The sequence below is a fragment of the Idiotropiscis lumnitzeri genome, chromosome 16 (genome assembly GCF_059441095.1).
Source record: "Idiotropiscis lumnitzeri isolate Australia: NSW breed Sydney's pygmy pipehorse chromosome 16, RoL_Ilum_1.0, whole genome shotgun sequence".
In the NCBI taxonomy this organism is placed as follows: Eukaryota; Metazoa; Chordata; class Actinopteri; order Syngnathiformes; family Syngnathidae; genus Idiotropiscis; species Idiotropiscis lumnitzeri.
This window is the reverse complement of record NC_142406.1, coordinates 7,249,889-7,320,326: the sequence shown is the minus strand read 5'-3', so window position 1 is coordinate 7,320,326 and position 70,438 is coordinate 7,249,889. Positions and strand designations below refer to the sequence as shown.

Sequence of the window (70,438 nt, the reverse complement as noted above, 5' to 3'; positions counted from 1 at the left end):
TTTTGTCGGGACAGGAAAAGAGGGGTACGGATGCTGAGGTGGACTGCCTGGAGCTGAAATACAGTGAGTGCAATGTCACTGGAGTGTTCGAAGTGTTGAGATACAAAGCACAAGTATGAGACAGCTTACCTCATCTCCTCAAAGGCTTTAATCTTCTCACAACCTTCAGGCGGCTCTCGCTTGAACATGTAGCTGTTATTGGGTTTGGGTGACGAGGCGAATTTGGGCAGGGGCGAGCTACTTTCACTGTCTGTAAATATAAAGACATGCTTACAAAGGCTATTGGGACATTGAATCCACAGCACGTTCTTGATTTTTGTCAAGTGTTATGTCGTATGATCCACAATTTTTTTCTGTGGACCATATCTGCTGAAAAACTTAGCTATTCGCTTTTTTGCTCTTTCTGAAATGCCCCAAGATGCCGCCAAAGCCATGTCTACATGGTGAAACAGACGTTAATGTCAAGGAAGTATGTTTAAGTCATGCAACTAGATTGTGAGACGAATTTTGGATGTCGGGGAGGAGCTAATATTAGCCTGGGTTGTTATTGGAAGTTATTAAGATTCTGTGCAACATTGCAAGTGCTTACACAATTTGTACTAAAATAAAATCATTTGTGGCTGTCAAGTTGGTGAATGACAACGCAATACAAAATAGAGGTGGACATCTGGGGGACTGATGCAAACATTATATAAATACAATTGTATTGTATTTTTGCATCAATGTGAAGACGACCAAGGAGATGGTGGTGGACTTCAGGGAGGACAGACGGCCCGTCTCCACCCGCGCGCACTGGAGGAGGAGCAATGGAAGTTTTCTCTTGCTACAAGTACCGCCTTTTCCAAGGATTTTACCGGGAACTGAAACACTTCCTGTCTGCTGAAGACGCAATAGGTCTGCTTCCTCCGGCAATTTTCCCGGTTGCGAAGCTGTGACATGAGGAGCTTCGACAGATGTTTGGTGGAGCGCAAACAAATTAATTTGAACTTACTGGACGAACCTGGGACCTCGAGTATTGTATTTTGTGACATTTCATTTGGAATCCTAGAATCCTCTATTTTGAGATTGAAATAATATCAAGCTGTTTTTTTCAATCTTTTTTTTGAAAGATAGTCGGAAGGCAGGACTAAGGCAGACCAGATGGCACTAATCTTCAAGAAAAGAAAAATTCATGCATATAAAACTCTTACTCACATATGCTATTCGAGTCATAAAAAACAGGTTCTAACCTTTATCGGGATCATAGAGTAAATCCTCTGTGGAGTAAGGACTGCTCTCGTGTGATCCTGATGGACAGGCAGGTGAGGGGCAGGGTGACAGGCTGGAGCAACTGCTGGACCGTCCGGGGGCTGAGGGAATTTGGGTGTCAGTGCCTCTGGAGCTGCTGCTGCGCTGCTGGGGAGGAAAGGGTGCCCGGCGTCCATCGGGGACCTCTAGAGACTGCATTTCATGTGAACGACAGCAAAGAGACAAATATTTGTTGAACAAACCTTGGTGAGTTTTCATTCTTTAGATCATTTAATTTCTAAATGTCCTCCTCATTTGCTGCACTTTCATCGGCACAAACTCACAAGAAGTTAGGGCTATTCAGCTTTTGGTTGAATTTACAGGATGAGCCTGAAATAAACTAATGATATGAATAGCAAGAAAAGTATCGGTCGACAAATGGTTTAAACACCTGGAATTTTGCCGTTCATCTCTTTATTAGAGAGCTGCAAGTTGTGCAAAAGTATGTTAACATATAAAGTAGTGATAGACCGATTATCCGGGCCAATATTTGGCATTTTGCAGATTATCGGCATTGGCCTTTTTTTTTTTCTCTAACTTTCAAGGTCGCAAAATTAAAAGCTGTTTTCTCTATCTCTCTGCAGTGCTGATGGACCCGCCTGCAGAAGCAGATTAGCCCGCCCACAGCACCATCTGATGGGTTCCTTGTGCAGTGGGTAACAACCAATCAACAGTATACTGCCTGTTTGCTTTTTCACACGCACTACATAGGCAACACGCAACAGACTTTGCTGAAATGTTAATAATGTCAGTCTATTACAACTCACAACTAAAAGAAAACTATTTGCCGTAGTAAACTTTAAAGAAATGTTTGTTTTTATACATCTGTAAGAAATGCAGGTGAGCCTGGGAGCTCTGTGCACTTTTTGTTAGACTTTTAAAACTAAGTTGTCTATTTTAAGATAAAAAAAAAAAAAAGCTTTAACATGTAAATCACTTAAGTCGTTTAATAAACATGTGCTTAAAGGCAATTAAACTAAGTGAAGTTTTGGAGTTTTTATTTTTCAAAATTTTGACCCCATTTTCAACAAATGAATATCACTTCAAATATCGGTTATAGGCCTCCATGACTACTAATAATCGGTATGGGCCCTGAAAAAAGCATATTGGTCTATCACTAATACAAAGTAGAACAGTTTTATAAGTTCTGGCTTGGCACCTACTTACGTGCACCTCCGTGTATAACATTTTTATTAAGCTGAAAAAAATAAATAAAACATTCAGCCTTCCACAATTATACTATATTATATATCACAAAAAAATATGCTGCCAAGGATTGCCAAGCCTTAGTTTTTTTTTGTTATTATTTATTGCCCCCTGGTATGACATTTCGTACAAAAAAACCAGGCCAACTTTTACTATAAAACTTGACAAATAACAGACAGGAATATGACAGAGTGAAACGGCAACAAACTTGAATTCCTACCTTTAACTCGTCCTTCTCTCCGCTGTCTTTGATAAAGACCTTCTCTAGCTCATGGTTGATACCCTCCATGCTGCTGGGTACCCGAGAGATCGAAGGCTTTGACACCGTGATGTTGGACAGTGGCATCTGGGCTGACTTAGACATGGAAAGGCGCTGAAGCCCACAGAGACAGTGGCAGCCAACACAATAATTAACCAACACTTGTATTTATTTCATATTCGGTATTTTATATGTGAGAATATTAAATTTGATAAAAGAAGTCAAATAAAAAGGAGGGAGAATGAGAAATGCCAATGTATTTTTCGTATTATTCGTATAACTGTCACAACGTCTAGAAATTGCATAGTATTTCATTACAATGTGATAAGTTTCACATGATCAAAATGGGAGTTATCGCATTGAAGTTTGACTCTCGCATTTGAAAAAAACTAACCAAATTCCTGCCAGTTCAGGTTACTATTGGAGTCCTTTTTGTCTTGTCAAAACTACGCTGCTCTTCTATAATACTGTATAAAAAAAGGAATTAATTCATTTAAAAAAAATAACAAGACCTAGTGTTTAAAAAATGCCACACCAACCTATAGAGCAGGGATGTCAAACTAATTTTTGCCGTGCGCCAAATTGTATTTATCGATTCCCTCGAAGGGCCATTATGACTGTGAAACAATTTAAATGTTTAATCACCTCCTCATTTTATTACATACATTTTATTACAAAACAAATTGGCACATAACTAGTTTTGAAATCACAAGTTAAGAATAATAGTTTGTTCAAGTTACTGTTATAATGTAACAAGAAAATGCTCACAATATCTATTATTATTTATTACATATGACAATTTCAAAATTTTGGCACAGACTTCGGCATGCAATATGGAAGTTGACATGTTTGATTTACTTTTATGTGCCAACGTGGCGGGCCAGATCTGGCCCCTGGGCCTTGAGTTGGACACCTGTGTTATACAGGTCTCTGACAGTGACCTGAACCAGAAGGAATTGTTTGTGGAAGTGAAACTTATCACATTTCACATTTTAGAGTGGAACGTCTCACGTAATGGCGTGGCGCTAACATGAAAATGATCACGTTGTAACGTGAGATTTATTACGTTAAAAGGTTAAATATATTTATACACAAATAAAGCATTGAATTTATGAAATGAATATAATGTGACGGTGTAGCTATTTATTGTGGTGTGTCAGCAATATGCTTTTGTAGAAAAGTATATCAGACAAGAAGTTGCGACGGCATAAAAGATATGAAAAATGCTTCAAAAATCCTTGCCACAATTTTGATTTATTAGTTTGACTTCACCGAGTTCTTTTGTGAAGTTAATGTCTGCTAATAACTACTGATGTTTGTGTGAAATTTTGGAACATAATAATGAATATGTGAATGCTGGTGTTGGAGTAGCCACAATACACCTGGCCTAACCATAATGATATTGGGTAGAAGTTGATTTAAAAAATAAATAAATAAATAAAAAATAAATACAAAAAAAAACATTAAAAAAAAAGGTCACATATTGTATAAAAACATTAAAAAAAAACGAAAACAACATAAAATAACCCCTCACAATTAAAAAAAAAACAAAAAAAAAAACAATATTCATCTAAACTGCACAAATAAACTAAACCACCAGAGGCTGCTGAAAATGCACAAATGAAAAAAAAATTGGCCATTTTAATTTCCTATCTACTTCATATATACACTTTCTATTTTTATACTGGGACATGACGATGACGATATTATGGCAATTTTAATATCATGATATTGCCGCTATCGTTGCATTCCTAATGACTAAGACAGTGCTTCTCAATTACTTTCTGTTACGCCCCACCCCCTCGCAAAAAGAAAACAATTTGCGCCCCCACCCCACTATCCACTCTCCGCCACAACTATAAATAATAGCATTTGTCTATAAAATAGTTATAGGTACACTACTGCATAACATTGTATCCTTGTTAACATAAAGAAAACAAAAAAGAAGAGATATATTTCAACTTACAAGAATAACATTATTAACATTGTTTATTAGACTGTAAAAGAAAAGATTTTAAGTGCATCAATTTGTCTGAAATTAAAAAAATATATATATCTATGTTTAAACTGTAAACATTTTTGACAGACTTATCGCACCATTTGCTGCTGAAAATAAATTTAAACAAAATCAATAAATAACAAATTCAAATTGACTCAGGAGCACAATACATAAAACACATTAACCTACAAAATAAAAATGGAAAAAAAACGATTTCTGCTGATTTTTTTTATCCAATGGGCAATGAGAGCACCACTGCTAACTACTGGAATGCATGTGCAATTATACTTTAATGTAGTATGGCGGGGGGAAAAAAGCATGTTCCCACACACGCCCCCCTCAGCATTGCACCGCCCCCAAGGGGGCCGCCCCACTATTTGAGAAGCACAGGACTAAGAAAATAGGTTCATTGAGTCAAAACAGTATTACAGCAAAATAACATTTTAGAGAGTCTAAAAACATGAAAGGACAGAGTGATCTACCTGGGACTAGCTGGATCTGGTGAGGTTTAAGTGATGGTTGTTGTTCCCTGTCACAGCTTTGCTTGCACTGGAGCTGTGTCCAGAGCTTTACAGTGTGCTGGAATCACATTCATCAGGGGCGAATCGAGGAATTTAACTTCAATGGGTGCTCAGCCCCTAATCAGAACCATGATGAAAAAGAACACCTTACAGTTAGCATACAAATGAATCACAATCCAAAAACAAAAACGGTCAAATATCTCCTAACAATTTGTGAGATTTTGCTACAATCCTATTTTTTTTGTCATCTTCCAAATCTGAATTCATATATATTTGCTCCTCTGACCTTCTCGGGACTTCTCCATCAATTATAAATATGTGGTAAAAAAAATCAGATTGGTAAGAACATTTTCATTATCTGTCAACCATCATCAACAAAATTACATGAAATAATCCACTCTTTGTAATTAATCTTAACTCTAAAATTTAATACACAGGATGTCAAAACAGAAGTCAGGGAGAAGTAACAGGAAAAAGCAGAGCAGCAACAAGAATAATAATTCTGCACTCTAATCTAGCCTTATTTTCATATTGGTGACTCTGTTTGTATCATTAGTGACATTCCACTTGCTTTGCCTTACCTCCGAAGGCAGTCGGTACTTCCCCAAGATACGGAACGCTGCCGGGTTGTCAAACCCACATCCAAAAATCTGAAAAGACACCAGCATCACATTACTAACTAAATTTAAATCCCTTGAGAACTTGACATGAAATATCTTCTCTTTTATACTTTGGAAACATATCCCGCAGAACTTGAGTGAGAGTTGCGTTGAACTAGCTCTTTATTTCCCTTGATGGAAAAGGAACATGCCTCGGTGAGAAAAGCAGCACAAATGAGTATGTGCTCATTTAAAACGTGCCCTAATTTAACTGCCTCTTGTTTGGGTGTTCTTTGGTAGATTGGGATATGAGACTTGAACAATAACAATGAACAAATAAATTTGTCATATATCAGCCATATTACAATTTATGGCACAATCCAGGCAAATTGCATGTTCAGTGTATCATCGTGGCGCTTTAAGTATGGACAACATGTTCACAAGTGCCAATCAGTACCTTGACTGTCAGGACCTGGGGGAAAGAGAAGGCCAAAATGAGTATCAACAACAAACGACAGCGGAATAAACCATTTTTTCATAGCAACACAATTAGTCAGTAGTAGCTCAGTCCACAAATGTTCTTTATAAAAACGTACTTGATAGAGTGGGAAAAAAATACTGTATTTCCAATCGTATATCATCTTAAAAAAAAAGGCACAAATCAGATTCCTTATGAAAGGAGACATTGTCTGGTTTGTTATTTTAAGTACCTGAATACTAATTAAAAAACATCCCAGCCATCAAAAACCAAGGGTGAAATTTGACAACAAGTACATCTTAATGTTTTCGGCCATTCTCGATAGTGTCAGTCAGCGAGCCTTTCTGAATTTTACCAAACTGCGTCGTCACAATACGCTAATCTGCATAACGATTGCCATACTGAGTTGCTCTGCCCATGACTTGGCAGCGGGGCTAGGTAGCTGGAGTCAGCCACTTTTTGAAACACGAACATGACAAAGGTAAAATGTAAGCAGAGTATTAATGTGTGTTGATCACTATAGATGTCTTTTGCTAAACTGACTGTAACAAATTTTGCTTGGACTATTGGACTTGGTTATTGTGGGCCAGCTTGCTTGACAGATTCAAAATCTGATTAGATAAGGAACCAGATCCGCTGCAACCATAGTTCATGTTACAAGGGCCAACATAACTCCTTCTGAAGGTCCTGGGTAGGTTAAATTGCCATGGCAACACATAAAGGCTGAAATCTGACTGGACAAAAACTTTATTTGAAATATAAATACCATGTGCTAAATACCATGTGCTAAAAACAGCGCAGTTCAGAGGAAAAATGTAAAGATGTCTCCATGTAGATCGTATTCAAGAATCAAAGAAAGCTATTAGAAACGTCTTTGAATGAAATATAATTCAAATTGGGTGATTTTGCATCAATTCCAAGATATTATTCAAGTAAATATCTGTTATATGCTTCACAAAAAATAGTAGTTGAAAAATGTGATTAATCCCAATTAATCACTTGACAGCACTAATATATATATATATATATTTCTATATATATATATATATATATATATATATAAAACCTGTTCTCTGTTCTATCCCAATGACCCAATTAAACATCTAACGAGCCATCATCAGAACAAGACTAAACATATCGTTAGTAAACAAGGATTTCATATATCAGAAAAAAAATGTCGCTGCTCCTTCCTCTTTATTAAATCAAAGGCGAGTAAGAAAATGTCCAAACTTAAACCTCGCCATGAATATTTCGCATTACAATTCGTCGTACTAATAATTTACATAACTGTACCGATTTTGATGATAAATGCTGACCTACTTCGTCTATCGTTACAAATAATCCTCACCAAAACAAAACGTGGCGTATGACGACAAATACTGGGAAGCAGATAACCCATTTGAGATTAGAATGAATTTACCGTTTAATGGTGAGCTAATACATAAACCGGATACATTACAACGTTGTCATGCTCCACATGGGTTAAACTAGTGTTTTTTTTTAAACTTTCATAAACGTTGCTTATCACCGCTTCATGCATAAATTGCCTTATTTACGATCGAGTATCGGTACTAGCGTCGCTCCATTTCAGTCAGAATGGCACTTAGCTTAGCACTATGCTATCAAAACGATGATAAATACGTCGCGAAACACGCATTTACATTACCTTCAGATTCTGAAAACGGTAATGTGCGTGTTGGTGAGTTCCTGGTTATCAAGGGTGAAACGTCTGCGAGGACCAGCCAGATGTCCGGCTCCGGCCTGCCTGCACCCGGGCTGACGGGATTTGAGCGACGGGACGAGGTCAATCCAGCGTTGTTTCCAGCTAACGAGGAGGAATAGAAGACAGTTGGGGTGTGCTGCTTTCCACGCAAAAGGCTTCTACGGCCCCATGGCGCGCACAAGTCTGCAACTGGATCGCGGCGCAGGAGGACAAAAAACAGATGATCAAAGTGACACTCACCAATGATGATGCACATTCAAATGAATTTCAATAGTTCCTGTTAACGTCATGCTGGTATCTTAAAACACACAATAATCTGACATTTAATCAAGCAAACTCACACACAAGATCATAACATTAAAATTATGATATATAAATATATTTAACTCACGCACCGAGCTCTTGTGTGACGTCAGTGGAGTTTTGACAGAGTTGACGACAGACGCCTAAAACGTGAATGGCTTAGAAGACAGCGATGACAAATAATCACTTTGATGTAGTCCTTGCTTATTGATTTTGGACCACTTGAGATGTGTCAATTTAAACGTTTATTTGGTTAAAGTGCTCAGAATACTGTGTACTAAAGAACTCTGGTAAAAGTATAAATACTGATTAGACAAATAATCATCAACCAGTTCAGGGTGTCCACCGCCTACTGCCCGAAGATGGCTGGGATAGGCACCAGCGCCCCTAGTGAGGAGAAGCGGTATAGATAATGGATGGATGGACAAATAATCATAAATATATACGGGGTGTACGGACGATTTAGCAAAATAGTCTGACTGACTTATTGAGCCACTATATTCATCAGGAGTGTCAAACTCATTTTTCTCACGGTCCACATCATAGTTTTGGTTTTGCTCGGACAGTGAACCCATATAATCATATTATTATCATTATTATTACATACACACAACAAACTGATGGATAACTAGTTTTTAAAATCAGAATCCAATAAAATGTTTAACGACCATTCACTTCATTTTAAAAGTGTGATTGGTAACAGAAAAAAAAAAAACACTTGCAATATTTAACGTTTTTAAAATTGACGCAATTTGCAATTTTGGTATTGTAGCAAGAAACGTGAAGTCGTGCATGATTTGCCTTCACTGGCCACATAGAATGTGGCGGGACGGATCAGGCCTTGGGTTTGACACATGTGATACACATGAATAAATTATACATATAAACAAATAAAGGCAACCAACCTACCAGAAATTAAGCAGTTTTTTGTGTCAATACTTTTCCCGTGATGTCATGCAATTGGACACATTTTGTTCTAGTGCTTATTCAGTGTTTGAATAGAGCAGTCATACCACAGTTACCACCATAATGACTAACATTAAAATATGGTAGCATAGTAGGTCTAAGTGTTCATGAAAACAATACATAATGCAAGAGACTAACATCATGTCCCAAAAAAGTTTACAATATAGCTGAACTGTACTTTTTTATTCTTCCGATCCCAACCTCCAACATGGCAGACAAACCAATAGCGATAACATAATCAAAAACTGACACAATGGGGACACAAAATACTTTCCCCTCTTTAGTTAACATACATAGTGCTCATACCAAAAAACTTTACACGTCACATTGTACATGTCACAGTGTTGTACCAATAACTTTGCGAACATTGTGAATTGAGTCACAACAAACAGCATACTAGTAGGGTGTTTTTTCCAGATAAAATGAGTTATTTCTGAATGCTCGAAGCCTGTTTTTTTTTTTTTTTTTAACGATGACAACGCATATGCCACGAATATTTTTCTGCTGCTCTTTTGTGTCTTGTGTACACTCAGCGCCACCCCCCAACAACTTAAGCACCATTATAAGGTAGAAATCTTGCGTTGTCCAGCCACAACTGGGTTTTGAACACACATACTATTTATCTATATGATACTATACTATACTAATAATCACGCAGCGTTAATTGATGGTTAAGAGTTTTCCTTCAAGTACTGTATAATTAGTGTTGACTGAAATGCAGTAAGGCACAGTAGGTTGACATAGTTTCAACATTAAAATACAGTACAATTGGATTAGTTGGCAATTAGTAGATGCTTATGTTAAACCGAAAAATCTGAATGAAAAGTGAAAGGTTATTCATATATGTATAGTAAAAATAAAACAGTGTCCACTTCTCAGATTACGTGAGTGGTTGATCATTTATAAAGATTGCCAGCGAGATTAAACAATGCATGTACATCTTCATATTCGGCATGCGACTTTAAGTGGCATTACACTGTTTCAGGAAAAAAAAGGTTTTGGCAATTGCATGTTATAAATGATTCCATGTGGTAACCAAACAGTATGAACCAAAACAAGCCAAGTCAAATCTAAAATAAAGGGAGATTAAAGATTGATTTGGCGAAGAATACAAGTTGTTGTTCGGATGCATTTTTTGGGGGCTGGTGATAAGCATTGTACTGCTACTGTACTTCAATATGTAACATCACTGTAATTGGGATTGATTGTCATTATGACTGACTGACAATCTGTGCAGTGTACACAACACCTCTCCTACTTTGTCTCATCAACTAAAGCCCGTTAATAACTCTGATCAGGATATACAGTAGCAAATGCAACGAAGACACGTAAACCCGATTTTGATTTGGGTATGGAGAAAACTACGAGTGCTGTAAGACAGATTTTTCTAAAGTGAAGTCATATTGAAAATACGTTAGGTTAGAGTTCATGTCCTTGGACAGCAGTACATCAGGAATATAATGGAAGCCTCTCTGTATTGCCTGAACGTGAGGTGCTAAAGCGAAGGGGATGTCACCAAGGAGATCCGGGGCTGGTGAAGAAGCCTCTACTACTGAGGACCTATCTTCCAGGTTCATGGGCGATGGAGCTGTGCTTGTAATTGTTTCCATTGGTCGAGCTGGAATTGGACATGGTGACTGTAAAAATAGAAACAGAAGAGATGTTAGTCATGTGCTTTTAATGTGCCTCCTCTTATTGACACCAAAGCAATGCTTGTGTGGCTAAGCATGGTGATAAATATTTTGGCAGTGACACTGATAAGGCTTGGTGCTGATAGGAGAATCAAAGAAAATAAATTGGTTTTTTTTTTTCAAATGCTGGGTCATCATTTGTGAATGTGGTGTTTTTTAGTGTTGTGTTAATATACACATCTGGACAGTGCACCTGTGCCATGCCACCAATGATCCTATTTCTCTCTCTCCCTCCCTCTGCGCAGCAGACCGGAAGAGAGTGCTGTTGACAGTATGCCTTGCTAAAAAGTTAGCAAGGTCGATGCGTGTTGTTTTAAATGAATGGATGGAGACATTTAGTTTCGTTCTGGCTGCAGCCGATTCAGAACCAGTGTGCATCATATGCTCCGAAAACCGTCGCAACATTGCGAAGCGCCACTACGAAACAAAGCACCGCCCTTTTGTGCAAAGTTATCCGCTGAAGTTTGAGGTGAGCGCACGCAAAAACATCGAACTTCGAGTGCAGTATAAGAGATTTTTACATTTTCGTTTACATCCCAGCGGCATGCAAACGAACGTTCACTAAAAGTATCATGGATTTTGGGGAAACATAAAAAAAACATTCAGTGATGGGCAAGTTGCGAAGGAGTGCTTAAATGGTTGCACAAACATTATTTAAAGGAAAACACAAAGCCCAGATGTGTGAAATAATCTACCAAATCCCAATGGCCCTGACTTCGTTCCAACCCAGATTTAAGTCACTGGCAGGGCAGTCACAAACTCATTTTTCTCATTCAGAGAAGTTAAAAAAATATTCAAAAGAAAAAGTGGTGTCAAAGCTCATTTTGAATTAGTTTTTCATGAGGACAGCCATTTTTATTGATTGTGTACTGAACATGTTGACCTGTTTTACTTGGATAATTAGGCTTTCCGTTTTTTTTTAGGCTGATAACTCTTTGATTTAAGAAAAAAAAGGTAAAATATGTTAACTCAATGCTTCGCACTTGATATATTTCTGCAGGAGATATTTTACTGTTTTTTTCTGGAAGTGGCAAACTTAAATTCCTGGAGCCACATTTTCTTGAATGTGAAATAAACGCCTTATATTTGTTTGACTGGCAAAGGTGTTTAATGGGAACATTGCTAAATATTTAGTATATAAGTGCGCTCTGTTGAAAATGACTAAATATTGAAACTAAATAAAAATGTGAACATAGGCTAGACTAAGGGAAGTTGGACTTTGGTTCGGACCTTTTAATTGGAAGAAATTTTAGTCGTGGACCTCTGTGACTTTTAATTGAATACCTCTGGTGTAGTGGGTAGCAGCCAATCAGCAGTAAGCAACCTGTTCGCTTTTTCACCTCGAGTCACACACACTACAGGAGGCAACAGGCAACCGACTTTGCAGAAATTTTAATGTCAGTATACTACAACTCACAACTAAAAGGTAATTATTTGCCGTAGCAAATTTTAAAGAGATGTTTGTTTTCATTCAACTATAAGAAATACAGGTGAGTCTGGGAGCTACGTGAACTTATTGTTAGACTCTAAAATTAAGTTGTCTATTTTCTAAGAGCTAAAAAAGCTGTAACATGTTGTAAATCACTAAAGTTGTTTAATAAACATGTGCTTAAAGGCAATTATCCTAAATATAGTTTTGGAGTTGCTATTTTACAAAATTTTAACCCCATTTGACCCCTTTTTCAACAAATGAATATCAAATATCGGTTACTGGCCTCTATAACTACTAATAATTGGTATCGGCCCTCAAAAAAAGAAAATTGGTCTATCACTACTTTACACTTCTTCCACTGCTGCATCATGCTGCCTTTCATCCACTCATAGGCTTCTATTAAAAATTTTTACAAAATAAAAACGGCCATTTGCTCATCATCATTCTGTCATTTTTTTTTCAAGCCGAACCAAATTGTAATCGTCAGTTAGTCAGTCCATATTATTATTTGCACTGTGCTTCAGCCAGTGAATTTCACCGTTTTGTCGTCAATCCGGCAGTCAGTCCCCCAAAAAACAAAACAAAAACAAACATAAAAAACACACCACGGTCCAACAGATAATCAAATCCAATTTGATCAAATTGAGTTGTCCAGTATATACCAGTTTATCTACAACACACTGTCTTCCCATAGAACTTTATACATAATTTCAAACAGTGTTTGCCGATCCATGAACTTGTTTTAAGCACCTTTAGAAAAATTGGATTAAATAGAATGCAATTTTAATTTCATTTGACTGATTTCAGACAGCGTCACCATATTTCCTAGGCCCTCAACCTCAAATGTATGATGCATTTAGACTCAATTTAGCTGACTAAATTAATTTATGCAATATTGCCTTGCTGTTTTTAGTTATTTGTTGCATTACTGCAAAGACAATGGTATTCGAATACCATTCTCAAATCATTTTTTTCCTCCCTTTTGACTGCTGTTTTTCTTTTGGCTTCCTTTCTCATCACAGCGACACAGTAAGGTTTTGATCTCAAGTTAAAACACTTTCAATCAGCTGACTGAGCATTTAGCCAATCAAAAGTCATTGACGGGATAATGAGTCATCCCAGGCTGTACTTAACCGAGGCCTGGGCGATATGACCTAAAATCATTATCGCGATAAATTGGGCAATTTTACCTCGATAACGATAAATGCACGATAAATTCCCCGTGAGGACCAAAATCAAAATAAATGCAGGAAATGCATATTAACTGCTTTTTTTTATTGACCAACTGGCACACATTACTTTTAATGAAAAATAAAAGTTCAAAAATCATTTGTATAAACATTCCAAATAGCTTGATTTGCATGATTTGAACAATGTCACAAAGAACAGGAGAAAAAGGGTATCTCTCACAAAATCTTTTTCTGCAAATAGATTGTGCCGAGATGCTGTCATGCCATTTGCAAAGGCCTAGATTTGTGTAATGGTATCTTGTAAACAATATAAATAATGCCATGTGCAAAGGAGCTAGTCGCCTGTAAACAAAATGCTAAATAGAATGAAAAAAATGTCAATGGAATGCCAATGCCAAATAAACGCGTGTGCTTCATCAGGAAAATGTGCCGTCTCGAGCACTCTGGTGCGCGGTCGCGACTTGTCGTCTATGTACTGCACATTCAGGCTCAAACAGGGATCCATGTTGCGACTCGACCACAAGTCGGATGTGAATGCAAAATGCTCGACATGTCTCCGGTCCCGTCCCGATGTTGTCCATATAAGGAAGTGCTGTTTGCGACAAATATTTTCGTGCCTCTTGTCGGCTACGTTCATGAGGCGTTTAAATCTGTCATGGTCCGTTCCGTCATGTCATGTTTTTGTTTATGTTTTGCTCAACGGGCGTGGGGGCGTTCCCTTCCAGCGCGTGTCGTGTTGGCTGGAGAGACGCGCCCACCAGCCACGCACCTGTTACTCGTTTACTCATTTAATATTCACTACTTAAACGCCCGGCGCTGACTATTCGGCGTCGGTGCATTGCCCCTTTTTGGATGCCCTTTTTCCGGACATCACTGCCCTTGCTTTGCCCTTTCTTCATGCCACTGCTACTCTTGCTCTCGTTCATGCTCATAGCTCAGGTTATTTGTCACGGTCCCTGTTTCATAGTCCAGTTTAGTTCTGTCCCGTCGCGTTTTGTTCATCCTCAATGTTTCGTTTCTTTGTTCCAAGTGCCTTGTTTGCCTTTTTGTTTGTTTTGTTAATTAAACTCCCTTTAAGTTACCCTTGCCTTGGCTTCCCTGCGTTTTGGGTCCTCTCCTACTACCTCCTCCACCCGCGGAGCGTAACAGAATGCAAACGTGGACCCAGCGGAAGAAAGAATCTAATGAGAAGGGGACATACTTTGTCATCAAGAGAACTCGTACCGACAACTTTTCCTGTATTCGAACTACCCTGGACCAGACATTGTGGCATCTCTCCAGTTTTGAAGTTGGAAAAAATCCTCCTAAAACTCCCACACTAATAAGCGCGTCACCCAGCAGAGGGTCAACTTTACACAATTTGGCAGTGCTGGAGCAATACTGACCGCAAGGGACTGACATGGAAACTGCAGCTCCAAGCTTCCTGTGCAGTTTTCTCGACCAAAATTACATTGAAATTAAATATATTTGAATGGGGGGCACAGGCAAGTCAAAACATACCATACCTTAGCATGCATGCTCATAAAACATACGCTAGCATGAAGAAGACAGCGGGAGCAAGAATGAGTTTGGTTGTACTTTATTAAAGTGTGTCAGTCTTCATCCATAACATCAAAGTCCTTGTTTGAACACGGCCTATCGTCATTGTCAGTTTCCCTGCCGCATGAGCCCTCAGTTATGTTGCCAGCTTTTCTGACGACTCGCACAGCAACGCAAGCAGATAAATTAACATAACGGTACGTGATCACACAATGCCGGTGTAGGCATGGCCTTAGTCACCGCACCACATCGCAACCAAAACTTTGACCCAACATCAACAGAACAACATACTAACATACAATGAAACAACCAAAACAAGGAACAAAGGAATACAATTAACATCTCTCTCATGCCATTCCATCCTGCAAAGCATTCTGGTAGTGCTTCACCCTCAGCCAATCAGATGGCTGGTTAGAGAGATGTAGCGGGTGGTGTGCTTTGGGCAGCGTCAGGTTTTTAGTTTTTTTTTGGGGGGGGGTGTCAGGGTTTGTTGTGTAAAGGTTAATCTAATCTGTGATGTTTCTTGCTTGCAATAACATTAATGATAAGACAGACGACATCTTGGACAGCAGCCCTTCTATCCAGCTTTCTCCCGCACGTACATACTGGTCTGTTGTCACCTGACTGTGGTCTCACACCGTGACTAATACAAAGTATATTGCACCCAGTCAGTCCAGCACTCTGTTGTCTTAAACTTTACCAACAGGTAGTGCTAACACACACAGTGTAATGCTCCCAGTCAGTCAGTCAGGTGGAGCACTCATGAAAGTCAACACGTACAGATTTTTGGAATTTGGTCCATGCATTAGACACTCCGCATTATAAGGCACCCCATCTATTTTGGAGAGATTTTGGGACTTTTAGTCGTGCCCTATGGTCGTGAAAATACTGTACTACTTTACTATAATTTATATTCCACCAAAGCAATAATCAGAACAGTATTGGGGGCACATATACATTTAACCATGAAGAAAATGTGTGACTTGACTTTCCTTCTAAGTGTTGTGAATGCACATTGCCTTAAGCCAGTTCATCATCAGAGCAGTACAGATTGTGCTGTACTTCCTTTATTGAATCCAAAACACAATACAATTACTCATATTGATTACCGAATTAAACAATGTGCATTAGAATTACATAGAAATTACTTTTAGTATGGTTTGAAGGTTACAAATGGAAAAATCTCACCTTAGATGCTGAGACAATAACATTTGTTGATGGTTGTGCAATATTCATCATCTGCATCTTCCGCCTCTGCTCTTCAACTGTTTCTCCTGCAAAGAAACAAGTCATTTCTTTAGATAATAAATCGAAGCATAAACAATGTATACTCTTGACTTCTGCATACTCGCAGTTCAGCAGCAGCATATTCACCTATTTGCAGATTTATTTCATTATTTAAGTCGGAAATTTTTATTTCAATTTGTCTTTGTGATTTATTGGTTTTGTGATTTATTATTTTGTAGGGGAGCCAAATCCCCGGGCAAATTCAAACCTTAAAAAACATTCCACATACATTTTCCAAAGACAAATATTTAAAAGTTTAAAAATATATAATATAAAAATAAAGTGCAGTGAAAAAGTATTTGCCTCCTTCCTTATTTCTGTGTTTTTTGCATATTGCATATCAGGCTTCAACCATTTCTCCAAGGGTCGTTGGCGTTTGTGGAATTAGGCTGAAGATGGAGCATTATAGTACATATCGCCCTCTCCTGGTCAGTAGGAGAAATGCTGTCGGTAAAAACTTCCGTATTTCGATTTGTGTCTCGTGCTATGTTCTGTTTTCGTTTTGGAATTAAGAATTTTAAATCATACCGCTTTTCGACGTTTCCTTTCTCATTTCAGACAGCGAACTAAAATAATAAGGTGTATTTCATTTGAAATGAAAATCAAATAACCAGTCGTTTTTCCATTTTTAATATTTGCTTTCAAACATCGTAGGTATCCAATGACCAAAAGAGACACTGACCCATCTGGCCCCCCAACGTTGAATCCGAAAACCTAGCTTCAAGACAACAAAGAATGTTTCTTACCAATGATCACAAAGCCTCCATCGGCATTCCTCTCTGACGTTGATTTCTTTGATTCTTTACGTAAACCCAGGAAAGACAACATGGTCGCCCTGTGTGTAGATATATATAAAGATTCTAGGTAAATTGACAGAAGAGTTTAATGTGTCAGATTTCATATTCAATAACCTCAAATACGTAAATATGTAATTACTTTAAACGTCTATGTTTGGTTTTACTTAAAACATCACCATTGTACAGCAAAACTACGTTCTAAAACGTTGAAAGTACTCCAGCACTGTCAGAATTGCTTTGTTGTGAAGCTGAGAAATTAACAGTCATAAACTTGTTTAAAATGTCTTTAAATGACGTTACGTTGTTATATGACGACCCTTTTTTTGTAACCAAGTCATAAAAGACGAAATATAAGAAATTATCTGAATTTATCTCTCACGTTTTAACTGTCTAGAATTACCGTGTTGTTGTGACCTCTGCGCTATCCTCGTCCGTGTAGAAACTACATTTACTACCCAAGATTCCTGTGATCACGATTAGTATTAAACTTGTTACAATAAATTATAAAAACGAAGACGACGCAAAAGCAAAAATTACTTCAACAAATGAGGTTTACGCTTTATCCATTTGAAATATTTTTTATAGATTTCTTCCTGGAAATGAAAGGTATCTTTAGAAAACCTCTTATTTTGACAAAGAAACTTTATTTAAACAATTTAAAATTTAAATTGAAGTATACCAAACATGTAGACAATTCAAAAATAGAAATGATACACAAATTCAAGAAATACGCCAGGGAGGTTACAACCGGTATTTTAAATTAAGTAAAGCTTAAATACAAAAGAAGATAGAGTAGGCAAACCCAAACAGTTACATAATAAATGTTTCTAATAATTTAAGACAATTTCCAGAGCTCTTTGTTTCATACAGACATAATATAGAAAGGACAAATTCAACAGAAGTTGGTTTCTCATGTATAAATTAGGATCTGTGAATATAGAATTGTGCGAAAATAATACAATTTATTAAATAAGTCAACCTATGTTAGCAAAAGCATTCTCTATAAGCGATACGAATGTTCCTTCCAAAGAGTTCCTCCGGAATTTAAATTTTAACGGACCATGATAATGACGTAGAGGAAGCTTGGGTATGTTCCATCTTCATACCAGTGCTTGCCGTTATAACAAGTCTATTCGATTCTTTGGTAAATTGTATCGTCTCCGCCCGCGCGGCTCATAACGTACCATAAAAAAAGTTAATAACATTTTCGCGCCATACGTGGGTTTGTTGCGCTTTATTTAACGCCATTAGATATTTCAGTTAAGATGTCGACTATCCTGGATGTTCCAAAGCCTCGAATTAATTCATCTATGCTGTCGCAATATATTAATAAGCCTGTTTGTTTCGTCGGGAGTGTTGAGAAGGTAGCTGTCGTCTCCAACTAACTTGATTCAGAACACTTCATACGGCAATAACTTAAAAAGGTTAACTTGCCATGTTGTTAATCGTTTGGTCTTGTTTAGGTACACCCAACTGGAAAAACCTTCACTGTTGCAGATGGAGAGGGACAAAGTGCGTGTGTTGAATTAAATGACCCTGTGAGTATGTTTTCGTTTGCATCTGGTATGTCACAATTGCTACAGATCATCATTTTACGTACGTGTGCAAAATGTCAAAGGTTATTGATTTACGTGCATTAACAGATATCTTGAAAACACCGCCAGTGAACTAAGTATGATTTTTGTGTGAGAAGTGTCAACCCTTCGATGTACAAGTGGGTAAAAAAACGACATAAAAGAGGTAATTTTCTCCCAGTATTTTTAAATAAAAAAATAAATCGTAATTTAACATTACAGGATTTCCATAGCTTTACTTAACTTAGCTTAAATACATTTTACAATATTGACCCACCCCAAACTAATATGAGTGGGTCAAAAATGAAAAATAATTTACGATGCAATTTGAGAGGAACCTTTTTATTCTGTGTGATTGTCAAGAATGTAAATTTACTTGTCTAGTCTCGCACTAATTATTTTAATCAGAAATAATAAAACACATGAAAGTATTAGCTCAGATTTGGAACTACCTGATCTGGGTACTTGACCCTTTTTTGCCATTCAGTCCCCACCCTCCGGCTGCGACCAAGGTACCGTTCCAGCATCCACTCTCCGGCCTTTTTCATAAAAATGTTCCCAACCTCGTTAATATATATTTTGAGCCAATATGTATTTTCAGTCAAGGGGAAAATACTCTATTGATTTAAAATAAAGGCACAGTGGAAACTTGGACACTTAACTGTGGTAAGATATCTTTTAAGCATGTTTATCAGATTTCCAACTTGTATTTTAAATCATTGACAATAGACATATTTGGTTTGAAATTCAAACAAAAACACAAGGAAGCTCCCAGGTAGTGATGGGTCCAGCGACACTGAGGCGTCGATGCGCGCGCCGAGCTTCCAGGGAAAACCCCGTGTCGGTGCGCGTACCGCTTTAAGAAAGTCACGTGACCACTACCAGAATCGTGTCGACACAGCGGTCGCGCGCCAAACTGTGTTCATAAGGAAGCGCATCTGTCAACAGGATGGACGCTCAAAACAAGCATCGAGTTATTGGCGCGTTACTTTGCGTTAAATATCCGCAAGATGGAAGACGTCACTGTTGATGCGCACTCAGAGGTGCAGCACTATATGTCAGCAGGACTCGTTGCACGTACGGATGACTCGCTCTTATACTGGAAGTCCATGGAGGCAACGTTCCCTCACCTATTTATATTAGCCACACAGGCGTTGTGCACACCGGCCTCTTCAGTGCCTTGTGAGAGGATCTTCTCAAAGGCGGGGGAAATTGCCTCAAAAAAAAGAAATAGACTGAATAACAAAACGCTGTAGAAACTAATTTTTTTTAATAAAAATCTTTAATTATAATGAGTCCATTGTCATTCACAACACTTTTACTTGGACATTCAGACAGATGTTCTCTTAATTTATCAACTGCGTCTCGAATATCAAAGATTTTTTTTATGAAATTGCGTGTATGTAAAAATAATGTGAAAGCAAATGCCTAATCAGAATCAGAAATCCCTTTGTCATTGTACTCAAGTGTGCAACGAGATTAGAGAGCTCCCCTCTCCAGTGCAATACAACAATAATTCAGTTAAATATATAAATTAGATAAATAAGAGAATAATTAGTGCGATGGAAAGTAATACGAAATAGGATATATAAAAACACATCACGTCGTTAATCAATGGAATTGGAGCCAAGGAGCCGTTGCCATAATATTTTTGTTATTTTTATTTCTTTTGGGGGATATATATGGCATGAGTGATACATGTTTTGTGTTAATCTTATTTCTTTGTTTCATTGTTTGCTTGTATGCTCATTTTTTTGGTTTTGATTTGAAACTGACTCTAAGGAGTGTGGTGACCAGTGAAGTCCCTCCCCTGATGTTGTGTGTGTGTGTGTGTGAATCATCTCAGGCGCCTGAGGATATCCTTCAGAAGCGCTAGACTGCCTCGAGGTAGACGGACGAGCTCGTCCATTGATTGGCCTTGCTGCAGTTGGTAGCGGTTGATCTGTAAGGCGGGACACCTCAGCCAGAGGTGCTCCGCGGTCTCCTCCTCCTCGTTGCATAGTCTGCAGTTTGGGTCCTCCGTCTTGTTCGTTAGATGTTACCACCTTCGGAGGGATGGATGGTGGCCGCTTCGAAACCGCACAAGGTCCGTGACGTCGGCTTTTGATAACTTGGCCTCCTTTTGTTCGTCCGGAGCTTTTTTGTAGACTTCCTTTATCCGTGGGTGCTCTATTGGTGGCGGTCGGCATTCCCTTCGTATGAGGGTACGGCGTGTTGCGATGTCTGCTGTTGTTGGGGGTTGTGGCAGGGATGAGCCGAGTTTTGCTTGGGCATCGGCTAACTCGTTGCCAGGCAGGTTGCAATGGCCGGGCACCCATATCACCAGGAGGCCTTTGTCTTTTGAGATGGACGCGGCTTTTTGCTGGAGTGTGATGATTTCTGGGTCTGTGGGGAAGGGGTTGTCGATGGCTGTGACGAGTGACTTGCAGTCGCAGATAATTGTTGCGGACGACACAATACGCGGACAACTGGAACCTACAAGTGGTGTGCCATGTCAAATCACCTCTCATGGGGTGGTTATGCAAATCCAGATCTGCAACATCCGGACTGCTTCGAGGAAGATGGCCCCTGATGTTGTCGAGTAGACGTGTTGCCATGACATCTCTCCTTGGTTAGATTAGACGCTACTGTTGCCATGACATCTCTCATTGGTATGAGGTGATGCCTCTGGCATCAATCCCTTATTTGCGTCAGTGCTGGCGAGCTAGCATGCGCGAGCTAGCATGCGCCTCGTAGTGTGGCGCGACCAGTATGAGTATTAAATACGGAAATAGCACCCTCAACTGGTGTTGCGCCCTTTGATACAGCGCGTCTTATGGCCGTAAAAATACGGTAGTTGAGAGAGTGTTCCACAAATCCTCAGCTGCCAAATTTGATGGCCATACACCTTGCCTTCCAGGCTGGTGCCTGACAGTCGATGACCAGGTCTTCATATTTGATCCTCCCACAGCACCTTTAGCTCCATGATAATGATATACTTAGTGCGTTCTGAGACCAGAAGGATTTTTGGTGTCAGGGTGGTTCTGACGATGTGCTGGGGGAACTTCAGCTGCCCCTCAAGGTCGACAGAGAGCTGCCAGTCCTTAGTAGTTGCCTTAATCCCTGCTGGTGGCTTTTTGTGACCAGACCTTGGCTGGGTTCCTGCTTGACAAAAGCAATTGTGCTGTTGGACTGCACACTCAGCTTCTGCTGCTGATACCTTTGCTGATTGCTTCTGCAGTTGGTTTCAGAACTTGGTTGTGGCCTTGGCCGAGTGCTTATGGGCGGGAGCTCAGAATGTGCTCCAACGTTCCTCTTCCTGGACACAAGTGACAGTTTGGTGTCCCAACTTTCCCCCGGGTTTGCTGAGCTAGGTAGCACATAATAGCCTGAGGAAACAAATGCGGTGTTTCTCAGTCTGACAAAGATCCGCCCAGTTGACTTCACAGTCCTTGACATGCTCCCATCTAGTCTCAGCAATCTGCTTCCTCAGACCAGCCACTCTGCTTGTCTTTCCGTCCTCCACTTCAGTCGCTACCTTCGCTTCTCCTATCCCTTGCACTCCCTCTGCCAAGGTGGTGTTTGGAACTTACCCAGGGCTGCTCTGTCGGGGACCACCACACCCACTAGATCTCTGTGGCGATTCAGCCACTGCATCCTGGGCATGCCACTTCCTTCCGGTCATCACCGCCACTCCTGCCTGGGCCACTTTGTGTCCCTCAAGTCTGTGCACATTTGCACCTCTCGAGTCCATGTTACCTTGAACTCCTCTTCCAGGTTATCATCACATTAATCATGTTTTCTAACCCCACTTGCTACTTGTTTAAAATTTGTGTTTATCAATTGGTAAGTTTTCTTTGGCTCACTTTATTTGTGCGTTACCATTTTAGAGTGAACATTTTTTTTTACCTTTTTATCTTTCAGCTTGAAGAGGAGCTGTCTGGAATAGTTGAAGTCATTGGAATGGTTTCCAACAAAGGAGCTATAATGGCCACCACATTCAACATGCTCCGGGATGAAAAGGGTATTCCCTTTGGTAGGTTATCATGTATGAACATGACAAAGAAGCTCTGATTTTGGCGTACTTATAATGATATTCCTCCCATGTCCCCACAGACCTGGAACTGTACAATGAAGCTGTAAAGGTTATCCATGATTTCCCCCAGCACTACCCTTTTGTGATTGCTGCAAGTGAATAAGATTTAATTGTTCTTTTTTGCCAGTTTTTTTATTTTTTATGGAAGGGGAAAATATTACCAATTTATGTATATGAAAATATTTCAGAATAAACCTTCAGATATGTAATTTCACAAGTGCAAGTTTGTCCTTAACATACAAACTGACTCACAAAACGGTTGGGCAATCAACACCCAAGACTACCATTTCCGGTTCTCCCGGAAACGTTCAGATTTTTCAAATCTGTGCTTAATTATTATGCCAAATTTGCGTGGGGAAGAAGCATGAACAAAGAATAACCTACATGAGTTATGTGCGTATAGCGTGCATACTCTCTCTGCCACCAAAGCCATGGCGTGGGTTCTCAGCAGCTCCTTGTTAACTGTTAGTCATGTATTTTATTTTTTTCTCTATGAAGAAAAACATTAGCTGAGTCCAGCAGTCATTTTTCCAGTGGTGGGCGGGCAAGGCCTTCCCTGCTGGCCTAAAATGTTTAAGAAATGATGATTAAATTTATGATAATTCTGGTTCATGCATACAGTGATCTGTTAAAAAAAATGCAGTTAGTCATGTAACCAAAGTTCCATAATATTAATGTGACTTGAATACATTTACTTACTTTTGGATTGCTCTCATACTAGGTAAGTTGAAAGAAATTAATACAACAAAAACAAATCAATATGATTATTTTTATATATTCCTTAGTTTTATTCCATTTTATGGCTGTATAACATGCACGAGGAATCCTGAGCACCCACAATTCAAATCCAAAGCACAAGAAATGTGAAGGAGACCCACCATGCGGCAGAGAAAGACTAACAGGTAGATTTGATAACTTCATCAGCTTCGTAAGGTTTTTCAAACCTTTCCACATTACCAGTTAGTACATTTGTAAAAGGTAGAGACAGACAATTCAGAGTTGTTTGAAGACGCTCTTAAAAGTTGGTCCACATGACGGCGCCAAACACCCATCAGCGTCACCATCATAATTACCTGTGAGCACTTGGTCTCCTGGTGCGAAAACTTTTGCATGAATGTGCCGTTGCAGTAGTTGTTTCTTTAGACTTGCCCAAACATTTTCTTTTACTACTGCGGGTTTGAGAAGATCCAATTTGGCCCGTAGTTCTATGTTGAACATCTGGCCTCTGATATCTGATTCCTTTGAAGTTGAATGTGGGGTGGTTCGGTATTTGAGAAGAAACTCATATAATCTCAGATGTAGAGTTACTTGTTCTTGTGATGTTTTAAGTGCATTTTTCAAATGTTTGCAAAAACCTCTCTGCTAACCAATGTGTTGCACGGTGGTATGGAGCTGACTTGATGTGTTGTTTTCCATTGGCTGGCAGAAAATCCAACATTTCTTTTGACGCAAGTTTAGGGCCATTATCTGAAACAAGTTATTAGACAGGAGCAAATTTACAAAAAGATTTCTCACAATTGCTCAACTGGCTTTTCAGAGGTTGTGGATTTCATTATAGCCACCTCAGGCTACTTATTGTGTGCATCAACAGCAACCTGAAATATTCCGTCTTCTAATGGACCCGCAAAATCGATATGAATGCGATACCAAGGGTCCCGAAAATCCCATGGATGAAGTAGTGCAGCTAGAGGATTATTACAAATTATGTGACAGGATGAGCAACTCATGGGTATATGTTCGCCTTTTTTATTCAGACCTGACCACCAATAGTCGCTTCTTGCCATCTGTTTCATTTTTACTACTCCACTGTCCTGCATGAAGCTGTTTGAACCTGGACTGGACAGTAAATTCCCACCACCTATCATTTTTTTTTTTAAATTGAAAAAATCTAGGCTAGATTACTGTTTTGGACTTTACTTTGGCGTCAACCAGTCCTTCCTCAAGCACCTCCAACAGGTGCAAAATGCTGCTGCTCGTCTTAACTGGAGCTCGGAAGACGTGTCACGTTTTAATTTGTGTTCTAATTTCCCGCTAATCTATATTACACCTTTTATGAAAAGCACTTTATTACAGCTCCGGCTGTTGTTTAAAATGTGCTATACAAATAAAGTTGTCTTGTATTCAAGGTAAGGTTTCAGGGTCGAGTTATCACCTACTGAACGTCCTTTTATGACCCTGTCCGTAACCACGGGCAAGTCAGGGTCAGTACTTGTAGCCTTTTTCACTTGGGTTGCAAGTTATTGGTGCTTTTTCAACGCTCCTGAAGTAGACATCCATTGTGTTTGATTTTTTTTTTTTTTTTAATAAAACCTCAAAATTCCATATTTTTAATAAATATGGTGACTCTCAGACCGTCTTCACAAGTTCGTTTACAGGAATAGTTGTTTTGATCACGTGGGCTATGCACGTTCGCTCTCGACGCTGCTGGATACAAGAACAGGAGCGTAATTTCGACTGGACTGCTTGCCTATGAGTGCTAATATTGGACATTTTGGATGCAGTCCACTAAAATCCGCTACTGATTTTTTTGGGCTGATATCAGAATTCATGTCAAAGTATATTTGAACAAGATACTAAACCCGCAGTTGCTGCTTATGTTATGTCATCAGTAGGCAGATGTGACATCTATTTGAAGCGCTTTGAGCGCCTTAATAGGTGGATAAAGTGCTATACAAGTGAAAGGCCATTTACGTATTTGAACTCTGGGGGGGGGCCTGCGTGGTGTTTGCTAACACATTTTGTCCATGCAACTAATCTTTTTGGTGTGACGAATATCCAGTTGATTTCCTGTTTTCCTTATGCACCTTAGAATGCACTTTATTTGACTGACAAATACTGTTTACTCAGTGAATATGTTTACATACAGTCAATAACTCATTTAAAGATGGAATATTAGCCATATAGCGGTTACATAAGGTTATTTAGACAACGACCTAAAAAACAAAGATTCTCATATTACATTTTTAATTTTGTTGAATTTTCCGTCATCATGGAAGGCGGGATTCTAGTTAAGGTAAGCTTACAAAGACAAATGTAAACAAACTGTAAAATTTTATTTGCCGATGTTTCTTCGTCTTTGTGCTGAGCGAGCCGGGCCTGCTGGGTGAGGCTGCCATGATGCGCAGCCAATCAGATCACGTGGCAAATCCACTCACGCTCTCATTGGTCAATCTTGCCACCTGGGCCAAATCACGCGCCTTGTATGAATGTCCACGGCTTTGTACAGTACAAAGCCTCAGTCAACTCATCTATTCAGAAAAATGTGTTAATAAATGTGTCAAAAGGGCTGCTGATATGGGTGTATTATTATTTTTTTTTTTTAATAAATATTTTGGAAAAATTTGCAACACACTGTAGCCATGTTTAGTGTGAAGTGGCAAGGGATTACTGTATTCCTTCTTTACAAGAGTTATTGACTGCATTTAAACTAAATAACGTGCCTTCTGTGGTTTGTTGGAGCAGGGCCAGCTCCATGATTTTTTTTTCATTTAGCCGTCTGGTGAATTTAAGAAATTCTTTCCCGTCCCACATAATGTGATTTCAAAATTAATTAATTGAAATCTTATAATCACATGACGATTGCAGAATGTATTAGCGCTATACTCCGTTTGAGTTTTTATCCATTCATTTCAAAACTGAGCAAAAACAACTAAGGAGAGTACAAGATTGATTTACAAAATCATAAAATACAGATGTGTTTCAGTTTTGGGTGTGAAATTTCAGAATTGACTTGAGCATTGTGAAATGCGCTATATAAATAAAATTTGATTGTATGTGTTTAAGCTGTGTCATTCTTTGTTGGGGTTTAAGAAAACTGTAAAATAATTCCTGCTTATAGTGCCATTGGTAAAAGGTAAAACAGATTTGAATGTTTTTATTTATCTCTTTCGCTCTATTGAAATTCTTGGTGATTCATGGGACAGTATAGAATAGAGAATAGGCAATAATAAGCCTGGTGCTTCAGCCTATTCCTTTTTTCAGGTTATATTATTTCATTATTTGCCAGTCTATTGGACTGGTGGCTGCCTCCAGCTGTTTTAACTGATAAAATGCCTTAACTCATTCAAATGAAAGTACGTCTATATCCGTCAATGGTTGCGAATGAGTTAACTTAACCAGAATCCAGATCCACATTGTGATCAAGGGTAAATAAAATCCAATCCAATTATCACACTCCAACTTATGTTTATGAATGCTTATCTTCTTCCCCCTCACCTTCTGAGTTCATAGGCGCACTACAGCAATTTGATTGCAATGCATGTCGATATGTAGTCAATACCTCACAATCAAACATTATTTGCATCTCCAAAAACATGTATGTACATTTTAGCATTCCGGATGGTTCTTTTCCTCTTTGGCCCGAAAGACACGACATCTGCAATTTCCAGAAAACAATATGAAATGTGGACTCGTCAGACCACAGAACACTTTTCCACTTTTTATCAGTATGTCTTAGAAGAGTTTGAGCCCAGAGAAGCCTGTTGATGTCGGTTTTTTAAGCGGTGCTGCCTGAGGGATCGAAGGTCACGAGTATTCAGTGTTGGTTTTTGGCCTTGTCAATTAGATGCAGTGATTTCTCCAGATTCTCTGAACCTTTTAAAGATATCATGGAATAAAATCCCGAAGTTACTTTTATTTATACGTTGAGGACCATTGTCCTTCCTTCACAGTTGTTCACAAAGAAGTGAACCTCACCCCATGTTTGCTTGTGAATGACTGAGCAATTCAGGTCCTTTTATTCCCAATCATATCAATCATTCGCAGTTTGCCTGTTCACCTGTGTGATGTTCAAAATGGGTTTTTGATGAGCATTCCTCAATTTTTGCAGCCATAAAATTATAAGTTAATGATTATTTGCCAAAATGAGTTTATCAGTTTGTGCATTGAATATCTTGTCTTTGTTGTGTATTCAAGTGTTGTATAATAGGGCTGTAAAAATGATGTCAGCACTAGAATTCACCCTCCTAAAAGAATCTGTAAGGGCTTTTTTCTGATGACTTAAGCCACAAATACCCCGAACCCTTTTGGATCCTTGGTTTGCCCCCCCCCCACGTATCTCTCATAGGTGTTTGGCTTTTCTTATTTTTTTTGTATTTGCAGGTTGTTGCCGCCCAGATTCACGTTACCTGGTGCCACATGCCGGTTGCCTTCTGTGACTTGACAAAATTATAGCGTAGCTGAATGTCCGAAATATAACCACTCAGGGTTCATGTGCGTATTCATGTTCTTGTCCGCTTCAATCTGTGTAAGTGTAGAAGGTTTGATTTTGTGGAGGTGATCACATAATTGCTGTCAATAAATCCACACTGAATGCTTTTATACTTCCACAGGTTGAAGTGGACAAGAGTAGTAATGCACATTTGCATTTTAGTGGCTGTTTTAGACAACATAACTGACAAAGCAAGCAATATTTAAATGCTTGCACCCCTGCTGGAACGTAGACAGCAGATACCAGGAAAAAATAAGACGAGCCCCCAAAAGGCGGCGTGCCAATTTGTGTAAATCTCATCACAAGAAATAATTATTTAACGTCTTTTCTTTTGATTTAAGTTAAATCACTACAGAGTGTTTTAGTACTGATTTCATTTTTACATGCAAACCTATTATTTACCTGCCAATATTAATGCCAACCAACTGTCCCTTTGAGGTAAATCAAGGGCCCCTTTAAGATGGTGGTGTGTCCCGGCTCCTACATCTGTTCCATTCTTATCAGTTGGCTTCCCAAATCACCTGCAGCTGCGGGCTCTCGCTTCCAGACGCAGATGTAGCACGTAGCCGTAATCTGCCTCCGTCTCCATGGCGACCAGCCCCCCCCCCCCGCACCCCCCGTACATTCACTCCATTTTATAATATTTTATATGACTATATTCGATTATATACTTAAATGAAACGCCATATGGGTGAAGTCCATTCTACATGATTGATCGGGAGGTTTTTATTTTGAAATTGGGCCTGGCAGTGTAGTTTGGAACGCCCTGTTTGACGTAAAGCGACGCGAACGGTGGCGTTTTTGTTCTCAGGAGCAACATCAGCCCAGCGCACGCAAATTATCTTCCTGAGAATCTTTGAAAGAGTAAGGTAAAGACCACAAGTTTAATTCAAATGCCTGTCTTCCATTACCACTATATTGTGTTTTTAGCGTGTTTATAAGATAATACTTAAACTTCCACAGTGTTTCGAATTATTCAACTGCAATATTAATTTAGCCGTTATGAGACATACGTATTTATGTTTTTACATTCACGCGCAAGTCATATTAGACAAACGCCTAAAAAAATACTTGCATGACTTCGTGAAACACAATTAGAGGTGTTTGCTGCTGCATCTTAATTCATTTACGCATTTGTCCAATTAGTCGTCCGATTTTTGTGCACTCGTAGAAATGTGTGTATCATAGTCGTTTGTGTTTCAAGAAAACGAACTTTCCGTAGTGTCGTACAACGTGATTTAGATACATTTTGTTCAGCGTTTCGAGTTTATTATTATTTTTTTCTTCTCAGTAAACGCGTGGACTTCAATGACAAAGTCACGCAGGTTCTGTGCGGATGAGTTACAATTTGGAACTGATCCAAAGGAGGATTTTTCGCTTTGAGTTTGAAAACACTTCAACTTTGACAAGACACCTTTAAAGAACGTACTTAATTACTCAAAAGTATGCCCCTGATTTACATCTCTTAAGTCAGTGGTTCTCAAAATGGGGTACGCATACCTGTGGAGGTACTTGAAGGAACTCCAGGGGTTATGCGAGATTTTAAATAAAATAAACATGCATAAATCCTTTAAAAATAATCATTGAATTGATTAAATATTTCAGGAAAATAGAAGCACATAAAACACATGTTATATTGAGTAGATTATTCAATTTAATTATTTTAAAAACCCAGATTGTCATTATCTGTCAATCACTCGAAGACGAACCACTGTTTTAATTAACCGTTCTTTGGTTCTCCCTATTTATGGAAACTCTGTCTTGGCATACACACAACTCAATCAGCTATTGAAGCCAGTGTGTTTCCCAACCGGGGGTGAGCACCTTGCAGGGTATTCTTGGAAACATTTAGTCATTTCTTTCCAAGATGATAACTAAATACTCCGAGTCATTTGACAGCCCGTCAATAAACATATGTCTCTGTTATAATCTGTTTGAGTCGACATTAACCTGTGGCACAGGTGTGTGTTTGCTCAAGTGTTTCATTAACATACAGCATTATTGTTGTGTTGTATTCCTTATATAAAGTTGAAATGGCTGTGTAAAGGAAACTTATTCAAAGTATCTCCATTTTGTGTGTGGTAAATGTACAAGCGTTATTACCAATTCTGATTTCAAGTTTTTAAATTCATATTAGCAGCAGGAACTGCTCAAATGGAAAACAACCTGGCCTTATTAACTTTTATTTTGAAGGCAACACATATATTTTCGTTAAATGAGAATCACAATGATGACAATGCCTGCAAATTAAATCCTCAATTTAAGAAGAAGTAATGAAATGATTTTCTTTTAAAAATCAGTTGTGTTACATTTTACGTTTGGAGAAGCAGTTTACCTAGGTCTTCTAGTCAAGTCAAGTCAATTTTATTTGTATAGCCCTTAATCACAGACAGTCTCAAAGGGCTTTACATAACCACAATCGACATCCCCGATCTTAACCCCCAGGAGGGCAAGGAAAAACTAAAAAAAACTCATTAGGGGAAAAGTGAGAAACCTTGAGAAAGGACCACAGATGGGGGAATCCCCCTTCCAGGATGACCAGGCTGCAATGGATGCCAACTGGGCAACATTTAACACATACAATGATGCTATACAATAATAGATGAGATAATGTGAGAGTCAATTGAATGAAGTGCTGCAGGAAGATGACTTCAGTGGAGTGGGTCCTCATCCAGGGCCGTAATATCCATGGCAGCATATCCGAGGATGAGCCTTCGATCTTGTACCGGTCAGTTGGTGTAAATTCAGTACAGCCACTTCCAAGTGAATCGCCATCACCTAATTCGGGGAATTGGGAACAGAAAAGAAAGAACAGAAATAGCAAACAGGCCAACAAGTAGTTCAATGAAGTGCTGAAATATAAGGAAATCAGAAAAGGCGCTGCATGAAGACGACTTCGGCAGAGCAGGTCCCTCCCCGGTTGGTCAGTGCCGTAATCTTCATAGAAGGTCACTATCACCTAATTCCCAAGCAGGGGAAGAGGGTGCAGAAAAGAGAAGAAGCGGCAGTAAACAGGCCAAAAAATAATTAAATTAGATGCTAAAGTATATAAATAAATTGATCAAATGTCGCGCTGCAGGAAGACGACATCACTGGAACAGGTGCATGCCCAGTTGGTCAATGCCTTAAACTTCCTAGTGGGTCACCGTCACCTAATCCCCCAGCCGGGGGAAAAGGGGGCAGAAAAGAAAACAAAAGAAAAAAAAGCGGCAGTAAACAGGCCAACAAATATTTCAGCTAAATGCACAAGAGTATAAATGCGTCTTTAATAGTGTTTTGAACATTTCTACTGAAGTGGCGCCTCTAATATCTGAGGGTAGTGCATTCCAAAGCATTGGTGCCCGAATAGAGAACACTCTAGAACCTGCAGACTTCTTTTTGGCTCGCGGGATCACTAGAAGACCAGCATTTTGTGAGCGAAGGTTTCGGGACGGAACATATGGTACCACAAGGTCAACGAGATAAGAAGGTGCTAAGCCGTGCAATATTTTATAGGTAAGTAGCAAAACTTTAAAATCACATTTCAAGTGGACCGAAGCCAATGCAAATTGGCTAATATCGGGGTAATATGATCAAACTTTCTCGTCCTAGTCATGAGTCTAGCTGCTGCATTTTGAACTAACTGCAGACTTCTAATACTAGACATGGGGAGACCCGAGAGCAAAACGTTACAATAGTCGAGGCGAGACGTAACAAACGCATGGATTAAGATTTCTGCGTCACAAATTGATAGAATTGGGCGAATTTTAGCAATGTTACGCAGATGAAAAAACGCAGTTCTAGTAATATTTTTAATATGCATTTGAAACGACATAGTTGCGTCAAATATAACACAGAGATTTTTTGTTGAATCCTTTTGGGCAATATTACATTTATCGATATTCAGAGTGGTGTCTTTGAAAAGGTACAGATGACGCGCTGGTCCAATGATCAGCATCTCGGTTTTATCTGAGTTAAGACGCAAAAAATTGAAAGACATTCATTGTTTAATTTTGGCAAGGCATGCCTCTAATTTATAGCAATCACGCGGATTCGTTATATCCATCGGCATGTATAATTGCGTATCATCAGCATAACAGTGAAAACTAATGTTATATTTCCGTATAATATCACCAAGTGGTAGCATGTAGATGCTAAACAATAGAGGTCCAAGTACCGATCCCTGCGGAACTCCACATGTGATCTTACAAAGATCCGAAGTCGCATTGCCATGAATTACACGGTGCGTCCTCTCCGACAGATACGAATTAAACCAAGAAAGCGCTGAACCTGAAATGCCAACACACATTTCAAGGCGTTTTAATAATATGTTTTGATCAACGGTGTCGAAAGCGGCGCTAAGATCGAGTAAGAGTAATATTGATGAGGTGTCGGCGTCCATAGCTATGAGAAGATCATTAGTAACTTTAGCAAGGGCCGTCTCAGTAGAGTGGTCGGTTCTAAAACCTGATTGGAAAGGTTCAAATTGATTATTAGCAGTCATATATTCATTAAGTTGTTGCGCTATGACTTTTTCAAGAATTTTTGCAATAAACAGAAGATTTGAAACCGGCCTATAGTTGTTGAGACTCTCTGGGTCAAGGTTTGGTTGCTTAAGTAGCGGTCGGATAACGGCGGTCCTAAAAGCTGCTGGTACTATACCCGTGGTAAGCGATAGATTAATTATATTGAAAACAGACGGTCCTAGGGTCGTAAACAGTTTTTATTTAGTTTGCCAGGAAGCGGATCGAGCACACAAGTTGTCGGTTTTGCTGCACTAACCAATTTTGTTAGGCTTTCAAGAGATACTTTTTTAAATTTAGATAAGGTTATCGGACAGTTATCAGCCCTAACGTCCCTATTAACACCATTTATCGCGGAATTCAACGGAATTTTAAGAACAATGACTTTAATCTCATCACGAATACACTCAATCTTCTGAGTAAAGAATTGCATGAAATCCTGGGCTGAACAGGAAGAGCTATCCAAGGTTGGTTGTTGTTGCGTTAGCATTGCTACGGTATCAAATAAATATTTAGGGTTGTTTTTATGTAGGACAATTTGGCTAGATCAAGCGCTTCCTTGTATATTAGTAAACTATCGCATCATGCCTGACGGAAGACCTCAAGTTTGGTCGCACGCCATTTGCGCTCAAGCTTCCTACAAGATCGTTTCAGTATGCGTGTTCCCTCTGTAAACCACGGAGTAAGCCTCTTTGGAGTTTTAGTTTTTAAAGGTGCGACGGAGTCAAGCGCATTTATCAAAGCGACATTAAAGTTGTTTGTGAGATTGTTAAAGAAATTTAAGTTTGTATGTTCATCTGTTAGTTTTGTTGTTTAGTTTGTCATCTTAGCAAGTTTCAAACTATAACTAAGCTTACAGGCCCCCTTTGTTGCACATGCATTCGTATCTTTCTGGCCTCAAATTGGACAGCTACGGGTGCCAGGTACGGCCTCCTCGCGAATGTGACTCCCCAACGCCAGAACCCTTTTCTGTAAACACCTCCCTTGGGGCGTTGATGACCCCTGTTCAAATGGCTGACCCTTAGCAGATAAAGTGAGACTCACTCGCTTCTAAGGCCGTAACTTATGAATTAGGGAGGTTCAGCACAAGGCTTGGTATCTCTAAAGCAACAATATTGTCATGGCCAGAAAGATAACTTGTCTGTGTCAGGCCTTGTGAAAATACACCATACACCAAAAGATGTCTTGTAATCTGAAACCATTAGAATAGGCTGGAAGAGTGTGATGGAGTCAAATGTCAAGTTTCCCATTCTGTATTGCATATTCAAATTGCTTATGCTGATGCAAATAAAAACCATGTGTGCAGTCGAACACGCTGGCTTCGCCTCGGAGTTCGAGTGCTGCCCTGCGCGTAAATGACAGACAATCTTGGCTGGTTGATTCATTTGTTCAGGCTTGTTTTGATAGAAACATCCTTAACATTACTTGGTCCTTCGAATGCCGGATGAAAACGTGTGATCTGCGGTGGACGATTGACGACGACTGAAAACGGCGCCATTGTGAAAAGTCCTCTCTTCCAGGAGGCCGGTCCTCGGCCATCCTCCACCGGGGAGAACACAGACTTCATCCATGAACCGCGAGTGTCTCGACCAGCGGAGAGATTGTCACAGGTCAGTGGTTGTATACAACAGATAGTAAAAAACTTGAGTTTTGGGGTTTTTGAAGGATAGTAGGGTTTCAGGGAGTTCCTTTACCCGAAGAGATAGTACATCTTAGCTTAGCTATTTTCTGGAAGAAATACAGATTTAACTTTGCTATTTTGGAAGACTTGTTGGAAGACTCGGACAGTACAGAATTAACTGTTGTTTTTTCTGGAAGGCAGATTAAGGCATTCCTTGTCTGGTAGAGAGTACAAGTGTAGTTGATTATATCTGCTCGGATAGTACAGAATTAACTGTTGTTTTTTCTGGAAGACAGATTTAGGGGTTCTTATTTCTGGTAGAGTACAGATGTAATTATTACTATATTTGGAAGTGATAGTACAACGTTTGTTATTTATAGAAGACGAAAATAGTTTATCTATTTTCACAGACACAGAACTGATCAATCTGTGAGTGTGTACGTGTATTGTATGAATGTCCAACGTTTGAGAAATCTAAAACTGACCGAGGGTTGTGAGTAAAAACACCCAGGAATACCCGCTCCAAATTGGGAGTAGAAGCTTGGTATTCAACCCAAAGTCAGGCAATTTGAATTTTTCTCAACACTGAGGAACCATAACTAGACACCATAACAATTAAGACTGTCAGAAATGGCGGCAGAATTGATGAAGGAAGTTAACTGTCAACTTTCCGAATTTGAAATAAAGGAAAAATGTAGGTTAGCTGAAATTGAAAAATATTGATTAGCTTCTCGTTTGTAGCGGTTCAATGTTGAGAACTGTGTGTGTTGTTTTGTGGGCCCGTGTATATGTCTGTGTCTGACTATGTGTGTGTGTGAGAACAAAGAAGAGAAAGTGAGCTGGAGTGTGTGCGAGTGTGTGGGGTGAGTAGATCATTTTGTTTGCGGAGGTTTGCGAAAAAACTGTATGCAAAGTGAGTGAATGGTGTGATTGGGGATTACAAATACCATTTGGTATTTTATCCCATGTAATACAGTAGGATTATAAACAGCAGACTGTTGTGGATGTAATAGACAAGAAATCTCCACCTGAAAAAGTTGAAGTGAGAATTGCCACAACAGGAAAATTGAGTTGCTGTCCTACTGATGAGAAACCAGTTTTTAGAACACCCTAGGTGTTGACAAACTGGTCCAATTTTCAAAAAACTGGGGTATTAGGTAGTATAGTAAAGTCCAGGGAAACTTTGCAGTGTAGAGATTGGAAGTTAATAAGAAAAGAAAAGGAATGTGTAAAGAAAGAAAAAGAATGTGTAGAAAAGGGAAAGGAACAATTAATGTTCCAGAGAAAGGATTGATGAAGTCCAAATGATAGGGCAAGTGAGAAAGGTGTCATAGGCAGATTTGCAAGTGGAAAACTGTATAGAGTAACAGAATTAGAACCTATGTGGTTGAGGGATGTAAGACACTGAGTTGGTTGCATGAATTGAAAGAGAGAAGTAGGTGTTATGAAAGAGGAATGAAGGTTTTGAAAGTGAACATGAGGAATCTTTGCAAAAGCATAGGTGTTTCCTGATTTTGAATTTTAAGTGGTGTCAAACCTGAGGTGCGGGGGCAGAATTTGGTTCTCTAACTGAGAGGCAAGGTAGGTTGAGAAGGAAAAGTGTAAGTGAAATAGGATGAGCGGAAAGTTAAGAGGGGGTTGGAGATGACTGAGAGGTAAAGTAGGTAGGGCAGATGCCAGAAGGAAAGCGTAAGTGAATTGGAACGAGCGGAAAGTTTAGGGGGAAGGAGCTGTTGCCATTGGCTTGAGATTGCCTGCTCGTAAATTGGCAGGGAGGAGTGGCCGGTAAACTGGAGCCTTTGGTAGGGGGCGTAACCCCTGGCAGCTTGGTTGCCTGGGGACCGCGTGATTGGCGTATGAACAGTGAGCCCCCCCCCTCCCTTCTTTTTCTGCTGTGAGCGTCTAGGATAGGCTTGCACACGAGGGCGGCCAAGGAGAAGACGAGTAATTTACATAATGAATGAAGGGTTTGAGAACTTGTTTTAAGGAAGTGTACGATTGGGAAAATGAATGACTAGGCCGGGACCCCAGTGGGGCTTCGGACTGCGAGTTGATATCCAAACCTCTGGATTCCCCCTCTGACAGTGACAACAGTGAGGACATTGAGGAAGATATTAAACATATGTTTGACCTCGAGAATTACTTAATGCGTCATCAAACTGAACCGATGAGATGCAGCTGTTAAAAAAGGAAGTCACATATTTAGGCCGCATTTTGACTGAAAAGGGGCGCATTTTTGGTGACAAGCAAAAAGAAGGCGTTGCCCGAGCCCTAAAACCAATAACAAAGAAGTAAATGATGTCCCTTATAGGTGTATGCAATTATTGCCAGGCATGGATTGCAAAGTACTTAGAAATCACACGACCATTGCTGGACATCATTTATGACAAGCCAATGACATTTGAGAAGAAAAAAAAAATGTTTGAACACTTGAGGCTGACAAGCTTTTGAACTTGTCAAGTGTGAACTCATTGATTAAGATGTATTAGCACTACCAAATTACTATGAGCCATTTGAGCAAAAAGTGACTGCAAAAAATGGTTTCATGACCTTGTGTGGCTGCAGACGCGCAGGGCTCATGAAATCACTTGCATATTAGTCACAACAATTGGATCAAGCAGTCTTCACTGCTGCTTTAAGGAATCAAAAAATGACATTCCTTTTCCCACCACATTCACATTGCATGGCGACCTAATTGTCACATTACACTGATAAGGTGCGCTCAGCCCAGCGTCACTTTTTCCCGCACCAGTAGAAGGCACACCACACGACTGTGGAAGCCGAGTCCAAATTACCACCAAACAGCGACCTGACCTCTTGGACAACCTTTCTCCCGACTGGAGAGACAGTTTTTTGACGGCCGCAAAGGGGTGGAAATTTTTTTTTTAACAAAGCATTTTGTGTCAAGGGATATTAAAATCTGTATGTGCAGGACAAGCAGCAGAAATTTCTGTGCTGATCCAGAATTGTAAGATGTTTTTTTTGATTTTACAATTTGGACTGACTGCCAAGATATATGTTTATGTGTTCTGTCGACATTGGGCAAACGGCGCTTTAAAAAATCACAAAAGATGAAAGAAAAGTTGTGCATAAAGCACGTCTAAATAAGTATTTGTAAATGCAAAATTTTCTGAACAGAAAATGACACGATTACAATTGAATACTGCCTCGCTGACAATGCAGCAAGGGGTAATGCACGCACACACACACACGCAGCAAATCAACTTGACAATTTGATCTCACGCCAGGGAAAAATACACCACTAATTGAATGCACACATTGGGAGAAAAAAGGTGCACGTTGTTTCCAACAACACATGATGATGTTAAAACTGTTGGAAAAAGTGTTGTGTAATCGAATTATCCTGACATTTGGAATTTCAAGAGTGATTTAAAGTGAAAATGATGCATTTTGTGAATAATGTTTGTAACAAGTGGGACAGTTGTTGCAAAATTGACTCAAAGCGTCATTTTGCATACAGTCTGCAGGACTTGTGGAACGCACGAATGGAACTGACTTATCAAGACAAAGAAAAAAAAAGAGACAATGGCCAGACTGTGTTTCAATCACAGCAATGAGGATAGTGCCAGCCGAAGGAAGGACATTATCCCCTTTTTATCCTATATGGCCTCACACATAGACTCTCAGGTTCATCAGAACCACCAGCGACTGGCACATCTGTCCCAGTCCACATGAAAGACATGTTTGACCACAATTACTGGCCAGTGTGTTTTGATCCACAGATAAACCACGTCCATGTGGGAGACCAACTCTTCCTCAAGGTGCTGAAACGACCTCGTTGGGACAGTGAACGCTGGGACGGCCCTCATCAGGTGATTGCAGTGACCCCGACGGCAGCAAAAGTCGAGGGGCGTGGCGGCTGGAACCATCAGTCGCAGTGCAAGCTTCTCCGGTCCCTGCTGAAGGCTGAGCGACGCAAGTCCCTTGGAGAGGGTCTCCACCACGTACACTCCAATGTACCAACAAAAGACCACAGTCGGAAAGAGGGTTTTCCGTGGCAAACACACCCCTCTCGGAAGGATGGAGCAAGCCGCCGAACAGCAACTGGGCACGGCCCTGTCGAGCAGATGCATCATCTACTTCCTTGCAGGGCTGTGCCTGGTCAGCGCACAACCTCGAGACCAGGACAACGTCAAACGCAGACGAGTTGCACAGGCGCAGACTGCTGACTACACGCACATCAAATAAAACCTGCAGCCTCTGAAAAAACGAACTGGACACTGAAACATAGAAACACATGGACTTTCTGCCCTGCCCAAACACGTGCGCACACATGCACCACACACGAAGATCTTGGAGACACTGCCTTCTCCTGCCACGAGGCAAAAGGGCCTCCATCGAGTTTTCACAGAGGCTAATTCTGCGTGAAAACACTTTTGTTATTTTTCACTAGGCGCATTAATATGTTTTTTTACACATATGTTTTATTCCCAAGTGATCAACGCACCATGAGAATCTCGTTCCACGCTGGAAGGGAGCAGGGCAATTTTTGCCCTAATGAGAGGTTTTTCGCCCCTCCCTTGTTGATCACACTGTTGTATATTATTTTTTGTGGGCTTCTCGTTTGGGGCATGGGTTTCTACCCTTTTCTCCAAGAATTTTTGAGTAGTTTTTCTCCCCCCTCAAGCGACAGCCTTTGATGATGAGATTTGAAACTTGATAAACAGGAGGGATATGTTAAAGAAATTTAAGTTTGTATGTTCATCTGTTAGTTTTGTTGTTTAGTTTGTCATCTTAGCAAGTTTCAAACTATAACTAAGCTTACAGGCCCCCTTTGTTGCACATGCATTCGTATCTTTCTGGCCTCAAATTGGACAGCTATGGGTGCCAGGTACGGCCTCCTCGCGAATGTGACTCCCCAACGCCAGAACCCTTTTCTGTAAACACCTCCCTTGGGGCGTTGATGACCCCTGTTCAAATGGCTGACCCTTAGCAGATAAAGTGAGACTCACTCGCTTCTAAGGCCGTAACTTATGAATTAGGGAGGTTCAGCACAAGGCTTGGTATCTCTAAAGCAACAATATCGTCATGGCCAGAAAGATAACTTGTATGTGTCAGGCCTTGTGAAAATACACCATACACCAAAAGATGTCTTGTAATCTGAAACCATTAGAATAGGCTGGAAGAGTGTGATAGAGTCAAATGTCAAGTTTCCCATTCTGTATTGCATATTCAAATTGCTTATGCTGATGCAAATAAAAACCATGTGTGCAGTCGAACACGCTGGCTTCGCCTCGGAGTTCGAGGGCTGCCCCGCGCGTAAATGACAGACAATCTTGGCTGGTTGATTCATTTGTTCAGGCTTGTTTTGATAGAAACATCCTTAACAGAGATCATCAATCGTACCAATATAATTAGGAAACTAAGGAGTTGCTGAAGGGAGTAGCTCAGAGAGCGCAGCGGTGGTTGAGGAGCGAATGATTATGATTAGAATTCTTGAATTTTCCAAAATATACTTGCACGAAAGCAATACTGTGTCCAAGTATACAAAAAAGTGTGGTTTGATGACATTGGTGTTGAATAAATGCTGATGTAGTTGAACATTCAAATATTCTCACAAACAAACTCCAGAATGTTGCCTGAAGACTATACTCACTATTTATGAGTTTCCATTGTCAAAACCAGGTACAACAATATACTGTATTGATACTGTGTCAAACCACAAAATACTGGAACTTGGAAACACAAATTTATGGCCTAGGTTTGCACGGTGTACCAGTTTTAATATGGTACTGGGGTACTCGGTGCATTTAAAACTATACTTGGCGGAAAGCTTGGAGAGAGCAAAGACGCTCGAGAGTGAGAGAGAGACCCGCACACACAGATAGGCGATTTACCAAATACGTCAAATTGGATCGATGAAACTGTTCGAGTCCGCCCTCGCCTTATTCATATCATTTCATATCAGTTAGCAGGAGGCGTAGAGGTGAACAATTTTCAAAATTTTGCCCATGCGACATTCGTCAGCGGACTGGGCACCCATCTCTCATCATCAGCTCGTCATTTTTGTCCTAGCTGAACGAAACTGTAATCGTCAGCCTGCCAGTCAATTGTGTTATTTTAACCGCCCTTTACTTCTGCCATCACTTTCGTTGGCTCACCAGTCCGTCAATTGTCAATCTGTAAAAAAAAAAAAAAATGGAGTTAAATGGATGAAAATTCCATTTATTTATCTGAACCGATTTGATTAAAATGGTTAACGGTAAAAAAGATTGTCCACATCATTTCTGCTCAAAAAGCTTTACACACACACACACGCACGCACATGCACACAGCTATTTTATTACCTCTTAATTCATCATTTAGTTGCTACCTTGTCAGCCTGACTAACTCATGATTCTCTAGTTGGTGCATAGCACCATCTACATACATAGTCAATGGGGTTTATTCAAAAAAGCCTGCAGTCAGAACAAATACACACAATACAGGCGGTTGCGTTTCCGTCAGTTGTCAGCGAAACGCGTCATTTTGAATGTTATGTGGTTCACACAACCAGATTAATCAATCAATGGACGCCGGCTGAAGCGTTCCGCAACCCAAAAGGCATAACTGTAAGAAAACAGTCAAGAAAGTGTTGTAAAGACAGAAAATCAAGTTTATTTATATAACCAGAGATTACATCCCTGGCACGCGTGCATAACGTTCAAGTATTTGCTCTCGAAGCAGGATAAAATCTTGAAATGCACTGGCTCTCTCTTTCTCACTCTCACTCTCACTTTCCGTCTCTCATGTGTACGCACTCGAGTGAGCAAGAGACAGAGAAGGGAAGAAGCAATTGAGAGTCAAACAAAGCATCTTAAGTTGCGTTTAAGTTTGAGCAAAGGGATAACGTTCAACACAGGCATCTCTACAGTGCGACCCCGGTCCGAGCGCATCTGTGTATTTGCCTTGTGTGACAACAAGAGTCTGCGCTTCCAGCATGCTGCATGTAAATAATAGAATTTAAAATGCACGTTTTGCATAAATTCATATTGGCCTCATTTTATTTTTTCATTATTTGCTAGCATGCTATTCAGTTTGCTGTTGTCTAATAAGCAGACTTTTGATACTAAACTCTCAGCAAGCCATGCCTCTAGATTACAGCAATTAAGCGGGTTTATTATTTCTAGCGGTGTATATAATTGAATATCATCAGCATAACAGTAAAAACTGTTATATTTTTGTAGAATGTCACCAAGGGGAATGTGGAAATGCTAAAAAAAAATTAGAGGGCCAAGTACCGATCCCTGTGGGACTCCACATGTAACATTACAAAAATCTGAACTTTTCTTTTTTGCCCTGCCCTGCCCTGCCCAAATTCAATAGAGTATTTATGTAATGCGAGAAAAGCTCAGCTCACGTTCAGTTATGACCGCAGTATTTATTGCTGGTTGGCTGTTACGGAAGTCCACGTAACTTTGTGAGTGATAAAAGCTATTTTGAATTAAAGAGATGTTAAAAATAAATTACACATTCCGTAGCTAGTTCTTTTTTGATGGAAATAAAATGCTTTTCTGACTTTTTAAAAAAAATCCTCACACGAACGAAATTACTTTGTGAGGAGGCTGAACTTGCACCTGCCAGCATAAAGGCTTTCCGATGTCGTGTTCGCTCCAATGTCTTATTTTGTGCATCCGATCAATGATATATCATCCAAATGTCATTATAGTCAGCTGATCAGTATTTTTTCATAAAATACAAAATATCAATCAATCTCAATCCAGTCAATCAGATCGTTGTAAAGCAGGTGTGGTCAAACTACGGCCCGGGGGCCACATGCGGCCCGTTAAATGTTTTAATCCGGCCCGCCAAACTTGATAAAAATTACATGAATAAACCTTGTTAGTTTTATTTTCTAAATACTGTAGTATGTCAAAGACATATATTTTGTTGTAATGCTTTGGTTCATTTTCATTTAAAATTAAATGTATTTTTTTTCTCCAATGAGATGAGGTTACCAAAACAGTCCATCCATCTGCTCCTGGTCCGGTCCCTCTGTCAAATTTTAGTACACATTGTGGCCCGCCAATCAAAAAGTTAGCCCACCCCTTGTGTAAAGTCTAATTATGAACTTTGTTTTCATTGGAAGTCAAATTGGAAAAAACATTAAAATAGTTTGGCAATTTCCCTGCTATTTGGCCCATTTATCATGGTATGTTTCTTACAACAGATCCAAGATGTGCGGTATCTGGGCCATGTTTGGAAGTGATGAGTGCCTGTCAGCTCAGTGCACCAGTGCCTTGAAGATAGCTCACAGAGGCCCAGATACCTTCCGCTTTGAGAATATCGCCGGCTACACCAACTGCTGCTTTGGCTTCCATCGTCTAGCCATTTTGGATGAACTGCATGGCATGCAGCCCTTGCATGTGGAGAAACTTCCTTTTTTGTGGTTGTGCTACAACGGAGAGATTTATAACCATCTCACAGTAAGAATGTACATGTTGTTTGCTATTTGCTCTTTTGTGGATGTATAAGGACTACACTGACAACCCTAGCCTCTGCTTCTTGCCAGAACAGAAAGCCCTGCATTTATTACATTCCATTACATAAATCTACCCATCCATTTTCTATCATGTTTGTCTTAACTAGGGTCACAGACAAGCTGGAGTCTGATTTAGGGCACAAGATACACCTTAGTCACAAGCAAATTGCAGTGTTAACCGGATTGGGCAATATGACTGAGATGTATATCACGATATAAGTATATTCATAACGGTTAATAACGATATATATTTATCATTTTATTTTCTATTGTAAATGAGGACCCGGCGAAAAACGCCTGAAAAGACATATAATATAGATAATTTAACAGGTAATGTTTGATCATTAATAAGAGGTCAAGATAGGTTCCAACACTCCCATGATCCTCGTGAGAAGAAACGGTTCAGATAATGGGTAGATGGATTAACAGAAAATGTAAAAAAAACATTTAAAAGTAAAGTCAAGAAATAAAAGTGGTTTTCCAAAATATATAAAAGAAAAAAATGTTTAAAATTATGTAGAGGACCTTAATCAAAGGTTTGAGAAAATAGTTTGGAACTTGGATTTAAAAGCACTCAGGGCTGACTCCACTCCTGTTAGCAGCTTATTCTCTTTGTGTGCTGCATAACGGCTAAATCCATCTTCACCATGTTTACTTTGAAGTCTGAGCTCCAGAGACTGACCTACCTGAGTCTGCAGACTTCAGAGCCCTGCAGTTTTTATATTCAATCATAATTTCGTTCATGTATTCAGGAGCCAAACATTCGAGCAGCTGTTAATGTGTTGAAATTTTGTTTTTGTAATTTTTGTCAGCTACTTTTTTTTGTCTCTGTTTTTCTGTTGAATGTTGTTAACAGTTTATAATTGTTTGTACGTGTTGTTTCTTTCCTTGTGTGAAGCACATTAAGTTGCCTAGTGTGTGGAATGTGCTGTATAAATAAAACTGCCTTGCCTTAACTAACATATATCCTTCTCTTCACCTGTTCTTTTAGCTAAAGAAGCAATTTGAGTTTGATTGCCAGACAGAAGTGGACGGTGAGGTTTTGATCCATTTGTATGACTGCTTTGGCATTCAGAAAGCGGTGTCTCTCCTGGATGGCACGTTTGCTTTTGTACTGTTGGATACTACCAACAGAAAAGTGTACCTTGGAAGGGACACATATGGTGTGCGCCCTTTGTTTAGACTTCTTACTGACAACGGATTACTTGGAGTCAGCTCCGAGGCTAAAGGTAATGGAATACGTATAGTGAACCCCCACTATTTGGAGGTGATCGGAACCGAGCCATGGTTGACAAACAGCTGCAAAAATGTTTTTTCATTACCAGTAGATGCCTAAAGATGGCAGCAAAGTGTCAGTCAACATATTTCCTTTGCACTAAAATGCCACAAGATGGTGCCTAAGTTACAATGTTACATAAGACAGAGCTTTGGTGAACAGGTGAGTCATTCAGCAAATAACGCAGGATAGGTTCCAAACAAATCTATAAATAGGTCAATTTGCCATTCTCAAACCTAAGATGTGTATGTGTGGGTTCACCAAAGTTTGCAGTTAAGAGGAATATATTGTGTGTTTGTTTTCATTAGCTAAGTTGTTTTTTTTTTTTTCAGGTCTTATGGATATTATCCCTGCGTCGGACAATCTTGCCAAAATTGCCCCCTTTCTGCCGGGACATTTTGAGGTGTTTGATTTGAAGCCCAATGGCAGAGTGAAATCCATTCAGTTGGAGCAGTTCCACGAATGCACAAATGAGCCAAGTCATGCCATCTATGATACTGTGGGGAGACTGCTCACAAGTATGAACTGGCCTTCATCACTGAGTTTGTCGATCTTTAGTCAAGAATAAGGCTTAAATGTCGTCATTAAAATTTCTTAGGTTTTCTTGAAGACAGTGTGAAGTACAACATCAGAAGCCTGTTTGAGAATGCAGTTAAGAAACGTCTCATGACCACGAGGAGGATTGGTTGTCTTTTGTCAGGTACCTTTGAAGTGTTTTGTTATATATGATTTGTTATATGTCACAAAATTTACCACACAAAAGATTTTAAACCACATAGTACATACATATTTATGTGTGTATGTGTGAGTATATATTGTTGCTAATGGGTAGAATACTCAAACTTTTTTTGCCAACTTTTCTGGAAATTAAAAATATGCCATCTTGCTTGAGTTCCCACATACCGTTTTGTTCAAATTGTATTATACATTATATTGCTATCATATGCCATTGCACATTCACATCAACACAATACCACCCCAAAAATATGTTCAATCCCTAATTTAATATATTTATTCATTTTATATATAATTTATGACACTGTTACTAATTAAATTAGTATAAACACGTGGCAAGCGGGAGCTGGGCACTCCAAAGTCTGCTGTCATGCCTAGCCCCCAAAATGCAAAAACTGTTCCATGTCATCTGCACAAAATCATTATCTCTCTCTCTCTCTCTCTCTCTCTCTCTCTCTAGATAGATAGATAGATAGATAGATAGTCTACGGCTGTTGAGGCTGTTCTGTAAATAGTTTTCAAATTAACAATAAATATCGCAACTTATGATCAATCCATGTCAATTTCAGACTTAAAATAAAGTACCATTTTAAGCCCCCACCTTGGTTAAACCGCACCCACTTCCGGTTAATACCCCGCCCATTCCGAGTACAGATACGTGTACAGATCATTTCGATGGGTAAATACAGATACAAATCCAGATCGTGGTGTACACGCTCCCCAATTCTTGCCAATAACCACACTTAAGCAGTTAGCACACACATCTGCTTATACGTCTACGTGAACAAATGCAGAAGATGATCTGAGTTCTTCTGGTCAATACATTTGCAAAATCAATCCGAACCGTCAGGAGAGAGTTGTTTTGAAGATATGCTTTACTTAACTTTGTTGTTCAGGAGGTCTGGATTCCAGTTTGGTTGCTGCTACATTGATAAAACTGGCGAAAGAAGTGGGGCTGAAATATCCTATTCAAACATTTTCAATCGGGTCAGAGGACAGTCCGGACATTTTAGCTGCCCGTAAGGTAAGGGTTTCAAATTTATGTCTGTTAGAGATATAAATGCCAATTCTTAAAAAAGAAAAAAATCTTCAAGCTAGTCATGTATACAGTATCTTTCAGTCCAAACTGTGATTGTTGTGTGTGCAAGGTTGCAGCTTACATTGGCAGTGAACACCACGAGGTGAACTTCACTGCAGAAGAAGGCATTCAGGCTGTTGAGAAAGTCATTGAAAGCCTCGAGACTTATGATGTCTCGAACATACGTGCCTCTGTTGGTGAGTGAAAACTTTAGTGGAAATGTGTCAGTCCTTCTCTTTCGACTGGCAAATTCCGCCCATGTTTCTTGCTTCATTTCTATACAATGTACATGACTATTTTTTTTTTTTTTATCCAAGTTGTGTCATTTAGTCGCATTCCTGTAAAATACGTAGTAAAACGTAATACCCAACACTGGGCAAAGATCCCTTTTCAAGCAACAGTACACAAAAAGATTAAAACGTCCAAGCCAAAAAGTAAGCAGAGTGACAGTGAGTGACGTTGCAGTGCAGAATGGGCTCCATGGGTTTTGAAAATGTGTGTTAATTCTTCACACGGTGTGAACTTGCCCAAATTAACCACTAGAGACATTTACCGTAAGTTCTCCTCAAAACACGCAGCAGAAAATTAGAGAAATGCGGCGGCGATTTCGGATAAGCTCCTCGATGAACCCTGATGGTGGGCATCTTGAATGGCGCACATCACGGAGCGACATGTGCTTTTAGTCGGGCCGCTTCGGGAGCGTCAATGTTCAGCGAACAAAAAGTTCCAATGATGAGGCCGACTCCACAGCCGAGGGTGGCTGCATTGGAATGTTACATTAAGTGGCATACACGTTGCCTGGCGCTGTCGCGTTCCAACGAATAAGAAGGCGTGTTGTAGATACGTCGCCTACAGTCGAAAAACTGGGGCCAATCCTCATCCAAATAATTGTGCATGTCTACTCATTCCCGATTCAGTCTATTAATATCCCAACTGGTGCTTTTATGCTGTGCATCCTCACAGTGATCAGCAAAGAATCAATGTGCCGCGTCCTAACAGCATCATCTATGTACCTCTGCTCACTTCCACAGTTCCTCATTCTCATATAAATCAGCCATGGAGAGGTTAATCGTTTTGATATGTTCATGTAGTCATAGGTAGTAAGATACATAGAGGACGTAAATAGATAAAAAGTAGTTTCTTTAAGTTAGAAGAAAACTCTGTTTGCATTTGTAAACATACAAGATGCTCTGCATCTGCCGGTTAGAAGACTCTCTGTAAAAAGCATTTCTTGTACACAACTTTCTGGAACAGCGTCTCAGAACACAGATGAAGCAAGTGTCACATATTCCAACTCAGATTTTTTTCTCCTCTGTAGGAATGTACTTGGTTTCTAAATACATCCGTGAGAAGACTGATAGTGTGGTGATCTTCTCTGGAGAAGGCTCCGATGAGCTCACACAAGGCTACATGTACTTCCACAAGGCAAGTCCTTTAGTTTTTAAATGGATTTACATTTTAAATTACTTTATATATTTATTTATTTGATTCATTTTGTATTATATTATATTGTATGGTCTAAAAACATGCTGAATGTGTTTGAGCGCCAAAATCTCAGACTAACCTGGGAGGAATAATCCCTCTGAGATGCTCGTGTGAGCAATTGCGCTCGGCTTTCACCCTTTCAGCGCACAGCATATGAAGCGCATACAAAAAATAAATAATAATACATTAAAAACTTAAATTGACCTGAGCTGTATTTGTCATTGACATGATTACCACCCCTTCAAGTAGACGCGGCATTTTTCAGCGCTTTTTAAATCTGTTACAGTGATCTGACATCTTATAGTAAATTAGTCTCAGAGCTTCCACCTGTCATGGTTTGTCTGGATTTTGTTAATTCACTGATTACTAACTTATTACTCCCTTAACACTGATTGTTATGGTTATAGTATTAAAAAAAAAACCTGGGTTGCTCAAAAAATGTTGGAAATCCAAGAAAAAGACTTCATATGTATCGGCTCCAGTGGTGTTGCGCTCATGCTTGTATTGGATGCTAGCAGACTAGTCCAACATTAGCCGTAAGCTAACGATTTGAGGCTAACCCAGCTTGCCGCTAGCTTTAATGCATTTGCTTTCACATTATTTTTACATACACGCAATTTCATAAAAAAAATCTTTGATATTCGAGACGCAGTTGATAAATTAAGTGAACATCTGTCTGAATGCCCAAGTAAAAGTGTTGTGAATGACAATGGACTCATTATAATTAAAGATTTTTATACAAATAATTAGTTTCTCCAGCGTTTTGTTATTCAGTCTATTTCTTTTTTTTGAGGCAATTTCCCCCGCCTTTGAGAAGATCCTCTCACAAGGCACTGAAGAGGCCGGTGTGCACAACGCCTGTGTGGCTAATATAAATAGGTGAGGGAACGTTGCCTCCATGGACTTCCAGTATAAGAGCGGGTCTTCCGTACGTGTAACGTGTCCTGCTGACATATAGCGCTGCACCTCTGAGTGCGCATCAACAGTGACGTCTTCCATCTTGCGGATATTTAACGCAAAGTAACGCGCCAATAACTCGATGCTTGTTTTGAGCGTCCATCCTGTTGACAGATGCGCTTCCTTATGAACACAGTTTGGCGCGCGACCGCTGTGTCGACACGATTCTGGTAGTGGTCACGTGACTTTCTTAAAGCGGTACGCACACCGGCGCGCGCATCGACGCCTCAGTGTCGCTGGACCCATCACTACCTTTTACTCATTGGGCTGTTTGGAGTGCATGTTAGCACACCCTGCTGGTCAAAGTCTGAGTTATCTATGCTTCTAATTGACCGTGACTTATACATTATGTGACTATGGTGTTTGGGTGATGGTGTAGGAGCAAGCTGGACAAAAGGGCAGCTGTCCACAATGCTGTAGTCTGTCTTATCATTTATGTTATTGCAAGCAAGAAACGTCCCAGGTTTAGACAACAGACTGCAAAAAGCCCAAAGCACAACATCACATCTCTCTAAACAGCCATGCACATCTCTCTAAACAGCCATGTGATTGGCTGAGTCTGAGTGGCTCCCAAGAAGCCATTGCTGTAATTGGCTAAGGCTGAGTGGCTCCCAAGAAACCATTGCTATAATCTTTTTGTGTTATTTTTATTTCTTTTGGGTATATAGATGGCATGAGAGATACATGCTTTGTGTTAATCTTATTTCGTTGTTTCATTGTTTGCTTGTATGCTGAGTTTTTTTTTGGTTTTGATTTGAAACCGTGACTCTCAGGAGTGTGGTGACCAGTGAAGTCCCTCCCCTGACGTTGGCTAGTAGACAATTGCCAAGACACTTCTAATTGGCTTGAGTCATTGTTCTTGGCAGTGATTCCCAATAGGTTCATGACATCTGTCATTGAAATGGGATGATACCACTGGCAATGAGCCCTTAGGGGATTGAGTCCTGGTGAGCTGGCATCCGCTTGCGCGAGCAGCTAGCCGAGCTTGCGCGAGCAGCTAGCCGAGCTTGCGCGAGCAGCTAGCCGAGCTTGCGCGAGCAGCCGAGCTTGCGCGAGCAGCCGAGCTAGCGCGAGCTCCCGAGCTAGCGCGAGCGAGCCAGCCGAGCGAGCCAGCGGAGCTAGCACCTTGTAGTTCGGCCCACATTAAATACGGAAATAGCACCCTCAACTGGTGTTACGCCCTTTGATGCAGCGCGTCTTATGGCCGTAAAAATACGGTACTTGCCTTTTGTCCTTTGATGGGGTGATCAATTTCTTTAAAAAAATAAATAAATAAAAGAAATTTAAAAAAATAATAAAAGAAGAAGAGCATGTTTTAGGCAGAGAAATGTTTACAGCCGTAACCCAGGTGGTAGCTTTCCCAGCCATTAATTTACTTAAACATTTGTCCTGAGAATGAATAAATAAATAATAATAATAAATACCTTATTCAATTCTGGATGGGTGGGGAATGTGAGATTCCCGTAGCTCTTGGATGGTGAAAATGAGATTGTTGAAGAAAATGGAGTCGCATCAGACGATGGACAAAGGAAAAATAGTAACAAAAACTAATGCATCTTTATTTTGGTGGAAAGTAAGCAAACTACAAACAACTATGATGTGAGGCCAAAGTGACACCCCAACATGATAGAAAGAATTAAAAACTGTAAATTAGAACGAGGAAGGAGCGGTGCTAGTTGGGTGACCAGGAAAACAGGGCGGAACGTTCAGCTGTCCGGACGCCAATTTTGTGGGTGGGACGTGGGGGGTGAAAAATTATAGAAAATAGCTCAATTAAGCAAGGCCGGAGGTGGATTTTAGTCCGGCCCTCGTACCATCATAATAAGCCCATAATAAAGTAAGCGGATTTGATTAGTAAATACCCATTGAGGTATTGCCCCACCCCCGCCCCTCTTTTAATGGTATGCCCCAGTAGCAGGTGGTAGGTGTGGGTTACATGATGTCAGAATAAGGAAATACAGGCACACTTGAACGTGTCTGCTGTCTCACGTCTCTTCTTACACAAAAAATTATCTTTAAATAAACCGATGCAGTAAGCATCTCTCCGGCGGTGGCATCACTCGCCGATGATTTTTATTAGTTTTTTTTTTTTTTTTTACTTGGTCGTGGCCGACTATTTTTACGAATAAGGACGGTCGGTCGAGGCCGGACCAATAACTAGGTCGTGGCTGGCGGGCGGGGGACTGACTGGCAAAAAAGGCTCAAGGGCCTAGCACTGGTGATGATATTAATATATTAACATGCAATATTGTTTTATTGATATACTCCTTCTGTAGGCTCCAAGCGCCAAAGCAGGAGCAGATGAGAGTGTTCGACTGCTGAAACAACTCTACTTGTTTGATAATCTCCGAGCCGATCGCACCACTTCTGCACATGGGTAACTTTTGGCTTGGGTGCACCTGGTTGCGCATCCCCATTAAAACAAATGCACGTTTACTGCTGTTAATTTTTTGTTGTTTATCCTTTCAGCTTGGAGCTCAGAGTGCCTTTCCTGGACCACAGATTATCAGCATACTACCTATCCCTGCCTGAGGAAATGCGAAATCCCAGGGTTTTTTTGCAACATTTTTTTAAATCAATAATTGCTCTGATTTGTCAAAAAGAACTTCCTAATAATATGTGTTTGATATTTATCTGCAGCATGGGGTAGAGAAGTACCTTTTGAGGGACACGTTCAAAGATCAGAAATTGATCCCTGACGAGATCCTGTGGAGGAGGAAAGAAGCCTTCAGTGATGGCATAATGTCTGTTAAGAAGTCCTGGTATATATTTCTTGAGGAGTACCTTGAGTCTGTGGTATGTGCAAACTTTTTTTATTAAAGCTTATTTGCTTTGTGAAAAAAATGCTGCTATTTCATCCCCTGTGCCTTCATTTTCAGGTTTCCAGATTGGATTTTAAGTGGAAAGCTTTAAACGATTACAATTTTTTTGCACTGATAAATAAAATCCCACGATTCGTATCTGTGTATGGTCAGTGTAAGGACCGATCAGAGACGATAGGGAGGGCCAGATGTGGCCCCCGGGCCGTACTTTGACCAAGTCTGCCGTAAAGGGTCGTGCGGAGGGACCGTGCTGGATGCCACCATTTGCCTTGAGATTCCCAGTGCCTTGTTTCTGAAATCAGGGATCATACCTACTAATCCACTCAGCTGCTATGAAATCCCAAGACTTTGCTTTTTTTTTTTTTATACAAAAATAATTATTTGTTCAAAGTAAAAAAAGGTATTTATTCTAGAACATCACTGTTGAATAACGAATGCACTATTAAATATGTACACGATGCTTCACATACGTATGCCATTCGCAGGAGCAAAAAGTTAATATTTGACTATAATTAATTTGAGACTGTCTTTATTTTTTATGTACATTTAATCATCTAAAAAAGAATTTAGAAAATGATATACCTTCCGCCATGTTCATTGAACATCCATCCATTTTCTGCCGCTCATCCAGGGTCGGGTCGCGGGGCAGCAGCTTCAGCAGGGGAACCCAGACTTCCCTCTCCCCAGCCACGTCTTCCAGCTCATCCAGAGGGAACCCCAGGCGTTCCCAGGCCAGCCGGGAGACATAGTCTCTCCAGCGTGTCCTGAGTCGTCCTCAGGGCCTCCTGCCGGTGTAACATGCCCGGAACACCTCACCAGGGAGGCGTCCAGAAGGCATCCTAATCAGATGCCTGAGCCACCTCAGCTGGCTCCTCTCAACGTGGAGGAGCAGCGGCTCGACACTGAATCCCTCCCGGATGGCCGAGCTTCTCATCCTATCTCATTTCGGCCGCTTGTATCCGAGATCTTGTTCTTTCGGTCACGACCCACAGCTCGTGACCATAGGTGAGGGTAGGAACGTAGATCAACCGGTAAATCGAGAGCTTCGCCTTTTGGCTCAGCTTCCTCTTCACCACGACAGACCGCTGTGATGCGGACGCTGCCCTGATCCGCCTGTCGATCTCTCGCTCCATCCTCCCCTCACTCATGAACAAGACCCCAATATACTCAAACTCCTCCACTTGGGGCAGGATCTCTTCCCCGACCTGGAGAGGGCACTCCACCCTTTTCCGACTGAGAACCATGGTCTCAGATTTGGAGGTGCTGATTTTCATCCCAACCGCTTTACACTCTGCTGTGAACCGCACCAGTGAGAGATGGAGATCACGGCTTGAAGAAGCCAACAGTACCTCATCATCTGCAAAAAGCAGAGATGCGATATTGAGGCCACCAAGCCGGATGCCCTCACTGCTTCGACTGCGCCTAGAAATTCTGTCCACAAAGGTTATGAACAGAATTGGTGTAAAAGAGCAGCCTTGGCGGAGTCCAACCCTCACTAGAAACGAATCCAACTAACAGGGACCGAACGGCCCGTATTAGTGGGCTTGGTACCCTGTATTCCTGAAGCACACTCCACAGAATTCCCAGAGGGACACGGTCGAACGCCTTCTCCAAGTCCACAAAACACATGTAGACTGATTGGGCGAACTCCCATGCACCCTCAAGGACCCTGTAGAGAGTGTAGAGCTGGTCCACACGAAAACTGCTCCTCCTGGATCTGAAAATCGACCTGCCGATGGACCCTCCTCTCCACTACCCCTGAGTAGACCTTACCAGGGAGGCTGAGGAGTGTAATTCCTCTGTAGTTGGAACACACCCTCCGGTCCCCCTTCTTAAAGAGGGGGACCACCACCCCGGTCTGCCAATCCAGAGGCACTGTCCCCAATGTCCATGCGATGTTGTAGAGGCGTACCAACCATGACAGCCCCACAACATCCAGAGCCTTTAGGAACTCTGGGCGGATCTCATCCACCTCCAGGGCCTTGTTTCAGCCCCAGAGATAGGTTAGTCCACCTCTGAGTCCCCAGGCTCTGCTTCTTCAATGGAAGGCGTGTTAGTGGAATTGAGGAGGTCTTCGAAGTATTCTCCCCACCGACTCAAAACGTCCCGAGTCGAGGTCAGCAGCACCCCATCACCACTATAAACAGTGTCAATGGTGCACTGCTTCCCCCTCCTGAGACGCCGGATGGTGGACCAGAATTTCTTCAAAGCCATCTGGACGTCGTTTTCCACGGCCTCACCAAACTCCTCCCACGCCCAAGTTTTTGCTTCAGCAACCACTGAAGCCGTTTTCCGCTTGGTCAGTCGGTACCTGTCAGCTGCCTCCGGAGTCCTACAGGCCAGAAAGGCCCGACAGGACTCCTTCCTCAGCCTGACAGCATCCCTTATCGTCGGTGTCCCCCAGCGAGTTCGGAGGTTGCCGCCACGACAGACACCGACCACCTTACGTCCACACCTTCGATCGGCTGCCTCAACAATGGAGGCACGAAACATGGTCCACTCAGACTCAATGTCCCCCCGCCTCCTCTGGTATGTGGGCAAAGTTCTGCTGGAGGTGGGAGTTGAAACTCTTTCTGACAGGCGATTCTGCCAAGCATTCCCAGCAGACCCTCACAATACGTTTGGGGCTGCCGGGTCGGACCGGCATTTTCCTCCACCATCGGAGCCAATTCACCACCAGGTGGTGATCAGTTGACAGCTCCGCCCCTCTCTTCACCCGAGTGTCCTAAACATGCGGCCGCAATCCGATGACACGATTACAAAGTCGATCATCTAACTGCGGCCTAGGGTGTCCTGGTGCCAAGTGCACATATGGACACCCTTATGTTTGAACATGGTGTTCGTTATGGACAATCCATGACGAGCACCGAAGTCCACTAACAGAACACCGCTCGGGTTCAGATTGGGGGGGCCATTCCTCCCAATCACACCCTTCCAGGTCGCACTGTCATTACCCATGTGAGCATTGAAGTCCCGCAGCAGAACGAGGGAGTCTCCAGGGGAAGCGCTCTCCAGCACACCCTCTGAAGACTCCAAAAAGGGTGGGTACTCTGAACTGCTGTTTGGTGCATACGCACAAACAACAGTCAGTACTCGTCCCCCCACCTTAAGGCGGAAGGAGGCTACCCTCTCGTCCACCGGGGTGAACCCCATTGTACAGGCGCCAAGCCGGGGGGCAATAAGTATGCCCACACCTGCTCTGCGCCTCTCACCTTGGGCAACTCCAGAGTGGTGGAATATCCAACCCCTCTCGAGATGACTGGTAGCAGAGCTCAAGCCGTGTGTGGAGGTGAGTCAGACTATGTCAAGTCGGAACTTCTCTGCCTCACACACACCAGCTCAGGCTCCTTCCCTGCCAGAGAGGTGACATTCCATGTCCCAAGAGCTAGTTTCTGTTGCCGGGGATCGGAGCGCCAAAGTCTCTGCCTCTTGCCGCTGCCCAGCTCATAATGCACCGAACCCCTTTGGCCCTTCCCATAGGTGGTGAGCCCATGTGAAGGGGGACCCACATTGCCTCTTCGGGCTGAGCCCGGCCGGGCTCCATGGGTGCATGCCCAGCCACCAGGCGCTCGCCGACGAGCCCCACCTCCAGGCCTGGATCCAGAGGGGGGCCCCGGTGACCCGCGTCCGGGCAAGGGAAATTGTGGTCCATATATTGTGGTCATCATTGGGGGTTCTTGTGAGCCATGCTTTGTCTGGACCCTCACCTAGGACCTGTTTGCCATGGGTGACCTTACCAGGGGCAAAAAAGCCCCAGACAACTTAGCTCCTAGGATCATTGGGACACGCAAACCCCTCCACCATGATAAGGTGACAGCGCATGGAGGGGTTTATTGAACATGTCACGAGATAAACATCTCGTGTGTGTGTGTGTGTGTCAACTTTAAACTGGACTACAAGTGATTCCAAAATGTTCACCAACATTTTTAGTATTTTTACTATTTGCATGATCATGGACAAAATTATTTTGTGACGAAAAAAAGTACTGGCGAACGTCTGACGAACGTCCGGCGACCGTTTGACAAATATTTGTGACTATGAGCAAACTCTGACTAGAACGCGACACTCGCAAACATCGCAAATGTTCGCTGCTCAGTGGGATAGAGGCATATAATACTTTTAAAACCAAGTAAAATAACAACTAACTAAATTATTTTTTTGAGGTAACTGTCCCATCACGGGTCTTCACTTAACCTCAGAATCATGTTTTGGGTTGTGGGAGGAAACTACAGTTGCCAGAGAAAATGCATGCCCACTTTGATGCATAATATAATTAGACGTAAAATTTTGTGACAAATACAGAAATTTATTGAAATATGTACTAGACCATCACATTCTGAATAATTCCTGTCTTTTGACAGGTGACTGATGGGCAGATGTTGAATGCTCAGAAGAGATTCCCTTACAACACTCCCCCCACCAAAGAAGCCTACTACTTCAGACAGGTGTTTGAAAAATACTACCCTGGCCATGTTGAATTGCTCCCCCATTTCTGGATGCCGCGCTGGATTGATGCCGATGACCCGTCAGTCTACAAATTACCCGTCTACAAAGCTAACAGTGACAACTGAATAACTGAATCACAAGCGCCTCAATTACAAAATGTGTAATGAAAGTGCCATGTATGGTGATGTGATGAATTCTAAAGGATTTAATACTAGTGTGTTGTAAAAGGGCAATGTACAAACTCTCTGTAATCATTCTGAATGGTGGAGGACTTGCATTGTCATTTTCAAACATGACTTGCACTGTCAGACGGCAAGTTGGTTGACCTCACAGTTCAGAGGTGCCGGGTTCGATTCCGGCTCTGGCCTTCCTGTGTGGAGTTTGCATGTTCTCCCCGTGCCTGCGTGGGTTTTCTCCCCGGTACTCCAGTTTCCTACCACATTCCAATAACATGCATGGCAGGTAAATCAAATACTCGAAATCAGACATCACCAAATGGTGGACCTCGGTCCAAATCTGCACCTGACCAATCTATGATGAATTTTTTCCCAAAAAAGGACGCTACTATTCTAGTTAATACGGAAAAGGCGTCACTGATTTGAGGCAATCGAATCTTTTGTTTTCGATCCACTGCCAGTCGCGCAGGAAAGCAGACTGGATGCGAGAGGTGCTGACAGCATGCCTTGCTAAAAAGTTAGCAAGGTCGATGCTTGTTGTTTTGAATGAAGGGACGGAGAAATTTATTTTTGTTCTGGCTGCAGCCGATTCAAAACCAGTGTGCATCATATGCTCCGAAACAGTTGCAACATTGCCAAGCGCGACTACGAAACAGCACCGCAAAACCATCGAACTCCGAGTGCAGCAAAACAGATTTTTCCCAGCGGCATGCAAACCAATGTTCACTAAAAGTATCATGGATTTTCGGAAAACATAAAAAAAAAATTTGTGGAGTTGTGAAGGAGTGCTTAAATGCTGTTGCACAAACGTTATTTAAAGGAAAACACAAAGCCCAGATGTGTTGAAAATCAACCAAATCCCAATGGCCCTGACTTCGTTCCAACCCAGATTTAAGTCACTGGCAGGGCAGTCACAAACTCATTTTTCTCATTAAGAGAAGTTAAAAAATATTCTAAAGAAAAAGTGGTGTCAAAGCTCAGTTTAAATTAGTTTTTCATGAGGACAGCCATTTTTATTGATTGTGTACTGAACATGCTGACCTGTTTTACTTGGAAAATCAGGCCTTCTGTTTTTTTAGGCTGATAACTCTTAGATTTAAGAAAAAAAAGGTCAAATATGTTAACTCAATGCTTAGCACTTGATATATTTCTGCAGGAGATATTTTACTTTTTTTCTGGAAGTGGCGCCCTTAAGCCACATTTTCTTGAATGTGAAATAAACACCTTATATTTGTTTGACTGGAAAATTTGCCTAATGGGAACATTGCTAAATTTTTAGTAAATAAGTGTGCTCTGTTGCTAATGACTCTAAATATTGAAACGATATAAAAATGTGAACATAGGCTAGACTTTAAGGCAAGTTGGTTCGGACCTTTTAATTGGAAGATATTTTAGTAGTGGACCTCTGTGACTTTTAATTGAATACCTCTGCTCTAAATTGTCCCAAGGTGTGGTTGTGAGTGTGAATGGTTGTCGATCTTAGTGTTCCCTGCGATTGGCTCGCAACCAATTCGGGGCAGGATGTTGAATTTGGCTTTGCATTTGAAACAAGTGAATTAAACTGTCGCAGTCGAGGGTAATGAGATACAAAACAGAAATATTCGAATCTATGAATATGGATTCTATGTGTGTGTGTATATATATATATATATATATACATCTTCTGTACCACTTCTCCTCACTAGGGTCGCGGGGGGGTGCTGGAGCCTATCCCAGCTATCTTCGGACAGTAGGCGGGGGACACCCTGAACTGGTTGTCAGCCCATCGCAGGGCACACAGAGACGAACAACCATCCGCACTCACACTCATACCTAGGGGCAATTTAAAGTGTTCAATCGGCCTGCCATGCATGCTTTTGGAATGTGGGAGGAAACCGGATTACCCGGGATCGAACCCACGACCGCTGCTGTCTCTCCCTGTGAGGCCATCGTGCTAGCCAGTCGGGCTACCGTGCCGCCAGTAATGGACATTTTTTGTGATTTTAATATATATATATATATATATATATATATATATATATATATATATATATATATATATATATATATATATATGTATATATATATATATGTATATATATATGTATATATATATATATATATATTACACAGGAAGGCCGGAGTGGAATCGAACCCACATGGCACCCAGCATATCTTGTCACAATGCAAGTAAATGAGCACAAAGTTTAATACTACTGTTGCAACATGCTCTTTCTCCACAAAATAAAAAAGCGCAGATGTACAAAGTTGAGGTGGTCTTTTCAAATTACTCCGACTGATTTGTCTGTGTTCCTCATTCCCGGGTAGTCTTTGGAAGCTGTTGCGTGTCGCAACGCTCTCTCGTCTCGTCTCGGCAGCAGGTTCGAAACGTTAATGCTCTTGTTGTCACCGATTCAACTTCTGCGTGTTTGTACAATTGGGCAATGCAATGGGGGGGGGGGGGTAATCACTTAGAGAAGGACATTAAAATAATGTTCTAAAATTGTGCAGATGTGTGAATTAGATTTAGAACTTTTAGAAAAATATATTATAAAATAATGATAAGAAAATTCTGACAGAAAGGAAGAACACTTTTTTTATTATCTATGCCTTAGATGTGTTCAATATTTACGAGAAAAAAATCTTCTTGTGTAACGGGGGTAGCCGAGTTCTCCAGAGCTTGCTAAGCAAACAGTGATGCCAATCAAAGACTGATGAATGAGGATGCTCTAACCCTAATTAAGAAAAATATATTTCCCTGATGTTCACCCATTTTCTGAACCACCTGTCCGCCCTCACTCAGCTCGCAGGATTGCTCGGCCGAATTAAAATTTGCATCACCATGAAAAGGCCAAGGAGACATCTTTTGTTTTTGTACTTTCGGGTAAACAAAGCAACAAAGATGGAGTGGTCTCTTTTTATGCGCGTAATGTATATGTGAGGAACTTTAATTGACCTCAATAACAGTTCAAAGTTGTCCCCCGTCACTGTTTCTGCCTTCAACGAGCTGCTGTTTCTAATAATAAAATAAAAATTAAAAAAACAAAAACAAAAAAAAAAAACCAGATATTGCAAAAGAATAAATGCTCACTTTTTTTTTCTCTCTCTCTCTTTCCTTTTTCTTTTCTTTCTACACACTGTATTACAATAGACAGGTGTGGGCAAACTATGGCCCAGGGGGCCACATGCGGGCCGTTAAACGTTTTAATCCGGCCCGCCAAACTTGGAAAAAAATTAAATGAATGAAACTTGTTAATGTTTTATTTTCTAAATACTCTGGTGTGTTAAACACATATATTTTATTGTAATGCTTGTGTTCATTTTCATTTCAAATTAAATGTATTTGTTTTCTCCGATGAGGTGAGGTTACCAAAATACTCCATCCATCTGCTCCTGGTCCGGGCCCCTCTGTCAAATTTTAGAACCCATTGTGGCCCACCAATCAAACAGTTTGCCCACCCTTGCACTATGAGCTTCCGACCTTTTTCAATTTTAATCAAATACACCTGCTATTAAATGAGCACATCACACACAAACTTTAAAGCTGAATATTTAATGACCTACCTACAGAGGGTTCATTTACATTTAAAAATGTGTAAAGTACATTTTAGCATTCTGTAGTTAGCTTTCATTAATGATTATTTCACATAATCTGCTTTAGATGGAAAGTTATGTCTCATATGTCCAAAACAGGTTAGCGAACGTCTTTTATCTATCTGGGTTTGATTTTATATGCCACAAAAACCTGGTATTCAAATAGCATTGCATAAACTTTTTATATCCACTGTAGATATTTGAAGACTACAGAATTGAGGTAAAACACATCAGGTCGGTGATGACGGAAGGGATGGTAGCAAAGGGAGAAATAAAAGCAGGGTGTGTAAAAGCTACCAAAATAAAACCAGCAACAAAACCAGCTCTAACACCTTTCAACTAGTTTTTTGTTTTATACTGTAGCCTTGTTTCCCAAATAGTAAAAAAAAAATATCCAGATGGGATTGTTGCCTCTCCTAGCATAATGTTTGAACAGAGAATAACAATGACCTCAGTGGTGGATCACCTGTTGCAGGTAAACATTCTGAACAGCTGGAAACCAGGCACCAAAGCCACACCTTAGGACAATTCCCTCGCTCTAGTAAAGCGGAAGATGGTGTGTATTTTGCGTGGTTGTGACCTTGTTTCTTATCATGTCCGATATTTGGGTTGGTGAGGTCATATCTTTTTCTGAAGCAACTAAGGTGGTTTTGAACGTAAGATCATTTAACTAGGGCTGTCAAAGTTAAAGCATTAACTATGAAGATTAATTTCAATTTGATAACGCACTAAAAATAATGAACTCAGTTAACTCAGTTGTATTTACTTCCTGTAGCAGCTGACCTCTGCTCACTGTGCAGTCAAACTTAGACGAGAGTGACTGTCGCAAAGATAATTTGTACTTTAAAAAATTGCTCGATGGCTCATTGGAGAAATCCAAATTAATTTGCACACTTTGCGAAGCCAAATTCAAACGCCATATTATTTGTATGCCTTTGATGTATCGTTCAACTGTTTTTCTTGTAATTTACAGGAAAAGAATCATATTCAAAGATCAATGAAAGCTATTAGTATAGTATGAGTGCAAATATACTTTTTTATTTTTTCCACGCTAATCCAAGATTTTACTGAAGTAAATATAATATATAATATAAATATTTGTAAAAAAAAACCAGGTAATTGAAAAACACGACTAATCATGTTAAATTCTGAAATTATTTGTGATTAATTAGTTGAAAATGTTTAATCGCTTGGCAGCACTAATTTTCGACACAAATTACCGATGATAAAATTAAAACATAAAAAGCGGCAATGGAAGAGGAGACACTCGTGCTTGTAGAAATTTGGCTACAATACTTATGAGCCCTTTTGAATCACACATACAGTACAGAAACTTACATATTCAAAGAATGTGTGTGCTAATGATTGGGATTAGGGCAGAGTGATTTATCGTATTGTTATTGAGATATTAACATTCACGATTTTAACATTGAAAAGCCATACAATGCAACATATTGTACTGGCAGCTTCAAAACATGATCCTGGCTGGCATAGTTCATATCGTTTTATTTTTTCAAGCCACACAAGAGATCCATCCATTTCTTGAGGTTTATTGTGCAGTTTCTTAGAAATAGCTCTCGATACATTTTCGTTTGTCAAGAAAACAACAAAGATTTTGCGCATACATCAGGCATGGAAAAGTAGTCAATATTTTATTAGTTTATTCCACAAATGGGTCCTTAGCGCCTCCTAAAAATGTCTTGTAGTTGTAGGTTTCACCAGCATTTTTAAAAGGTTGGAGGCATTTGTAACAGTCCAAAAAACAGTATTTTCAAGCCATGTGGCTCAATCTAACAGGAAGTCAACTGCTTTGATATTTTTTTCAAATTCCGTCTAATTTTCAGCCTTTTAAAGAGGTTACGTCCGCATTTTAGGGTGTCACGTACGTTTTGAAGAAAATTTGGGACTTTTAGGTGTGCCCTATGGTCGTGAAACGGTAAATAAATGAACCGGTTTTCAGATTTGATTGTTACTACAACGTGTTTTTTGCAAATTAATGAGCGGCTGTTACCAAAATCGCATGTTTCACAATTGTTTTGTTGTTCCCATAAAATATTTATGTTCACTGGAATTAAATCTGTATTTATATCCATATGGCCGCAGATGGTACGCCAGATACTCCAGAACATAGAGTTGGACATTGTAAATGTAGTGAAAGGACACAGCAAAATCTGAACAGCATCCCGGACCCTGGAGAAAGAGAATTAGAAATGTGTTATTTCAATTTCTCAACCAGTTGAGAGAACAGTCCAACTTGCCTGTTATGAAGGGTAGCAAACTGAATCGCACATAAAAATCACAAATATTTTTGTGCTAAAACTAAATATTTTTGTGAATCGAAACAGGCAGGACATAACTTCAAAATAAAACAATTGACACAAAAATAAAATAAATTAATTAATAAAAACATGCTGCTTCATATGAAAATATCTGTCAAACGTTTTACAAATTTCAAATATAAACATGCTCTAGACATTTTAAATATAAAAAAATGGTGATATCAGTATAAAGAATAATTATAAATCAAAATCGTTCCCTTATTCTTGTGCCATTTTGTCACAACGGTTTTATTTAGGTTTCAGGTCAGATTCTGTGTTGGGGACTTTCTCAGGAATGCCCACTGGTTGTATTGTATATCTGTGAAGCGACTCATACAAGATAGAAATTTTGTTCTGTGGCAGTTCCGAGTACTGCAAAAATAGCCTCAAAGACTACACTGTAGAGAGAAACGAAAAAAAATGACAGCAGTACCAGGTAAATAAAGCACGCATAACATCTGTGGGAAAATACAACAAATCCTGACAATTAATGTGTAATTATTTGATGAGCATATCACACAGACGTGTGCCACATATTTGGTAAGGAGGATTGAAGGTGCCAAAATTATATAAATAAATACTCCATGAAATGGTTAATTGTAATTCATTAAATGTTTCATTTATTAATTAAATACGGAATTACATAATTCTTGTAATTACTTCAAAATTACCAACGATGATATGTAATAAAATCGATATAATTATTTCTGCATTTAATTATTTATTTCAGGGCGGCACAGTGGCCCGAATGTTTAGCACGATGGCCTCAGAGTGAGCGATAGCATCGGTCGTCGGTTCAATCCCGGCTCCGGCCTTCCTGTGTGGAGTTTGCATGTAGCATGGTAGTCCAATTTCCTCCCACATTCCAAAAACATGCATGGCAGGTCAATTGAACACTCTAAATTGCCCCTAGGTATGAGTGTGAGCGCGAATGGTAGTTCGTCTCTGTGTGCCCTTCAATTGGCTGGCAACCAGTTCAGGGTGTCCCCCGCCTACTGCCCGAAGATAGCTGGGATAGGCTCCAGCACCCCCCGCGACCCTAGTGAGGACAAGCGGTATAGATAATGGATGGATGGATTATTTATTTCATGGTAGCACGTTGCAGTGTTTCATGAGTTTATTTTATATGTCAAGTTCGCCCATCAAAGTTAGTGGGCGGTGCTAAACACTGACTTTCTCAAATCTTGTCTATACAGTTGCTTTGCCCTGAAGTGGTTTCAAATATGGCGGCTATGATGGAGGACTTTCATGAGCGACCTTGACTGAGCGGTCGAGGCTTGTATTTTGTTGTTTTGCTTGAGTATTCAAACCAAAGTAGAGGTGAATAGCGTCAGTCAGTGTATCGGAGTATTTTCACTAGACACTCGGTTGGCATCAATCCATTATTCTGGAATTGATTTGCCTTGACATGATGAGCAGCCCAAGTAATCAGGTGTTAGGATTTTCCCACCAAACTTTGATAGACGAGTTTGACATGTAAAATCAATTTATGAAACACTGCACCGTGGGTCATTAATGAATTAAATACAGAAATAATGACACTGATTTTTTTTCAAATATGATCATTGGTAATTTAATGAAAGACACATTTATTTATTTAATTTCATATTTAATTAATAAATGAAACATTGAATGAATGACGCTTTTATTTAATTTTTAATGGTATATGTATTTATTGATCTGATTTATTTCATGAAATGAAATGAAACAATGAATTAATGAATGACAATTTTAATGACATATTTCATGGTGTATTTATTTAATTATTTAATTTTCAGTGCTCCATAGTTTGAAGCCTCAAAGTCGATGGCAAAAGTTCAAGTACATTTAAATTAGTGGCACTTTTGATGGTATATATATATACCATTAGGTGCACCAGATTCTGTGAAATTTATTTGTGAAGCACTCTGTGTTTGTTCTAATTACCATAATTTCCGGACTATAAAGCGCACCCGTATATTAGCTGCAGAAACTCCTTTTTTTAAAAAAAAAAACATATACAAGCCACACCAGGCTAACTAATTACAACAGAACAGATCCAACAGAAAAAAAATCTCGATTTATTTAGCATATTTTCTGAACTATAACGATGAAAGAAAAATCCTCAGAAAAGCCGCAACGCTGTCTTAGCCGCATGGTTCAAAATTTAGGAAAACAGTAACGACTTATCGTCCGTAAAATACGGTATATGACCTATTTATTCTATGTATTTTTAATAGTGCTGTCAAGCGACTAAAAATGTTTTCCTAATTAATCGCAAAAGTTTACAGAATTGATCACAATTAATCGTGTTTTTCAATTGCAATTTTTACAAAGCTCGGAACTGATATTGAGTAACATTAAAATTATTTTCCTGTATATACGGGAAAAACGGTTGAACCATTAGATTTGTTAGCTGTTCTATTTATTAAATTTTATGAAATACAATATGTGTGCTGATCTGTTTTTCAAAAAATTAGTTGAGCTTCTCAGTTAAGCCCCTATCTTGCTGAACGTCGAACACTTGCGAGTGTGTCGAAGGTAGCGAATGCTGCATCGTTTGCCCAACAGTTTTAGTGATTTCTCTTGTTGCAAGGAAATTTGAAGCACTTTCAAAATTCCTTTGTGACAAGAAAAGTACAGGCGAACAAACATCTGACGACAATTTGGCGATCATTTGCGTCCTTGAGCCAACCCTGACGTAAATGCACATTTTTCTACCTTCACCAACAGTTGGAAGTGTTCGCCCTCCGAGTAGGATAGGGGCTTTTGTGTTGGGGAGAATAGCATGTATTTGATCGTTTTCCCTGGGGCCCAAGAGTAGATAAAGGCAGCCCTGACAACTCTGCACTGATAAATGCATAACATGCCTCTGTTAAACACCTTTGCCTCAGTCCCATGGTTGCAAAACTGGCACCTACAATTCAGTGTGTTCTTACTTGAATTGGAGGATAGTGATCATAAGTCAGATGCGAAGGTTTCCTTTGGAACTGTTTGACCAAATGACGCTCTGGAGGAAAAGGGTGGAATGTTTGTCTTGCTTTCACATCTCTGGTATCTACTGGCACCACTTTCATAGTCTCCAAACACTTCCCCATAGCCAAGTCCTCGATAGAAGACAAGTGGGTGCATGCACCTGTGGTGAAACCTTGAATAAATCTCCTTAGTGCTTCCTTACTAAGGACGTAACCTGCCCCACCACTCATATAGCCTTGGTTGATAAATTGTTTAAATCTTCTTCCCAGGTACAAAGGCTCCTCTGGATCAAGGTGAGACAACATGTAGAGTAGATTTTCTACAATCATATATGTGTCATCATCTGCTTTTAGGAACCAATCTGCATTGTCCAGGTGGTGTTGGTGGATGTGCTCAAAGGCACGGATGGTCTTCCAATATAATTGATCTCGTCCTTCACTGACATTCAGTTTTACTGTTGGGAAGTCAGTATTAACAGAACTCATGTACAACATTATGCTGCAGCGTTTTGCCCAAGTTTCCTTAATGTGCTTGGTCCGGGACTCCATATTCATCGGCCCTGTTGCGATCCAACACAAGATTCGGGTTGTTTTTGAAGAATTTGTTGTAGTGCTCAAGTTGACATCTGGATGTAAAAACAAATAATAAATCATGAATGTACTGGAGAGATAATCAAAATGATTCTTTTGATATATTAATTAATTATATATTGTTATATTAATAAAAGCTGTCAATCATTACCAGTCTAAATGCCAGTCACATTTATAATGATAAATGGGCTTTTTCTTGTATAGCACATTTTTAGCTAAGGGACTCAAAGTACTTTAAAACTTTCGATTCAACTCTTTCAGTTCAGTCAAGATGTGTCTCATAAAGTTCAGCGCGCGGAACTCGCTCTTAATTACTTTGCTTACTAACGAAGACAAAGCAATGTACATGTCTGATTAACAAGTAGTGCTAATGCTCATAAAACTAAGTAAAAACCAACCACTGAATGCAGATGACGAGGCAGTCATGTTATAAGCCGTCAGTTGTGTAGAGAATAGAAATAATTCTGCTAAAGGGCTGTATCTCACTGAGCAGCAAGGTTAGTGAATTTGGGGTTTCATCAGACCTTGTAAAACATTGCATACGTGTTTGCATATGGGTTTGCTTTTTTTGAGAAAAAAAAAAAAGCAAAGTCCCCAAATCAGAACCTTGTGGAACACCATATGACAAAGGGGCATAGTGGGACTCAGAGCAATCTCGGCAAACACAAAAGGTCCTGCCAGCCAAATAGGATCCAAACTACTCTAGAACGCAACCACTAATGCCCACCTGATGCTGTATAGATGGGGCATCAAACTCATTTTTGCGGATGGGCCACATCACAGTTATGGTTTCCATCAGAGGGCCTTTATAACTGTGACGTGTGAATCCCTATAAATGCATTCACCTTACATTATCAAATATACACAACAAATTGATGAAGAGCCAGTTTGGAAATCAGAACCCAGTAAGCACTGGTAATTGTTTGCTCAACAATTGTTTCATTAATTTTAAAGGCGGAGGATTGGTAACAAATAAGTGGCAATCTCTTATATCTCAATGTTGTTAAAAGTGAAGAAAATGTGCTAGAAACAGGAAGTTGACACACACAATTTGCTCTTCGCAAGCCACATAAAATGAGGACACGGGCCACATCTGGCCCCCGGGCCTTGAGTTTGACACCTGTGCTCTATAGTATTAGACATTCTTAAATGAGCAAATGTTTTATGTATAGTATTGTAGCGACTTTGTAAATAGTTCAAGGGTTCTGTGTTTTCTGGGGAGGCTGTGAAGGCAGTGGGGGAGCGACTGGAGTGAACGTTATGTTGTTGTCGTTGTGTTTTGATCGTGTGGTTGCGGCCAACAGCAGCCGTTTTTGGCTTAAAAATAAAAGTGTTCGCTGACGGACAAATTGGCCTGATTTATTATACAACGTTACAGTATATACTGCATATAATAATCTTGTTTTACAATTATGACAATTTTGTAATCGTTGAGTGTAATAATCGTAATCGTAATTGAATTTCGATTAATTCCACAGCCCTACGTGAGCCTACGTGTGGTGGTGCTAAACTGCTGTGGCGACAAGTCTGTTTCCTGTCCTAAAACAATAAAACAACCCAGAAGCCAAGCAAAGCTATTTTTTTAGCTGTTCATTGAAGCAATCCATATTCAAAGAGACACACTTAAAACCACAAATCATGCATAAAAGCACACGCACAGAGCGGTGCTAAGAGCCACTTTGTCAGAATAGCGGCCCCAACCCAACAAATATTTAAACAATTAGTAAATGTCTGGTTACCTTTACGTTCAAATTGTTCTTCTTGCCAGACATCGTGTGCTTGGCTCTTGGGCAAGTCTGACTCCCAAAAGAAATCGCAGGACAAAAATCCTATCAACAATCCAGTGACGAAGAATGAATTTGACCTCAATCTCATTTTTCAACCAAGAGTCCCGGCACGTGCACAGACAGTGCACTTGCCCTCTTGCCCTGGATGAAAAAAAAAGTGCCCTTTCTGTTCAAGCTCAATTTATTTCTTCATTTATCAAGATTCTTTTTTTTAAATCCTCTCGGTGGAGTGTGCTTTGCTATATGTTAGTTCCTGTGACTATGACGATGGCCGTCGCACATAGTAAGCGCCCACTTTGCCTCCCACTCCTTCTCCTCCTCCCCCTTGCACCTCTGCCTCCTCCTTCACTTACCTCTCAACAAGTGCTTGAGCACAGATATGAAGGGTGAAAACGACACACCCCTTTCAGGTGTGTGCCTATGGTAAGTGTAAGTGTTGCTCGCAACTCTTAGATTTGAAAATAATAATTCATAGTTTGTTAAGTCAGAACTTGGGTAATTTTATGTTGGAAATGACTACATAATTTTATGCATTTATAGGTGATATGTTACTTAACTCATTTACTGCCATTGACGGATATAAAAGTCCATTCGTTTTACCTGGAGCGGGCAGTGAATGAGTTGAACGTGTCAATATGTTAATTACAGTTATATTGTTTTCATGTTCGAAACTTTTATTTTTTTTATGTTTGCATTAAGAAAAAATTTAGAGTCGAGAAAATTAACTGCAATGCAACTGCACATGCCAACCTGTTAATGCTAATGCTAATGCTCGAAGTTAGGACGCTAATGAAGACCAAAAGGAGCTCCCTCGTGGATTGCCGCACATTTAACCACTTTTCACGGCAAGCAGCCAATGAGGTATTTATTTGATACGCTTCTTGTTTACTTTGTCAAAGCTGTGCGTGTACTGTTTTATTGCGTTATAAATGTAGTTCTGACGGCGTGTGCAAGTCCTGTGCAAGTCATGACCACGGTAGAAGATGTGAAAGCAAAAAAAAAAAACGCCCTTTCCCAAGAACCTCCTGTATCAGTGTTGTTGTGAAGCAGGTTAACCCTCATGCCAGATTGGCACATTTTTTGCAATTTCACATCATAAAGGCTTTACATCAACGACCATAAAAAAATAGCACTTAGAGAGCTCATATTTCACCCGGATGGTTTAGAACATGTCAAAATCAAAATGGCACCATGGTTTCAGTCTAAATTATTACTGTCATGAGTGAAGGCTGGTAGCAGGTCGCAACATAAAAGACACTGAAAGATAATTTTTTAACATATATTGTCACATTAACTCCCTTTATAAACATGATTTTTGATACACTGTAAACCTGATGAGCATAGTTCCATTTTCAATGAATAGTCAATTAATCGTTCCTAAACCAAAGACGTCACACTGTGAAAATATCAAATTAATGCTGAGAGTGTTAACAGCCATAATCCATCAGGTGGCGCTAGAGACCACGTAATGATTTTGTTTGAGATGACGTCTGTGTCATGTCATTCACATAGGGTCGCGGGAGGGTGCTAGAGCCTATCCCACCTGACTACAGGCGAAAGGAACGCCACTGTGAGGTTGGCGCCCCCGGCGGTGCCGGGAGTGCCGAGGTGGTGCCGGGAGTGCCGAGGTGGACTCGCAGACAGGGACAAGCCAGAGAGGGTTGCGAGGAATTTATTATTCCGGCAAAGATCAAATGGTACAAAGGAACAATAACGAAGTGCCGATGGCGAAACCGAAAGTGCTGGCGGACAACTCACACCAGGGAAAAAACGCGAGGAACAGAAAACGCTTGCAAAAGGCAAGAAAACAAGAGCGAACGAAAATCGCTTACCGCGGAAGGGTAAGGAATGCCAATCCGTATGCGAACGCGGCCGACAAGGGTTAAGGCTAGAGACGGAGTCGAGGAACAGGCAGGAGGTCGAATAACACGTGAAGCACAAGACAAGAATAATCGCTGGGTACATGGACGTGAGCAGGAGAATAATCCGACATCGAACCGTCGGACGCGGAGGGTTTAAGAAGACGAGGTAATCATGACGTGATCAGGGTCAGGTGCGTGGCTGGCGGGCGCGCTTCTCCAGGCGTGGCCGCGTGCCCGGGGAAGAGCGCTGGAGAAACGCCCCCGAGTCAGCTGGAAGAAACATAAACAAAGAGCACGTGAGGCATGGCAAGAGCAAACGGGTCATGACAGTACCCCCCCCTTTAATGGACGCCTCCTGGAGGACCACCCGGCTTGCCCGGGAATGCGGCGTGGAAGTCCCGGATGAGATCGGTGCAAAGGATCCAGGAGCGGGGGACCCACTGGCGCTCCTCCGGTCCGTAGCCTTCCCAATCAACCAGATACTGGAAGCCCCTGCCCCTGCGCCTGGAGTCCAAGATCGCCCGCACCGTGTACACCGGACCGCCCTCGACGATCTGTGGCGGCGGAGGTGGTGTGGGTGGAGGGGCCAGAGGTGACGACGAGGCCGGCTTGAGCAGGGACACGTGGAAGACGGGATGGGCCTTCATGGTGGGCGGGAGCTTGAGCTTGACGGCCACCGGGTTAACGATGGAGTCCACCTCCAGAGGACCCACGAAGCGCGGGGCCAACTTGCGGGAGGTTCCCGCCAGGTTAAGATCGCGGGTGGATAACCATACCTTGTCCCCGGGCTGGTAGGTAGGGGCCGGGCGTCGGCGCCGGTCGGCGATCCGTCGGTTGCGCTCGGACGTGCGGGACAAGGCCGACCTGGCCTCCCGCCAAACGCGATGGGCCCGCTTCAGGTGCAACTGGACGGACGGAACCTCAACCAGCCCTTCCTGCGATGGGAACAGTGACGGCTGGTAGCCATAGGCAATCATAAAAGGGGACTGACCGGCAGCCGAGGACACCACGGTGTTGTGCGCGTACTCCGCCCAAGGAAGATGGTCAGCCCAAGTAGCCGGCTGATCGGCGCACACGCACCGTAGGACGGCCTCCAGGTCCTGGTTCGCCCTTTCCGACTGTCCATTGGACTGCGGATGGTGGCCCGATGACAGACTCGAGGTGGCCCCCAGGGACCGACAGAAGCGCTTCCAGACCCGCGATACGAATTGCGGGCCTCGGTCGGACACCACATCGATCGGCAGACCGTGGAGCCTGAAAACATGGAGAACAAGGAGATTTGCAGTCTCAAGGGCTGACGGAAGCTTAGGCAAGGCGATGAAGTGAGCGGACTCTGAGAAGCGGTCGACGATGGTGAGTATGACCGACTTGCCCCTTGAGACGGGCAGGCCCGTGATGAAATCCAGGGCTATGTGGGACCAGGGTCGCAGCGGTATCGGCAACGGGTGTAAAAGTCCCGCAGGGGGTTGGTGCGAGGCCTTACTTGAAGCACAGGAAGGGCAGGCCTTGACAAAGTCTGTGATATCCTTCGTCATCTCCGGCCACCAGAAACGTTGGCCGACGAGACCGAGGGTGCGGCGAACGCCGGGATGACACGCCACACGGGAGGAGTGCCCCCACTTGAGCACCTCGGGGCGC

General features: G+C 40.8%; 5 protein-coding genes across 15 annotated transcripts in view; 2 read left to right on the top strand and 3 right to left on the bottom strand.

Annotated features, from left to right (window-relative positions):
* LOC148321110 (glucocorticoid-induced transcript 1 protein-like) overlaps positions 1-8,728 on the bottom strand; it is a 9,876-nt gene extending 1,148 nt beyond the window's left edge. Inside the window, exons 1-9 of one of the 6 annotated variants that reach the window (XM_088319566.1) lie at positions 8,468-8,728; positions 8,016-8,261; positions 6,329-6,343; positions 5,854-5,922; positions 5,234-5,389; positions 2,714-2,866; positions 1,230-1,440; positions 130-250; positions 1-53 (exon numbers count right to left, since the gene is read on the bottom strand). The exon at positions 1-53 is cut by the window's left edge and continues 1,148 nt beyond it. In XM_088319566.1, coding sequence (XP_088175692.1) covers positions 1-53; positions 130-250; positions 1,230-1,440; positions 2,714-2,857 — 529 coding nt within the window. In that variant the 5' untranslated portion in view covers positions 2,858-2,866; positions 5,234-5,389; positions 5,854-5,922; ... (1 more) ...; positions 8,016-8,261; positions 8,468-8,728. The other 5 variants (XM_088319567.1, XM_088319565.1, XM_088319570.1 and 2 more) reach the window with 5 other exon arrangements.
* Positions 8,729-10,391: 1,663 nt separating this feature from the next.
* On the bottom strand, positions 10,392-17,745 carry LOC148321109 (UBAP1-MVB12-associated (UMA)-domain containing protein 1-like). Of its 2 annotated transcripts, none has more exons than XM_088319339.1 (4): positions 17,678-17,745; positions 17,227-17,315; positions 16,382-16,467; positions 10,392-10,978 (listed from the first exon to the last, which is right to left on the bottom strand). In XM_088319339.1, exons 2-4 carry the CDS (start codon positions 17,306-17,308, stop codon positions 10,703-10,705), a joined length of 444 nt encoding a protein of 147 aa, XP_088175465.1. In that variant the 5' UTR covers positions 17,309-17,315; positions 17,678-17,745; the 3' UTR covers positions 10,392-10,702. The 2 variants fall into 2 exon arrangements, with proteins under 2 accessions (XP_088175465.1, XP_088175466.1); XM_088319340.1 differs by having other exon boundaries at positions 17,657-17,719.
* Positions 17,746-18,411: 666 nt separating this feature from the next.
* On the top strand, positions 18,412-23,135 carry LOC148321108 (replication protein A 14 kDa subunit-like). Its single transcript, XM_088319271.1, has 4 exons — positions 18,412-18,641; positions 18,741-18,815; positions 22,755-22,866; positions 22,947-23,135. Exons 1-4 carry the CDS (start codon positions 18,543-18,545, stop codon positions 23,027-23,029), a joined length of 369 nt encoding a protein of 122 aa, XP_088175397.1. The 5' UTR covers positions 18,412-18,542; the 3' UTR covers positions 23,030-23,135.
* Positions 23,136-28,902: 5,767 nt separating this feature from the next.
* Positions 28,903-57,355, top strand: LOC148321107 (asparagine synthetase [glutamine-hydrolyzing]-like). 5 transcript variants are annotated; one of them, XM_088278783.1, is made up of 13 exons: positions 31,436-31,630; positions 34,158-34,247; positions 42,429-42,684; positions 43,732-43,774; positions 44,349-44,534; positions 44,615-44,716; positions 45,648-45,775; positions 45,900-46,026; positions 47,148-47,254; positions 50,548-50,648; positions 50,741-50,822; positions 50,912-51,067; positions 55,455-57,355. In XM_088278783.1, exons 1-13 carry the CDS (start codon positions 31,575-31,577, stop codon positions 55,662-55,664), a joined length of 1,644 nt encoding a protein of 547 aa, XP_088134909.1. In that variant the 5' UTR covers positions 31,436-31,574; the 3' UTR covers positions 55,665-57,355. The 5 variants fall into 5 exon arrangements, with proteins under 5 accessions (XP_088134908.1, XP_088134909.1, XP_088134905.1 ...); XM_088278779.1 differs by having other exon boundaries at positions 43,732-43,969; XM_088278781.1 differs by having other exon boundaries at positions 34,045-34,247; positions 43,732-43,969.
* Positions 57,356-61,313: 3,958 nt separating this feature from the next.
* Positions 61,314-67,026, bottom strand: LOC148321106 (glycoprotein-N-acetylgalactosamine 3-beta-galactosyltransferase 1-like). The gene is made up of 3 exons (XM_088319469.1): positions 66,891-67,026; positions 64,525-65,186; positions 61,314-61,478 (listed from the first exon to the last, which is right to left on the bottom strand). The coding sequence occupies exons 1-3, from the start codon at positions 67,024-67,026 to the stop codon at positions 61,314-61,316; spliced, it is 963 nt and encodes a 320-aa protein (XP_088175595.1).
* Between the last annotated feature and the right edge of the window lie 3,412 nt (positions 67,027-70,438).

Bases quoted from the DNA above. Each gene is read 5' to 3' on its own strand.
- LOC148321106 (XM_088319469.1), bottom strand. From the start codon at position 67,026: ATGAGATTGAGGTCAAATTCATTCTTCGTCACTGGATTGTTGATAGGA. The intron at 65,187-66,890 runs GTAACCAGACAT...TTTTACATCCAG, and splicing joins AGAACAATTTGAACGTAAAG to ATGTCAACTTGAGCACTACA. The intron at 61,479-64,524 runs GTAAGAACACAC...CTCTTTCTCCAG, and splicing joins ATCACTATCCTCCAATTCAA to GGTCCGGGATGCTGTTCAGA.
- LOC148321107 (XM_088278779.1), top strand. From the start codon at position 31,575: ATGGTACCACAAGGTCAACGAGATAAGAAGGTGCTAAGCCGTGCAATA. The intron at 45,776-45,899 runs GTAAGGGTTTCA...TGTGTGTGCAAG, and splicing joins ACATTTTAGCTGCCCGTAAG to GTTGCAGCTTACATTGGCAG. The intron at 50,649-50,740 runs GTAACTTTTGGC...TTATCCTTTCAG, and splicing joins CGCACCACTTCTGCACATGG to CTTGGAGCTCAGAGTGCCTT.
- LOC148321109 (XM_088319339.1), bottom strand. From the start codon at position 17,308: ATGTTGTCTTTCCTGGGTTTACGTAAAGAATCAAAGAAATCAACGTCA. The intron at 16,468-17,226 runs GTAAGAAACATT...GTTTCTTTGCAG, and splicing joins TGGAGGCTTTGTGATCATTG to GAGAAACAGTTGAAGAGCAG. The intron at 10,979-16,381 runs GTGAGATTTTTC...CTATTTTTACAG, and splicing joins TTATTGTCTCAGCATCTAAG to TCACCATGTCCAATTCCAGC.
- LOC148321108 (XM_088319271.1), top strand. From the start codon at position 18,543: ATGTCGACTATCCTGGATGTTCCAAAGCCTCGAATTAATTCATCTATG. The intron at 18,642-18,740 runs GTAGCTGTCGTC...GGTCTTGTTTAG, and splicing joins TCGTCGGGAGTGTTGAGAAG to GTACACCCAACTGGAAAAAC. The intron at 22,867-22,946 runs GTAGGTTATCAT...ATGTCCCCACAG, and splicing joins TGAAAAGGGTATTCCCTTTG to ACCTGGAACTGTACAATGAA.